Here is a 72089-nt window from a genome sequence, read left to right as displayed (position 1 = left end):
TTTATTGCGGTTTGGATCGCAAATACCCAAAACGAGTTTGGTAGCTCGGTTTGACTCATCATTGATCGAACCATATCAAGTAGGGTTCGATTTCTCCTTTCGGCAACACCATTGAGTTGTGGTGTTCCGGGTGGAGATAGTTGTGATATTATGCCACAACCTTTCAAGTGTGAATCGAATTCATGGCTAAGATATTCTCCACCACGATTGGATCGTAGTGCTTTTATCTTTTTGTTCAATTGGTTCTCTACTTCATTTTGAAATTCCTTGAATTTCCCAATACCTTCACTCTTATGCTTCATTAAATAGATATACCCATATCTACTCAAGTCGTCGGTGAAGGTTATGAAGTAGTCATAATTTCCTCGAGCAGTGATACTCATTGGTCCACACACATCGGTATGTATGAGTGCCAATAGTTCACTAGCTCGTGTTCCTTTACCGCTAAAAGGATTACGAGTCATCTTGCCAAGAAGGCAATATTCGCATGTTCCATATGATTGATAATCAAATGGTGTAATCACATTAGTCGAAATTAATCTTTTGATGCGATTCTCGTTTATGTGACCTAATCGACAATGCCAAATGAATGATTCATTTGGATCACTTGATTTGAGTTTCTTTGATTGAATGTTGTAGATGTCATTAGTTGGATTCGAGGTTTCTAAAATGTAAATACCATTAATGGAAGGAGCTTGGCCTATACCCAAGTCGTTCCTTGAAATAATACAACGATTGTTTTTAATGATAAAACAAAAACCGTCCATGTCTAACATGGCGATTGAAATAATGTTTTTATAAAGTGTAGGCACATATAAACAATTATGTAAATACAACTCAAATCCATTAGGCAAAGCCAATACATAAGTTCCCTTGGATTCGGCCGCTACTCGAGCTCCATTTCCAAGGCGTAGATCCACATCTCCTTTGCTAAGCCTCTTCACGTCTCTTAGCCCCTGTAAATGATTACAAAGGTTAGAAACACAACCGGTATCCAATACCCATGTCGTAGTGGAAGTATAATTTACATCAATAACATAAATTTCCTTAGGAATTTTACCTTTTGGAACGATGATTCCTTCCCTTATATTTCGCAAATATATAGGACAATTCCTAAGCCAATGTCCCATGCCATAGCAATAATGACACTCATCTTCAACTTGCTTGAAGTTTTTCCCTTTCTTTCCCTTCTTCTTGAACCTTTTGCCCTTAGAAGCAAGAGCTTGATTGCTTGAGCTCCCACTAGTTTCGGCATCTTTCTCTTCCAAAGATAAAGATCCTATAGATTTTATGAGGCGGTCTTCCTGAGACTGGCTCACAAGAGATCTTGTAGTAGTAGGTGGTCTAGAAGAAGTGATGAAGTTTAGGTTTCCATCCGAACCTATCCCAAAATGAAGTTCTCTAGTAGTGTCGAAATCATTGTTGAAGCAAACGTCGTCAAAAACATTGTGGCAAGACTCAATAGTTATCGGTGTAGTAGCGTTTGATAGATTCATTGTAATGAACTACAAGTATGGAGGAAAAGGAAATATTAACATTTGTCTTTTTAATCATACTTGTAAATAATTTAACAAGATATGAGCATTTATATAGTGACCTCTACCCAACTATTATAAATGATTCCAAGATCCAAATTCATATTAACTTGGGCACGCTTTGGCGATACAACCCTCATCAATATAACTCGGTGGATTAACTCTTTAATCGATTCTACTTTTAGAACTCTTGGTCGATAAAATTACATTAATATTTATCTTTAGCCCAAAACACATCCGGCTATGGTCGAGAATACTTTTGTTGAGTTCAACCCAAATTTCGAATAAATGTGTCCATGATCCAAATTCACATCAACTTGGGCACGCTTTGGCGATACAACCCTCATCAATATGAATTCGGTGGATAGACATTTATCACCCACTTCCCCTACGTAACAAGGTTTGTACCCCGGTTTGGCCGAGCGCACTCCCTCACGAAATAGGTTTTCATGGTTTCTAATTTTTTGTAAGGCTAAGTCTTAATTGTTTATTTAGCGAGAGGTCATGTCAATTTATTATCTATAACGTTTTACGTGAACTAAAGCGGTGAACTACGATAATTGTAATTGACATGGTCGATAAACTCGATTTAAAATGCATGTTTGGTTATGGCGATTTAGCGATGCATGCAACATATAAATAAAATGCAAAGCATAAAAATAAAATCCTAGTATGGCCTTCCTAAAAAAGTAAATCTAATAAACTATTACAAATGCGGAAACCAACTCCTTTGGTCCCTTGAACTGCAGTCTTGGCACACAAAACGAGGCAACACCGTCTTCTTCGGGAACTCCGGGAAATAACAAAATAAATTACATAATTTCCTATTATACATTTGTAATAAAAATTAAAAAACTATTAAATTAAAAATTGGTGATACGAGATCACAAAATTACAACCGAATCGATATTCCCATACATTTCGGGTAATATCGACTAAAAACTAAGGCCATACTAAGTAAAATTACATAATTCAAAATTATATAAACCAAAATTATGAAAATCATAAATAAAATGCAACATTTATAATATGTATGAACATGCCAAATTTTAAGCTAAATCGCCTTTAAAGAGCCAATATCGTATATTAATCGGTTTTTACGGATTTGCGTGATTTAACTTATTAAATCACAATATGTTACATAAACTCATATTTTTGTTCAAGTTAATTATCCTAATTCACTTAGGACTCAAAATTTAGTCTTCACTAACACTTTGACAATAATTCAACTTGATTTGACAATATTGTTCATTATGGACTTAAAATTACAATTTTATAACATAAACTTCAAATTAAATCAAAATAATTTCAAATAATTTCAAAATTTGAAATTCAAACTTATGAAAATTCTGGAAAAATACCATGACTCTCATAATGTTCAATACTTAGGTTAAATATTTCGAAAAATTATCGAGAAAAACAATGTTGCGGTTTATCGGTTTTAACAAATATGACCATTAAAATATGAGAAAATTTATTTTCATCAACTTTTCACTTTTAGATCTGAAATATATGATAAAATGCAACATGTGACATTTTTCTTTAGTCATGAAGTATGTTTTAGCATTATAACTAATTATAGTCACTATTTATGTGACTTTTCATCAAAAAATCATAAATCATGCAAAAAGACTTCACTATAGCCAAAATTTTACACACATCTTGTAAAATTGCATGTGACAACATACTAAAAATTCATGATTAAATTCGAAATATAACTCATATTAACCTATTTACCCATTTAAATACGATTTTAATTTATAAAATTCATATTTAGAGCAAAACAACTTAATTTACCATGAAAATTTACAGGCCATTAATATGTATTACATGTGAAAACATATCCAAAAATTACTGGAAAATTCGAAGTTTAAGTAATTTTCGTCCAAAAATGACATTTATATATACAAAATCACATTTTTATGTCATAAATTAACAAAATGAACAATATAATCCATAATGAACCAAAATATCCTAAATACATTTTAGGACCAGAAAATTTAACATGCAAAGTGATTTCGTGATATATCATAATAAACACAAAATTACAAGTTTTGTTTGTTAATAAGATTAACTCAGAAAAACAATAAACCGATTTGCATGCAAACAACCTAAGGCTCTGATACCACTTGTTAGGATTCATTAATTCCATTTCTATACATTTCATACAAATGTGATTATTTAGTCATAAAATAATAACTAGATCTTATGCATGCAAACTAAAAACAAGATTAGAGAAGAAATCGTCAATCTTACTTTGGGATTTCGGATTTAAAAGGGCACCAACAAATTCACCTATTTTTTAGTTCTTGAGCTTCCTTATAATGGATGAACAAATGTTCAAATTAGAACCTCTCCCAAAAGCTTATACCCAAGGAACACCCTTAATGACTAATATTATTATGAGCTAGTAATAATACTAATCTTACTTGAAATTTGGACACAAAAATATATTTTTGTTTCTCTACAATTTCGGTGGAGAGGAGTTATTTGGAGTATTTTCTCTCTAAAACTTCACAAGGTTTTTGAACAATATATGAATGAATGAATAAATATTTTCCCACAAGAGTAGTGTATATATCAAAAATATAAAACAAACCCTTTGCTTGTGTGGGTGGAGAAACCGGGTATGGGGAAGGGAGTATAGCCAATGCATGATCCTCTATTCTTCCCAAGAAAAAGACTAGGCATGCATGACTAGGATACTAGGATATAATTGTATTTTACACTAAAATATTTAACACAATAACACCCTAACCTATCCCCAAAATTTCGGTACAAACATAAAATGGAGGAGTCCATTTTATCTTGTCATTTTGTCAATATGTCAAATGTCACATGTAACATGTTACATGTTGTGACATATTTATATAAATGTATTTTTAACAATTAAAAATCAACACATTAGTAAAATATGTCATTTATAAAATAACTTAGTAATTCATAATTACTTGTACCAAAAATGGTTGATCGAATCACAACGTCTTGTATTTATAATTAATTATTCATTCTGTTTTAATTGTTTCTGTAAACAATAATTTCATCTAAGTAATAAAACAATTTGATTACTTAGACCGTATCTCATTTAATCAAATTACAATGGGACACGTAAATATTACTTCCAAAATCGTCCATCAATTTTAAGCAATTTTAATTAACTCGTATCAACATACGATTAATTAAATAATCAATTAAGAATATTTCCCTATAGGTATGACCTAAGGGGATCAACTGATCAGCACCGTCGCACGACAGTAATGTCAAACTCTAGTCAGCCAATCATTACCGATATGTGTGGACCAGTCGACTGTAAAATATTACTCCCACATGTATTCTTAATTTTGAGATTTAAACATGTGATCATCATGATCGACAGTTGTGATCGCATTATTGTCGGAGGACACTTATTCCAACTGCCATACGGTCCGAAATGGATTCCATGTACGAGAACCAAGTATGGGACTTGGTGGATTTACCTGAGGGAGTGCGACCCCTTCAGTGTAAATGGATATATAAAATTAAGCTCGGCGTGGATAAACATGTAGATGTTTACAAAGCTAGATTGGTGGCAAAAGGTTTCACCCGAGTTCATGGTTTACTCTATGACGAAACCTTCGCTCCAGTCGCTATGCTTCAGTCCATTAGGATAATCTCAGCGGTTGCCGCATTTCATGATTATGAGATTTGGCAAATGGGTGTCAAAACCGCCTTCTTGAATGGGATTCTAGAAGAAGAAGTGTACATGATACAACTTGAAGGTTTTGTGGATACATCTAACCCTAAGATGGTGTGTAAGCTCAAGAAGTCAATCTATGGTCTTAAGCAAGCATCTCGGAGTTGGAATCATCGCTTTGATCATGTTATTAAACAATACGGTTTCACTAGAAGTGTGGAAGAACCGTGTTTATACATGAAGTTTAGTGGGAGTAAGGTTGCATTCCTAGTTCTATATGTGTATGACATATTGCTCATCGGGAATGATGTTCCATCGCTCACTTCCGTTAAGGAATGGCTAGGGAAACACTTCCAGATGAAGGACTTGGGAGAGACACAACGAATCTTGGGTGTCCGGATCTATAGAGATAGGTCCAAGAGGATAGTAACATTGAGTCAAGAAGCTTATATTGACAAAGTTCTTGACTGGTTCAATATGAAAGACTCCAAGAGAGGATTTCTACCTATGGGCCAAGGGATTACTTTGAGCAAGTCACAGTCTCCCTCTACCCCTAAGGAGATTGAACACACGAAGATCGTCCCTTATGCTTCCGCTGTTAGGTCTATCATGTATGCTATGATTTACACTCGTCCCGACGTCGCGTATGCCTTGGGCATGACAAGTCGTTATCAAGCCAAGCCTGGTGAGAGTCACTGGATAGCCGTAAAGAACATCCTTAAGTACTTGAGAAGGACTAAGGATTCGTTCTTAGTGTTTGGAGGAGAAACTGAGTTGCGTGTAAGAGGTTACACGGATGCAAGTTTCCAAACCGATTGGGATGATATGAAATCCCAATATGGCTATGTATTTATGCTAAATGGAGGAGCAGTTTGCTTGAAGAGCTTCAAGCAAAGCGTTACCGCGGATTCTACAACAGAGGCTGAGTACGTTGCAGCGTCTGAGGCTGCAAAGGAAGCTGTTTGGATTAGGCAATTCATGGAGGGACTAGGAGTAGTCCATTCCGCCAAAGATCCGATCACTCTATATTGTGATAACAGTGGGGCTATTTTTCAAGCCAAAGAGCCGAAGTCTAGTAACAAGTCTAGACACATTGAAAGGAAATACCATGTAATTAGAGATTATGTGGAAAGGAAGGAAATTGACATTTGTAAGGTTGGGACAGACGATAATATTGCTGATCCTTTAACCAAGCCTTTATCAAAGGTTAAGCATGATGGTCATGTCGTCGCAATGGGATTGAGACGAGTACTAGATTTTCATTAGATTATGGATATGTAATAATTGGATAGTGTATTTCCTTTTTATATATATGATAATCGCATTCATTGTTTAAGCATTCATTTATGAATTCTTTTATTTAGTATGACTAAATTTTTAATACCTTGTTTATCTGAATAAGTTGTGAAGACAATTTTGAACACTATTCAAGTGAATAAGATGAACATTGTATTTTGTCCCTAGTCACTTAATGAGGTGACGTCTCGGAGTGACTAGATTGTAAGTCGATTGATGGTCGTTCAACATCATGAGGTCATACGTGATGACTAGTCGATTACATAGGCAGACTGTGTGACACTTTGCGGAACAGTGACCATTTAGAGAGTCCCTAACTCTATTATAGATGCCTGGTCGTGGCAGGGATCTCTAAGATGTTCTTATGAGTCAATTCTTTTGACTGGAGACTATTATCCAAGTCAATGCAGTTTCTGAGTTACTTTGGTTTTTGTCCTAGGTCGTGCCGTGAAAGGAGGCCAAAGGACATCTTCTGAGTCATGATGATCTGTATTGGGCAAAGATAGATAGGGCATACAGGAATTCTCCACGCACGTTGGGTAACTATATCTCAAGGCTACTCGAGGAGTTGTGACTATAAATGCGTGGCCACGCTCGGAAGCAATCTGTGGGAGATTTTTCCGGTCAAGTAGTCACACTCACGATCGAGAAAACCAGTCGAGATATGTTCATGTGCAAGTGCGACCTGAAAGACACCTTGTATTGAGTGGGAGATTAAAACGGACAAGAGAATTGGTAGCTTACACCTTGTGTCGGACAAGTGGGAGATTGTTGGAGTTAGTGTCCTCCACAATAGTGCGTTTACATAATAAATCTCATTAAAGGAATATCATCAAGATATTTATTATTTGATCCTCGTCAGTTGATTAACGTAAATCAATAACGGTTGGCTAACTAAAGTTTAACTTTATTGTCGTGAGACGACGGTGATCAACTGACCCCTTTCGGTCACACCTAAAGGAACGAACCCCAATTGACAACTAATTAATTGTATGAGATAAAATTTATTTAGTCCCTTGATTTATAGACTAAAAGGTTAGTCGATTATTTTTAGAGAGATTTCGAGTTGCGAACTCGTGGCGCGGCAGTTATTATTTAATTATGCGATAATTAAATAATAAGTTTTATGAGACGGGTTTTAGTTAATTAATTGTTAATTCACTAAAATTATACTAGTTGATTAATCTAATTAATATTAGTACGTAAATAATATGTGTAGCGGTACACGTATATTTACGGAGTGTTTTGAACAAAATTAATCGGGAAGTATTTAAACATGAAACGATGTTTAAAGTAAAATTACACGTATTTGTGCGACAAATATAAGAACCGATATGGACCCGTAAATGGGCATTGGACCGTGTAAAATAGAGTGTAGTGGATGATTACAAACATAATCATTCCACTTTGCTTTATATTCTTCCATAAGTTATCTTTTGTTCTTATGCATGTCATAAAGGATTGGATAAAAAAAGACAAAATCTACTCCTACACTCCACCCCTCTCAACCGGTTTTCCCCACCATATAGACCAAAATTTTTGTTCATTTTTACATAACTTCACTTGTGCATTTTGCATGTGAAATCTTTGTTGGTCTTTCTCTCTAAAAACTAATAAAATCATTTTTTACTAAGTTGTTAGTAATCAAAATAATTACTAAGAGAATTAGTAATATTTACATATAATCTAGGGTATATCTTATTAAATATCTAGTTAATATTTGTTAGGATTTTGGGTGTTGTTCTTGGGTGCTAGTAGAAGGAGGTCTTCTCTTTGAAGATTCGGTAAAGGAGGATCTTCCATATATTATTAGCATAAGTACAAACTAGATAGGTGATCTAGTTTGTGCCCATTTTTACCATCAAAATCAATGTAAGGAAATTGTTTTTCCTTAATCTTTATTTTTATGCTTTTATTTAGCATGCATGTTACATAGATCACTAAAATGACATATTATGAGATAATTTGTTTTTAATTAGAGAGTCTAATTAGGATCTATGATCTTTCAGGAGGATCATCCAAATATTTAAGCTCAAGAACAAGTAAGAAAAAAGTTCTTACTTGTGGCCTTAAATCCGATTTCCTTATTGTAAGAAGTATTTTTCTTATCTTTGTTTAATATTTTGTTATGCATGCATAAGATCATCATATTTAATTCATGAGTAATTAAATAAATAATTAAAGAGTTTAATTTTGAGGGTTAATGAATCCTTTCAAGTGGTATCAAGAACTTTGGTTGTGTGGACATGGCCCACTTGCGCGCGCCCAGCCGATCCGTGGACAACGGCAGCGGTCTTTTTAAAAGCCACGCTCGGCGGCGTAAGAATGTATTCGACCGGATTGTTTTAGATCAGTCGGTTTTGTCTCGGCAAGGGTCTCGAAACGATGCAAGAGATGTTCGGAGTCGCCACAAAGCATTTGAGGGATGATTGGAACCCGTTCGAATCCACTTTATAGCTCGGTCAAACGAATCACAAGGCAGTGTTTGACATAGGTACTAAAGATAAGGAATCGTCCCTCTTTAGCATCCTATCTCTAGAATGACTCTCGTACGCCCTGGATAAGGTCGTCCACTATCCAAAGTTTCTGAGTAAGAGGTGAAGGTACGTATTGGGAAGCCCTTTAGTCAGACACCCAATCCCGTCCGCGGTAGCGGCCTCTACTGATCGGTCTTGGTTGGTTAAATGCAAAAATTGATAAAACGGTTTAAATGCATGAATGCGCATCCAATAGTTTGAACCTAACATGTGAGCTTTCTATGTCGGTGGATTTAAATCGAATATCAAGTATAAGATGTCGAGTTGGATTTATGGTTGATTTGCATGCAAGACGGAAATTAAACATCCATTTACCGAGTTAGGTTTATGGTGCATAACGTGATCCATTTGTCTTAGTAAGGCGTTTCGTAAATATAGGATAAAATGAGCGGATTCGTCATCTGATCCATCATGTATTCGGGTTAACCGAAGTCGGGATCATCCTAGACGAATGTTGGAAGGGGAACAGACCCTGCATCAGGCAGCCATAAGGGGCGCGAGCCTATTGGCGATGCAAAGGGGTCACCCCTGGTTTGAAAATGGGAAAAATGAATGGCCTGTTTAGGCGCGGGTCAGCACAAGATGGAAGACATGTTCTGACCATTGAAAATTTTTGTCAAATGTTTTGAAGAACAGGTGTTTGAACCCGTTTTGGTTTGAAAAGGTCGTTTAGACCGCTTTTGTATTGATTTGAAGAACGTGACTTGAATAATCGTCACTGTTTTGACAATATTCGATGTCGGGTTCGATTTTGTAAGCTTGACATGAATAGTTTTGAAAATAATTATGAACTAATTATTTTGAGTTCATTTGTTTGTAATTAGTCAATATTCATCATCGTACTCGGGTTAAAATCCGACATGGTATGTGGAACCAAGAATGACTTTGTGTTGATGACTAATACATTTATTTTGAAAATGTAAAGAGATGATGAAAGGCTTTAAAATACCCTTCAAAATGTAAGAAAATGAAATAAAAGGTTTTAAAATACCTTTTATAATGTAATTAACCAAATATTATCACCGAAACACGGATTAAACCGTCATGGTATTAGGAACCATGGGTGAAAAATGTTTTATGGTTAAAAACTTGTCATAAAAAAAAGGTTTGAAAATACTTAAAATTGTAAAACTCGATTGCAAATATGAAATAAAATGAAGGAAATGAAGAGACCAAACACGGTTTGGATTTGAGGTTGGGCAGGCTGCTTTAGGCGCGAGCCTTTGGGCTACGTAAGTAGCCTCTGCCTCAACCAAAAATCCGGTTTTGGCTCATTCTTCCCATGTTTTGGACCATGTTATGCATGATTTAGCATGTTATATTCACGAAACAAATGAAAACATGATAAAAGAAGATTTTTACACCCTCATACTTACATGCTAGGCTTATGGCGAGAAATCGACGTAAGTGTATCAACTCATTTGGTCGAAAAACTCAGTTTAAAACTGTTTTAGTAAGTAAAAAGAGTGTTTTGTTAAGTTTAGTGATGGTGTAGTGGTCGAGATGGTCGGTCAAGTGATTTAATGCACGATGACGGTACCAAACAATGTGTAAGGCTTGTGTTTACGATCGGTAGGTCGTAAACACGTGTCGGATTGTGACTTGAGAAGTCGAGTCTAGAATTTTAAGGGAGAAAAGAGGGGGTGGACACTCGCGTAACTCTCAAATGGTGGCATTTGAGGGGTATTTATAGGAGAATGAGTGGTTGTGTGAGTTTTGAGCTACGTGGCCGCATGGGCTGCTCAAAGAGGCGCGAGCCACGTCGCACGTCTTCGAGGTGTCTTGTCACTGTCACACAAGTGCAATCATGATTTTTTCTATCCTAGGATTTGGATGAACATGTTTGGTGCTTGACTATGTAAGATTCCGGGAAATCTTAACATACAAGCATTTGAATGGTTTGTTTTTTGTGTTTGACTCGGTTTGACTCATTGTTGGAGTCGGGATTTGAATTTTGAGTCGGTTTTTGGTCCGGTGTCGGTTTTGACTCTATTTAGTGTCATTGTGATCCCATTGTCATGCATTAAACACTCCACGTACTTTTGAAAAGTTTTATTTTCGAAATCATTTTAAGTTTTCCGATGTATAGTTGTACACAAACTGTAGATCAAACGCTGCGATTCCTAAGCATGTTGTAGTTTGATAATCACGGGGTGTTTGTTAGAGTCTCAACAGATACTGGGTATCTACAGAGCCCCCACTTTGACTGAGGCTTGGACATGGCGAAAGTCAAAGTAGAGCCCCCAGGTCAATCGAGGATTTCAACCTAGAGACCCAAGCGACGTCGAGGTGGCTCGAAAGGATTCGGGCCAAGGACCTACTGTCGGGAAGTGCGACGCCAAGGCGACTCGAGGGTATAAGCCAAGGACCTATCGTCGGGAACAGTTTAGAGTCTGTCGACCATCCGTACGGGTCATTTAAAGTCCGTTAGACTACGTACAAAGGCTCGCCAGCCATAAGAAGGAGTCATAACCGAGGCATCTTCAGGATATGTCCTTGGATTATATCTTGTTTGCGGACAAAGGCTCGCCAGCTGTGTTGCGGATATGAAGTGGCTCGCCAGCCGCGGTGCGTATATGAAAGGGGCTCGCCAGCCGCGGTGCGTTGTAAGGCTCGCCAGCCATGTGCGTTTGTAAGGCTCGCCAACCATGATGCGTTGTGAGGCTCGCCAGTCATGATGCGTTTGTAAGGCCCGCCAGCCATATGCGTTTGTAAGGCCCGCCAGCCATGATGTGTTGTAAGGCTCGCCAGCCATATGCATTTGTAAGGCCCGCCAGTCATGATGCATTGTAAGGCTCGCCAGCCATGTGCGTTTGTAAGGCTCGCCAGCCATGATGCGTTGTAAGGCTCGCCAGCAATGATGAAGGGTCGATTGATCAACCGTGGAAATAACCGCGTTGGATGGGCTTGTTTTGAATTAGCGGGCTTCGTGAGGAAGCCTCCGATATCCTGTTGGGGAATCTCGGTGTTTGTTTGTGGTGCCGGAAAGGGATAGGTTTGCGAGTCTATCTCCCAGGGTCGGTAGCGATTTTTGAATCTTGAGGAGAGATTTTCGTTGCCTAAAATTTGAGGAAACAGTGAATTTTGAATTTCACTATTATTGTTTTGAAATGACGGTTTTAATTGCCGTCGTTTGGAATTTTTTAGGAATAGTGAATTTTGAATTTCACTATTTATTTCTTGAAATGACGGTTTTAATTGCCATCGTTTGAAATTTGAAGAAATAGTGAATTTTGAATTTCACTATTATTTTTGAAATGACAGTTTTAATTGTCGTCGTTTAAAATTTGAAGAGTGAATCTTGAATTTCACTATTATTTTTTGAAATGACGGTTTTAATTGTCGTCGTTTGAAATTTGATGAAATAATGAATTTTGAATTTCACTATTATTGTTTTGAAATGACGGTTTTAATCGCCGTCGTTTGAAATTTGAAGAAATAGTGAATTTTGAATTTCACTATTATTTTTGAAATGACGGTTTTAATTGTCGTTGTTTGAAATTTGAAGAAATAGTGAATTTTGAATTTCACTATTATTTTTGAAGTGACGGTTTTAATTGCCGTCGTTTGAAATTTGAAGAAATAGTGAATTTTGAATTTCACTATTATTTTTTGAAGTGACGGTTTTAATTGTCGTCGTTTGAAATTTGAAGAAATAGTGAATTTTGAATTTCACTATTATTTTTTTGAAATGACGGTTTTAATTGCCGTCGTTTGAAATCTGAAGAAATAGTGAATTTTGAATTTCACTGTTATTTTTTGAAGTGACGGTTTTAATTGCCGTCGTTTGAAATTTGATGATTTGTGTGGGAAATTGGGCCAAAGCCCAAAATTTCGCTGAACAAAGCAAAGGGATGCCTGATTGAGGCGCGAGCCCTTTGGCAATAAAAGAGGCCTCCCCTATTTTGTAGAAAAGACGCGAGATCAGGCTGCTCCCCTTCATACTTCGTCTTCTGCAAATTTCGACAAAACAAACCAAAAATCGCCATTGTTGGGTCTTCTTGCTTGCTTGAATCCGTGCCATCATCAACATGTCATCTCAAGGTACGTAAGTCGTCCTGAATCCATTTAAATTTGTTGGTCTTTTTGTTGATTGAATTAGGGCGAAACCTAAACCCTAAAAAATTGATTTGGGCGTTTTTGATTGAGCCAGTTTCGAGTGAAATAGGTGATTGCATTAGGTTAGAAACCTGTTTAGCAGTATAGGGGTGCTTTTAGTTTGCATTTTGGTCCCCGTTCCCGCTCCCTATGCTTGAAAAACGCGAATGAGACGAGGAAGCCATCTCATTTCACAGTGTCGAGTTTATTTGCTCGAGTTATGGGTCCCACTAGGTTGTATTGTAGTCGGGGTAGACCGTATTTGCCACTTTGAACCTTTGTCGGGGTATTGTTGGCAAAATTGGGATTTTTGCCTTTTGCGACGGTCTTATGTCTGATAAAATAAGCATCTGTTTGAGCTTAAGTTGAGTCAGTTTGCTTTGAAATGGACCTTATTAGTAGTTTAGGTCGCCTTGAGACGTGGTAAAATCACGTTGCCTCGTCGTGGTCGTATTTTGAAATTTTAACCTGTTTGCGCTCGAATTGGCGTAAAATTGCCTTTTTGAGCTGTGGGAAATATCCCATTGCACCGGGAACGTTTTTTGGGTTGTTGGCGGACCCTGTGTGGGTCTTGAGGTGCCGTTTTTGTTGTTGTTGTTGTTGTTGTTGACTCGTCTTTTGCTTGAAAAGAAGGGCGAGTCGTTTTTGTGCGGTTTTTGTGGATTGTTTTGTTTGGTTGGGTTCGGGAGGGATTGCCCTTGTTTTGTTTTGCAGGTTTTTTTGGATTTGTCCGTTTTGTGCCGTCATAATGCCGAAATTTGGAATGACCTTTTTTGATTGCAGGGGAGTGTTCGGGACCTATCGGGTCCATTACTGAGACCTTGGAGGACCTGTTTGGGACTGGGCCGGTTAGTACTCCGGCTAATGCACCTGACGTGGTAGTAGAGGACGCTTCTGAGGAGGAGGGGCCCACCGAGGAGGCTGTTAGGGCCGAGGGAGCCGTTGAGTTTCGTGAGGGGCCCGTTGTTGGGGCTGTTGGTGCTGAGGGAGACACTAGGGCTCGGGAGGAGCCTGTTGTTGAGGCTGCTCGTGTTGAGAGAGCTTAGACAAGGTTTGAGGCTGGTACCTCCGGGAGTAGGGTTGTTAGGAGGAGGGCTCCTCGGCCGACCAGACGGGAGTTGCAGAACGTTGTTAGGGTCGTTGAGAAGCCTCCTATTCGTCATGTGAAGTCTCGTTGGCAGAAGAGACGGAGGGCGGAGACGGTCAAGGACGACGCTCACGTCACGGGTTGGGAGGCCAGACGGGTTACAGCTCCACGGGGGCTGAACCTGCGGGCAGCGCCCGCTTGGGTCGAGGGTTTTGACGGTAGCCAGCTGTTGCTTCGGCTGGACAGACACATCTCTTACCGTGCACACGAGGGCTTGGGAACTTGTACCATTTGATTGAATCATTGTCATTTTTGACATTTCGGACCTGAATAGGTGTTCTGACGTTGTTTGTTTTTGATTTCAGGAGATTGGTACCATGAGGACTTTCTCAGGCTTCTCCATTTGCCTGGGTTTCTACGACGTTCTCTGAGCCGGTAAGAGGGCATTGATAGAGAGGTCGGCTTTGGGGCTGTTGGTGGCTGCTTGGCGGGATATTCACAGGGCTTCGATTAGGTCGAACCTGTGTCTGATCCGTGCCATGTTGGATCGTTACTGGGACACGACGTCGTCGTTCCACATGGAGTTTGGGATGGTCGGCGTGACCTTAGAGGATTTTGCAATGATATCGGGCCTCCCCTGTGGCGAGACACCTGTTGAGTTCTCGGAGACACCAGAGAGAGTGTCTTCTCCCGCGGTTACTCGTTTGATCGGCAGTGCTTTGCCCGAGCCTTCCGACATCACTCCGTACTTGATTGCGAGCTCATATGTGAGGGATCACTTCAGATGAAGAGTGGTGGGTTACGCTCCGGCGCCGTTGGCGAGTCTGGAGGCGGAGGCTAGAGTCGACGCGCAGGAGGCGCGGTTGTGGTTGTGGTACTTCTTGGGTACCACGTACTTTGGTGACAAGGGTGAGCGCTTGTCGACCAAGGTACTTCCTCTTCTTGCTGACCTCGACACTTTGGGTCAGTTTGACTGGGTTACGCCGGCTTTGGCGAGTTTTACCCGGTACTTGCACACTGTGGTGCGCCCGGAGGCGGTAGGTGAGGGTAGTGCTCCTGCTTTGGTTGGTCCCGACCTCATCTTGGAGGTACGAGCGTTTTTTGTAGTTTCTGTTGAGTTTGATTTTGATTTTGATTTTGGCAATTTTTTGAAAAATTGGCTGATTTGTGTTTGCTGTGTTTGGTTATAGGCTTGGCTATACGCTTACTTCGTCCCTCTACGCCCGGGGACCACTGGTGTTGTTCCATCGACCTACCCTACCGTGAGGGCTTGTACGGTGGCTCGGACGAAGTCGACGAAGTCGACTTACGAGGACTGCAGGCGTCGCGTGAACGCCCTTCGAGTTGCTTGATGCGTGTCTTTTATATAAGGTTTTCACCTCATTTTTACACGCATTTCTGTGCTTTTTTATGTAGCATCTGGCTACAAATGCCCCCGAATATTCTACTTTGGTCCGTTTATTGTAATTTGCAGGAATTGACTGAAGAGAAGCTAAATCGAGCCTTAACTGTCCCAATTGCATGCATTCATGGAAAGTAGGAGCTGGAGCTTGGAAATCTAACACGTGGAAGACGTATGAGCTGAGTTTGGAAAGCAATCCAAGGTCTGACATGCTTATATAGCTCGATCGAGTGGCCTACTGCTCGATCGAATGCTCTACACACTCAAGACTGGTCGATCGACCAGTTTAAGGAGTCGATCGAGGAAGTTCTGCAAGCAGTGCTCGATCGAGAGGCTGTTCTTACTCGATCGAGTAATCTTTCTACTCGATCGAGGGGGGGTTTCGTGTGCTTTTAGCTTATTTCCGCCTAATCTTTTATGGGCTTTTGTAATTAGTCCATAGATTAGGTTTAAGACGATTTTCGAGTATAAGACTGAGGAGAACATCACGTTACTCCCATCTATCTCTTGACGACGTACATTTTCGATTGCTACTTCATCACTTTGTTCTTTGGATTTCTATTCTCTACTTTGCTACTCGGATTCGGTATTATCAATCTAGTTTTATTTCTTAATCGTATTTACTGCTTTTAAATCCTTTTTCTCTTTGCTTTATAATTGTCCAATCGGTTTCCCCGTAGTATTATCACCATGCTTAGTTTTAATTGCTTGGTTATTGTGATTGTTAACCCGACAGTCATGAGTAGCTAAATTTCCTTTGCTAAGACTATAGGGGATCCATGATTTGAAGGGAGAGTAATCGATTTACTAGGTTAATGCTAGTGCTGTCTTTGTTGTTTAAATGCTACAATTAATTGTAATTGCCTAATTGAGTCGACGCAGTTAGACCCTTATTTTTAGTGGACCTTGACCTGGACCGAAAGGTTGGAAGAGGCAGACTAGTAGCGAACAATAGAGTATTGCAGCGAGGGCGAAAGTTAAACTGTTTACACTTTAGGGTGAATTAAGGACCGAAAGGTGACGTTCGCTACCCCTTAGACCGTACTGCATTGACCTGGGACCTAGATTACTCGACCAGATGATTATGGTGAACCGTTTGTCTTAGCTATTCTCCTTTATTTGTTAAACTCCTTCCTTTTATTTCAATTTTCCTTATTCTCTTAGTTTAGAAATCACATTTTATAAACCCCCAATTTGGTTACTTAGACGAACTTAAATTCAGCCGACAAATTCCTACCTCTCTGTGGATTCGACCCGACTTCCCTAGCTATATTAGTTAGAGCCAGTTGGTTATTTTTGACAGGTACGCGACAGACGTGTCATTGCTGACGTAAGTTGTTGTCTCTTACCCCCCCTTTTGTTTTGTAGAAATAGATAGAGATAGGATGACTAGGTAGCTTAGAAAGCTCCCAGTTAGTTGATTAACTCTGCTTTGAGTGCAGTTTGTCGGGTAGCCTTGGGAGCACTACACAGACGTGATGGCCGCTGTCAAGGAGCGTTTGCGACCTCGCAGTTCCCAGCGTTTGTACCTCGAGACGGCGATCGAGCCGGTTTGGTACCTGGGCGGGCTTTTAGCTCGTCAGTGCTTTACTGAGACTTTTGTGGTACCGGTTGACCCGCCTCGGGTGTTGTTCCAGGAGTCGACACTCGACGAGGTTGAGGAGCACCTTCACGGTCAGGGAGGTGAGGAGTTGTTGTTGCGGGAGGCTGACTATGACACCTTCTGGTTGTCGAGGCTTGCCTGGTACCCGATTGAGGTATGTTTTCCTCTTTCTTTGTTTTCATTGTCTTCTTTGACAGAAGGGTTTGTTTCCTTTGATATGGACCCAAATTGTAGGGGGTCGATGCGTTGATGAGGACCCAGCCCCCATTTTTCCCGACAGAGACCACCTTCCAGGGGCCAAGGGGTGAGGAGCTACAGCTGCGCTTGCCAGAGCCTGCGGTCATTGAGGTGACCGACGCTGGCATGGAGTGGAGGTTGAGTGTTCTGAGGGTGAGTTCCTGATTTGAGAGTTCTTACTCATTTACGTTTCGCCTTGCATGTATTGAAGGACCTTCTTGGTTGTAGGTGTCGACCGCTTGTCATCAGGCTTTGTCGCGGATGGCTAACCGGTGGAGGGCACTTGCTGGTAACCTGGCTGCGAGAGAGTCTAGGCTCGCTCAGGTACTTTTTGTAGGTTGTTTTTATGTATTTTTGTGTTCCATTTCACGTTTTTAGATCTTAATGATCCGTATTGTGTTTTGCAGGGTACTGCGGATCCGGCGTAGCTTGCTCGGGCTCGTGCTGAGTTGGATGCAGCTAGGTCGACGATTGAGGCCCAGGGGTTGGGGATCACCAGTCGGGACCAGGAGTTGAGGCATCGTGAGGACGGGTTGCGGAGCCGAGATGCGGAGATTGCCTCTCTGAGGGCTCAGTTGGCTGCGGCGGAGGAGCTTCACGTTACGATGGAGTACGAGACGTTAGAGAGTTCTCCGGAGAGGGGGCCTGAGCAGGAGGTGGTGTCTACTTTGGCTTCGACTCCTCGTGAGACCGAGACTGGTCCGACGGGAGGTGCTGAGTAGTTGTAGTTGTTGGCTCGCGTCTTGGACTCTTGCTTGTACATATTTACATTTTGCGTGAGGCGGTTTGTATATATGTGTTTTTGGATTGTGGTTTATTTGTGATTTTTGGCTTTTTGTGTTGTGTTTCGGAGAAGCGTTGTCAGCTGTTAGTTCCCCTTTTGCTTCGCACTAGTTCCTGCATCGTTAGTGTAGAAACATGCAACGAGTAGCACATATGCATAAATGTGAACACGTAAAAAGCATTTGTTTGAAGACAAAAATTAACCACGATGACTTGAAGTTAAAATTTGAAATTTGAAATGATATTTTGAAAATTCCGCGACAAGTCGTCACGTTTGGACTTCTAAAAAAGAATTGATTTGAAAATTGAGCAATTAGCTCGTGTCTTGAATTAAATTACATCGAATTTGTTGAAATTGTTTTGTAACTCGAAAAATTCAAACTCGAACCGTCAGAGGTGAATTTTAAAAGTAGATTTTCGCGAGTTTATTTGATTTGATTTTTGTGAGATCAAGACTCGGATTTGTGAGAGTATGAAATTTTGAAGAAAACTGACGTCGTGTTATCAATTTTTGATTTTTGTGGAAAAATGCGAAAAAGCAAAAAAAATTCGGAATTTCGACTGACATGGAAACGATCCGTCGCGGATCGGGGCGACTAGCCCTTCCCCCTTAAAAAAAGAAGAGAAAAACCCGTATGTTTAAAGCTGGGTTATGGAAACCGTGTCGGATTTCGTAAAACGCGAAAATAAGGAAATGTGAGTATGAGAAAACACAAAACATCATGGTTTGGCCCGAAGAGGCGCGAGCCATGCGGCGGGAGGTTTGAGGTGTCAGGAAGAAACACAACTTGAAAGGGACAATTCAAGGTGGGAATCCTGAGGAGCAGCCCCCAAGAGGCACGAGCCAATTGGCGATAGAAGCCAGCTCTCCCTTTTTTCGGAAAAACGCGCTGATTGTTTAGTATAAATAGGGACATTTGTGCTTCATTGTTTCATCATCCGAAACACGAAAAACATCTCTACCAAAAACCTTTCTTCTTCTTCCACAAAATTATTCATGGATGCTTTCGAAAATGTGTTGCGACAATGGTGTCGGGATTTGTCACCTCCCGAAAAGTATCAACTCATATGTATGGGAGTTGGTCAATTGTTGGTGCTTCGTCAAGTCAAGGTGCAATCCTCAATTCTTGAAGCATGCTCTCGGTTTTGGGATTTGAAACATCATGTTTTCGTTTTTCCGAAAGGCGAAATTTGTCTTCTTGCCGAAGAAGTAGGAGCCATTGGTGGGTGGCCGGGTTGTGTTCCGGTGCTTCCTCCGACTCGGTTGTGTTATAAGGAGAAATTCCGTTCGATGTTGGGTTTGTCAACAAGTCAAGTTAACTTTCTCCTTACTCCTCATGGTGTGGATATGTTGGCTCTTATCAACATTTTATCGAACCGGTTGGATGTCAATGTTTGGGAGGTGGCTAAGAGAAGGGCTCTTGCCTTTTTCCTTGTCCATGCATACCTCTTCGTTGATGCTTTGAAGAAGGAGGGGCCAAAATACTATGGTAGCATGACCCTTGTGCATGTGGTTGAGCAAATGGAGCATGGTAGAGATCCATCATGGTTAGTGCTTGGCGAGATCATCCAAGCCTTGGACAAGAAGGGCTCTTGTGGAGAAGCTCCCTCATTTGGATCTCCAAGGATCCTCTAAGTGTGGCTATTGGAGAGGCTAAGTTATGTAGAGCCTCCGGCCGATTCTTCTTCTTATTCCTTCCGTCACCTTACCATGAGGAAGAAGTTGTATTCGGATAGCTTAGCATCCACCGAGGCCTATTGGACCGCGAGATTGGTGGAGGAGGGTGGTCCTCATATCCGTTGGGTGGTGCCATGGTGGCACTTGAGGTCCTTCACGGGGTTGCCCGCTTTGGGTGCTAGTTCTCGTGCTTTGATGGTGGTGGGTTTGAAGGTCACTTCCTTCATCTATCCCGAAAGGCTCATGAGGCAAATGGGGCGTCAACAAAAGGTGCTCGCTCAAGATACCCTTGTCCAAGAGAGTTTTTTTTGGAACTCCGAGCTTGTGGAGGTCTTCGAAAGATGGTGGGCCACTCGGCCGCGTTGGGAGGTACCAAACCCCGTTTCCACGACATGGGTGACTCCCGCTTATGTCAAGTGGTCAAGAGCTCAAACCTTGGAGGAATTGTCCAACTCTCGTAAGGACAAGGTTGTTGACTTGAAGTATCGAGAGGTTCGCAAGGCCAACCGTGCCTTCTTTGAGGACTATGTTGATGGAGCTAGCCCGGATGTGATGAGGCCACAAAAAAGGAGAAGCTCGGGTCCCAAAGATGTAGTGGGCCGTGTATGGGCTCGCTTTGAACCGAATATGGGGTCATGCAAGAGACCGGAGCCGTCGCCGTTGTAGATCCGTTAAGGATCCGCTCCGAAGAAGAAGTTCATGCTAGGCGGGCTAACAAGAAGAACAAGGGGAAGATGTACCCCGAGGGAAAAGGCAAGGGTAGAATGGAAGAATGAAGACCTCCATTACCCACTTTATTATTATGTTATATTAGTGTTGTAGGTTTTTATTATGTTTTGTGTGTTTTGTGCTAGTTTTACTATGTGAGGTGCCTCAGTCGACACCTTAGCTTTGACAAGTTGTAGACTTGCCGAGCTTTATTTGTTGTTGAATTTGTAATCCTTCTCATTATTAATTAAATAAGAGGATTGCTTGTGTAAAATGGAACTGTGAACGCTTGTTTCTTCCATCCATTTTGTAAAGGCAATTCGGTTTGAATTATCCTAAACATTGCACTTGGAAATGGGATTTTGTGAAAAGGGAGAAAGGCCTCTTTTTTGTATTTTTTGTGGGAAAGGGAATGTTTTTCCCTTTCTTCTTTTTTTCGAAAGTTGATATGAGTGATGTTTTGTATGTGGGTAAATATAAGAGAATGTTTTTCGTTTTTTTTTTTGGGATGGTTGTATCCTTCTTGTGTAAGAAAAGACTGCCTACGTATCCACCTGAAAAGGTGAAATCAAACCATGATCGTAGTTCAAAATGTTTTGTAAATTTATTTGGGTTTTGTGGTTGTATCCCTCTTGTATAAGAAAGGACTGCCTACGTATCCACCTGAAGAGGTGAAATCAAACCATGCTCGTAGTTCAAGGGTTTTGTTTGAGTGCAAATGGATGTTGCCTTTGACAGATCAAAGGGCATTTGAAACGGGCAAGGTGCCACAACTTAGACTCGATAAAACATGCGATTTCAAATCAGAATGCGTTGAGGAACTTGACTTGAAAGGGTTAAGGTGGTCGCTAGTTGTAAAACTAGGGTGAGGTTGTTGGTTGCTACAGTTCAAGGGTAGTATTTCCTGAGTTGGTCTAGGTTGGTCGGGTTTGTAAAATCCTCCCCGTCTAGGTCACTCAGTCTCACTGCGCCCCCCAAAAGTATCTGCTTGACCAGGTATGGCACGGCCCAATTGGGTTTGAATTTCCCCCTCGGATCGACGGGTAATGGTGCTCGGACCGACTTGAGGACCAAGTCGCCTTCCTTGATGTTCATGGGTTTAAACTTTTTGTTGAAAGCCCGTTGTATACGTCGTTGGTATAGCTGGACGTTATGCAAGGCGTTGAGCCGTCATTCGTCTAGGAGTGTGAGTTGTTCGTACCTTCGACGGGTCCATTCTGCCTCAGGAACTTGACTTTCCAGTAGGATGCGCATAGATGGGACCTCTAACTCTACCGGCTGAACCGCCTCCATACCGTATGCTAGGTAGATGGGCGTGGCGCCTGTCGGTGTTCGAATGGAGGTTCGGTATCCCCAGAGAGTGAATGGGAGTTTGCTCGGCCAATCGCGGTAGTTATCTTGAATTTTCTTGATGATGGTGACAAGAGTTTTGTTTGCTGCCATCACTGCTCCGTTAATTTGGGGATGGTAGGGGGATGATCTATGACGTTTGATCTTGTATTTGTCCAACAAGACTTGTGTTTCCGCCCAGAAGTGAGAGCCTTGATCGCTGATGATTTCATGGGGTACCCCATATCTGCAGATGATGTTGTCCTGGATGAACTTGGCCACTTGTTTGGCGGTCAAGACTGCATAAGACTTTGCTTCCACCCATTTGGTGAAGTAGTTGATGGCGACGAGGACGAAGCAATGCCCTTTAGTGCTATCGGGTTGACTTTCCCTATGATGTCGATGCCCCAGGTCGAGAAAGGCCAGGGCGAGGTCATGGTTTATAAAAGGGATGGTGGTATGTGTTGTATGTTGGCGAAGATTTGGCAATTGTTGCAATGTTTGACGTAGTTGCGGCAGTCGGCTTCCATGGTGGTCCAATAGTAGCCTAACCGCATGATTTTTTGGGTCAGCATCATTGCGCTCGTGTGAGGGCCACATTCTCCGTCGTGGACCTCTCCCATGACTTTTTTGGCTTTGTGATGGTCAATGCAAAGGAGGAGAATCCCTTGGGGTGTTCTTTTGTATAACTGTTCTTGGTTTATCACGAATTGTGATGCAAGTAAATGGATGGCTCCTTGTCCTCTTGGATCAGAGTTATGAGGGAATTTGTTTTTGGTTTTGTAGTTGAGGATGGCTTGGTACCAAGGTTCATCATGGTTTTCCTCGTCGTTGTTGATGGTACAGATGTGGGCTTGCTAGCTCCTTCTCTCGACACATAGGGGCATTGATGTCATGTCGTTAGGTATATTGACGAGCGCGGTAAGTTTCGCCAGGGCATCAGCAAATTGGTTTTCCTCTCGTAGCAAGGGGAAATAGTCGACTTGGTCGAAGAACATGGCCTCTTGATTGATTTTCGCTCGGTAGGGAGCTAAGCTGTCACTTCAGATTTTCCATGATCCGGACACCTGGTTGATGATGAGCGAGGAATCGCCATGGACCCTCAGTCTCTTGATGCCAAGTGTTATGGCTGCTTGTAGGCCGATGAGGCATGCTTCATATTCGGCGGCATTGTTGGTGACGACGAAGTCTAGTTTGACCGAGATCAGAACGTGTTCTCTCTCTGGTGACATTAAAAGGATCCCTACCCCGAAGCCTCTCAGATTAGATGCACCATCGAAGTATAGGTCCCATGCATCGGAGTCGGCATAAAGGATGTCTTCGTCAGGAAGTGACCATGTGTCGGTCGTTGGATCCTCGTCGACGGGATTTTCTGCTAGGAAATCGGCGACTGCCTTCCCTTGATAACCTTCAGGGGTATGAACTTGAGATCAAACTCGGATAGCATGAGTGTCCATCTAGACAGCTTTCCGTTTAGTACGGGTTTTTCGAAGATGTATTTGACCGGGTCCATCTTGGAGTAGATGTGAACCGTGTACCTGAGCATGTAGTGCCACAGCTTCTTTGTTGACCATACTAGGGCAGAGCAGGTCTTTTCCAGTTGGATGTACCTTGTCTCATACTCGATGAACTTTTTGCTGATGTAGTAGATGGCTCGTTCTTCGCCGTCGACTGTTTGTGCTAGCATAGCTCCCATGGCTGTGTCGGTGACAGTCAGGTACAGGGATAAGGAAATTCCTTGTTGAGGTGGCATGAGGACAGGAGGTTTGGATAGGATTTCTTTTATCCTGTCGAAGGCCTTTTGACAGTCGTCGTCCCAATCGGTGTGATCGGAGGCGCGAAGGTTCTTGAAGATTGGTTCACAAATCATGGTGAGCTTGGCTATGAAGCGGCTGATGTACTGAACCTGACTGAGAAATCCCCGGATCTCCATCTCGTTCTTAGGCCGAGCCATTTGTTGAAGGGCTTTATTTTTGGTTGGATCAATCTTAATGCCTCTTTTGCTGACGACGTGTCCCAAGAGTTTTCCGAAGGTGACCCCGAATGCACACTTCTAAGGATTCAATCTCATGTTGTATATCCGTAGACGAGCGAAGAATTTCTGGATGGCACTGATGTGGACGTCCCGTTCTTTTGATTTGACAATCATGTCGTCGACATATACCTCTACCTCCTTGTGCATCAAATCATGTAGGAGAGTGGTAGCGGTTCTTTGATAGGTTTCTCCAGCGTTGATGAGGCCGAAGGGCATGACCGTGTAACAATATGTACCCCATTATGTAGTGAATGCAGTCTTGTGCATGTCTTCCTCAGCCATTTTGATCTGGTTGTACCCAGCATACCCGTCCATGAATGATAGGAGACCATGCTCGGTGGTATTGTCTACCAGGATGTCAATATGTGGCAAAGGGAAGTCGTCCTTTGGACTTGCTTTGTTCAGATCCCTGAAGTCGACGCATAACCGAATTCTCCCGTCTTTCTTGGGTACAGGCACGATGTTGGCCACCCAGTCAGAGTACTCAGACACTTTGATGAACCCGACTTTGAACTGTTTATCCACTTCTTCTTTGATTTTCAGGGCGCATTCGGCGCAGTTTTTGCTTCACGGGTTTAGCTCCGGGCTTAATGGGTATCCTGTGCTCCGCAATCTTCATGTCGATCCAGGGCATATCTCTGTAGGACCAGGCGAATACGTCCTTGTATTCGTGTTAGAGGTCAATGAACTGTTGTCTTTCCGAGGGGTCAAGGGTTGTCCCTATGCAAAGTTCTTGAGGTGTGTTGTTGTAAATACCCAGTATCTGCTGAGACTCCAACAAACACCCGATGATTATCGGACTACAACATGCTTAGGAATCGCAGCGTTTGATCGACAGTTTGTGTACAACTTTTCGTCAGAAAACATAAAATGATTTCGAAAATAAAACATTTCAAAACTTTTCAAAAGTACCTGAAGTGTTTAATGCATGATGATGGGGTCGCAATGACACTAACTAGAGTCAAAACCGACACCGGACCAAAAACCGACTCAAAATTCAAATCCCGACTCCAACAACGAGTCAAACCGAGTCAAACACAAAAAACAAACCATTCAAATGCTTCTATGTTAAGATTTCCTGGAATCTTACATAGTCAAGTACCAAACATGTTCATCCAAATCCTAGGATAGAACAAATCATTATTGCATTCGTGTGATAGTGACAAGACACCTCGAAGACGTGCTACATGGCTCGCGCCTCTTTGAGCAGCCCAGGTGGCCACGTCGCTCAACACTCACACAACCACTCATTCCCCTATAAATACCCCTCAAATGCCACCATTTGAGAGTTACGCAAGAGTCCGCCCCCTCCTTCTACCTTAAACTTCGAGACCCGACTTCCTAAGTCACAAAATCGACACGTGTTTACGACCTACCGATCGTAAACACAAGCCTTACATATTTTGTTCGGTACTGTCACCGTGCATTCGACCGACCCATTTGACCAACTCAATTAATCAATCAACATGTTTTAATTAACATATTTTCAACTCATTTTCAAAACAAAATCCCTTTTTTAAGGCACCTTTTTAAACTTCTTTGATCGCGATTAGTCACAACGAGAAAACCGTCTCTAAAGTCGTCTACGTCGCAAAGATCAATATACGTATGTTTGAGGGTGTAAACAACTTATTTATTTCATGTTTTTACTGTTTTTATGAGTTTATAAGCATTAACAATGCATAACACGATTCAAATATAGGTTAGATGAGCCAAAACCGAGTTTTGCCCTGAGACAGAAGCCCCTTGCTATGCAGAGAGGCTCGCGCCTCTTGTGGGTTGATACTGTCGTTTCTGTACCAAAAATAAATACCTAAATATACTAACATAAGCTAGTGATAAGTAGGGTCGATCTCCACAGGGAGGCAAGGTATCTATCTGAAAGTTCGTCTATCTAAGTCACAAATGGGGGTTTTGTATTTGATTTTCTATACTACTAAAGGTTTAAGGGGAAGAGAAATAGGAAAAGAGCGATAAAGCAAGAAAATGTGATAAAAGTGATCAGATAAAGAAGGTATGTCAGGATTTCGGTTCACCATGGCAGTCAAACGACTCAATTGCAAATAGCCTAGACAATTTACTGTGAGAAGGGTATGGGAAAGGTCCTTCCGGTCCGCTATCCACCCTAGAATTCCTCTAACTTAACTTCCGACCTCATTAGGGTAGTCTACTGTTCATAGCAGGTCTGTTTATTCCAATCTTCCGATCCAGGAACAAAGTTAACCAAATTAAAATAATTTAGAAGCATGCATTCAACTAAATTGGTGATACAATTATATTGCTATGGGGACAGATTCTCACAAGTAAACCGTCTAGTCTATTCGCTACATCGTCACAATCCTACCATAGATCCCCTAATCCGGACGTGAAAGAGTTTAGTTACTCATATTACTAATGTTGTCAATATTAATAACAATGAATGAACTAATAATAGAAAGCATAATGAAATAATAATGATTAAGCATAAAACAAATTAGGGCAGAAATTAATTAATAGAAGAACAAGTAATTAAAGTAACAAATAACGAGATTAAGATTAAAAGGAGAAGAGGGATTACAATCTAAAGCAATTAAAGCGAGAAACAAACCAAAATCCAAGCAAGAGATCAAGAGAGAAAAGTTACAGTGAAGAGAGATTAAGAGAGAAAAGTTGATTAAGAGAAGTGTTAAAAGGTAAAAGAAGAAGTGTTTATTAACCTAGTTACGACTCCCTTATATAGGGAAGTAAAAATTAACAAAACTAAACTTATCACGAGATAAAAATCCCGAGTATAATAGCTAAATACTCGATCGAGGACTTTTATATCACTCGATCGAGCAAATCCAAGCTAAAACCTCTCGATCGAGTACTTTAGGTACTCGATCGAACACTTATTAAATAGGCATTACTCGATCGAGTAGAAAAAGGAGTCGCTCGAACACAATTGTACTCGATCGAGTACTTTCCAGCGCACAATTCCTGCTTCGCGCACTGAACTTCAAACGGCTGCCATTGCTTCGTTGCTTGGGCAAACAAGGCGTTTCCGGTGGCGTTGGAAAGCTAAGAGAATAAGCTTTAATTTCCGATTGGAATCACCTGAAAATGTGTTGTAGAACTCGAGATATGACCCTCCAAAATAGGCACTAGTAATTTGAAGTTCTTCCTTTGCTCGCCTAGCTATCTTACTTCTTTGCGCATCACAATTAGTAGTTTCCAAGCTCCGACTCAACTCATCTCCTAAATGCATGCATAGGGACGTGTTTTAGGCTTGATTATGGTCCTTTCCGGTTCATACCTGTAAATAATACAAGAGAAACCAAAGTAGACAATTCGGGGGACATTTGTAACTGAACACTACACAAAATGCATATAAATGCGTGCAAATGAAGTACAAAATACTTATATAAAATACACGCATCATGGGTGTCCAGGTCAGACTCAAATTTGTTTGAGTTCGTCTTTCCTTCAACACTTTCTTTTATTTTTACTTCTTTTCTATTACGGTTTTTACCATTTCAAATCATTTTATGACAAATACTTTAACCTTAAATCATAATCACTCTTGGTTCCTTGTATCATGACGGTTTATCCGTGACTCGGTGATATTATTTGGTTAAATACATTTTAAAGGGTATTTTAACACTCTTTTCTTTTATTTACCATTTTTCTCATTTATTTACATTTGCAAACATATTAGTCATAATTCAAAATCATCCTTGGTTCTTTACACCATGTCGGTTTAATCCGAGTGCGATGATAAATATCGACTAATTACAAATAAATTAGCTTAACATAATTAGTTCAAATCAAACATTTTCCTTTCACTTTTATTTCATTTCATCTTTATCTTGGCCATATTGCATGTCACCCTTGGTTAAAATAAATACCATCACGATTAAATTCGAGTATGGTGATAAAATGGTTAAGCACATATAGTTTACATTTTTATTTGAAAACTATGCTTTTCAAACATGCAAATCCGACAACGAATATTACTAACACAATAGTAATTATTCCGAGTCATGCAAATCAACATTTGCAATAATTCATCACAAATACGGTTTCAAATAACCTTCTTAACAACTTTTTAAAATGGTTTTAAACTAGTTTTTTACAACCAGGAGACACCTCTTGGCTCGCCTTATGGCTCGCGCCCCAAGAGGCTGCCTGTTTCCACCTTTTAAAACCTGGGCAGAGCCCCTTCCCTCGCCAATAGGCTCGCGCCCCAATGGGGCTACCTGTCACTGTTCTGTCTCGTTTTGGTACCTGTCTAGGACGATCCCGACTACGGTTAACCCAAATACATGACGGATCAGATTGACGAGTTTGCATTTTACACTTTATCCTTTAAACACACTTTTTCAAATAAATGGACCGTGTTGAGCATCATAATCCGAATTTGGTAAATGGATGTTTAATTTCCGTTTTCACATGGAAATCAATCTAAATCCAACTTTGACACCAATTTCTTGGTACATGCATAAACAACCGACTTAGGAAATATTCACATGTTAGGTTAAGCTTTTGGATGCGCATTCATGCATTTAAACCGTTTTATCAACTCTTGCACTTAAACAACCACGATCGATCAGAAGAGGTCGCTAACGCGAGCGGGATTGGGTGTCCGATTAAAGGGCTTCCCAATACGTACACTCACCCCTTACTCAGAACCTTTGGATAGTGGATGGCCTTATCCAGGGCGCACGAGAGTCATTTTAGGCATAGAATGCTAAAAGGGGGACGAGTCCTTATCTTTAGTACCTATGTCAAACACCGCTTTTTGCCTTGATTGACCTAGGTATAAAGTGGATTCGAACGGGTTCCAAGCATCCCACAAATGCATTAATTGATATTACAGTCAAACATCATTTCGAGACCTTTGCCGAGACAAAACCGACCGATCTAAAGCGATCCGGTCCAAAGCATTTTTATGTCACCAAGCGTGGCTTTCAGACCGCTGCATGTCCACAATTTGGCTTGGCATGCAGGTGGCTCGTGACTACGGACCGGTAGGCGGCTCTCGCCCGCAGGCCGGCTTGTGTCCCATGTCCACAGATTGGCGACTCCGCTGGGGACTCGAACGAGGTCTTAGTTTAAATGCATTAATTGATATTACAGTCACGGTCGGGTTCCTTGTCCGGGCCCACAACCTAACCCTTTTTTACCAATTGGCTCGTCCCGTCGGCGTGAGTTTTCTCATCCCCGCTTTGCGAATCCCGATTGAATCAAACATGCCATTAACGTTACACATTTCTGTTTCGTTAAAGAGCTTTCACTTCCTTCGTGCACGAGGCTAGGGCACCCTCCTTACACATTTTGTTTGGATTGGTATCCCCCTCGAAAATCGGGGATTGATCGCTTGGTGTGTAACCACCCTTATTAAGCCAAAACCCGTGTCAACATTACGCATAATATAATGAAACTGGGAGTTCTTACGTGTTATGTGATCATAAGTCCTTCCGTATCGTTTTCTAACTTTCAAAAACACCCTTTTGTGCCGTTATAATGGCCATTTCAAACCTCGGTCTTTCGTGGACCGTTGCTTTTCAACACGCCTTTCTAGGCCGTCGTAATGACGATTTTCAAAACCCGGTTTTTATAACCATTTCAACGCGCCTTTCTAGGCCGTCGTAATGATGATTTTCAAACTCGGTTTTCTACAACCATTTCAACACGCCTTTCTAGGCCGTCGTAATGACGATTTTCAAACTCGGTTTTCTACAACCATTTCAAAACACCTTTTTACGCCATTATAATCGCCGGGTCAAGACACGGACTTTAACCCGTCTCGCGCCGATAATGGCTCTTTCAAAACCAGAGGACGGCACACACCCTTTTCTCAAGACACTTTCGAGATCCCGAGGATCATACACCGTCCCCGAGACCTTTTCAAACATTTCAAAACTCGATTTTCAAAACATATAATTTTGAATTTCAAAAACCTTCTCTGGAAACAGTACATTGTTTTCCGAGCCGACTCAAACTCAAACCGTCTTTTTCAAACAAACTTAAGACGACCTTTCAACTAACCGACTTGCAGAGATCCCTATTCTTCGGAAGCCGTCCATAAAGCGACAAACGAATCTTTTTGAAAATCTCTATTTTTGAAAACTTCAGTCCACCATTCCAATTCCGCCTCGTGTCTATCGAGTCGAAGGAAACATACTTATGGGTCTTTACTTATGAGTCGTCTCACCATGAGACTCGTCCAACGGCGTCACGCCACTACGTTGGACGCAATTCAAAAAGTTCGGTCAACACCGTCACGTTATAAATCGAGTCAGCACCGAGGTATCACACACGGTCGTCCTCGTCTTGTTGAGTCTGATCTTTGTTCCGTCCTTTGTGTTGTCTGCGTTCAGTCTTTGAATCGTATCGGATTGAGTTGTAATGTGAGCCGTTTTTCTGCCTCGGAAACCATGGCCCCGCCTTCAGCTTCGTTCAACAACGCAAACGACAACAGAGATGTTACACTTGCTCAGCTAGCCAGCCTACTCACTGCTCTTAAGGTCACCCTAGACCGTGTCGAGACCCGTATCGACACCCTGGAAAACAAGGAAACTGGAGAACACAACACTCCACCCTTGACTGAAACTGAGAAAAGCCTCAAACTCTTGGAAGAACAACTCCTAGCCCGGGGTAACAACATCCACTTGAGAACAATCGAAGATTTGAACCCGTTAGGGATCAACTACCTGACAACTTTACCTTGACTGATGTGCCCAAATTAAAAGGAGTGGAAGACCCACTCAATCAAATTCGAGCCTTTAAGGACTACATGGCCATAAAAGGGGTCAAACAGGAACTGTTCACCCGGATCTTTCCATTGTCCTTGGAACCGATCCCTCGCCAATGGTACTACTCTCTTGACCCGAAGAACCTTACTACCTGGATGAGGTTGCAGTTGAATTTGCTAAGCAATATGACGACAATGTCAAAATCCAAGCCAATACCCGTACTCTTGAGGTCCTAACTCAAAATGATAAGGACGGATTCACAGAGTTCTTAACCCGTTGGAGGAGAGTAAGCACTCAGTTGGTCAGCAAGCCGAGTGAGTCAACTTTGGTGGAAACATTTGTCAACAATCTCCGACTGGTATATGCCAACTTACTGAGATACCAAAACATCAAAACATTCCAAGATCTGCAAATCCTTGGAACCCGCATTGAAGACGACCTCCGAAAAGGTGTCCTAGCCAAAACCACCGGTAGAGGCTACCAGGGATCCACATCAACCGGATCTCGCCCTTATCGTCAAACGAACAAAATTGACGAGGTCAACCTCCTCGAGCCAACCACCAAAAGAGTTGAGCGCCCTCAAAGAGTGTTCACCAACATAGGGTCAACTTATGCATGCGCCCTAAAAAGGCTTACGGACCAAGGGAAATTACAACCAATCGGACCCACCCCGGATCCGTCTGATGCTAACAAATCCCGGTTCTGGAACCCTAATGCCTACTTTCAATATCAGTAAGGGAAAGCTCATGACACGGAAACCTGTTTCAAGCTCAAACACGTCATTCAGGATATGATCGAGAAAGGGGAATTGCCTTTGCCTCCACCAACAAAACCGAACAACAAGACAAACCCTTTGGGAATCCATGCTATCTCCGATGACGAGCCGACCTTGAACTGCTCACACATCTTCTTACAAATTGATGACGAGGTGAATGCCTTGGAGAAGGATGCCTCGGACGGGGTATTTGTGTTCAGCGCCGCAACCATGCTTGCCATGTTCCAACAAGTTGAGGAGGCTATAGCCAGTCTCTCGGAAAGGATTACTCGACTTGACGATGCCTACCGCCGATTGATTTTCAATCCTCCAACACCACGCCCGAGGGAGGGTTCCCCAAACACCCAAAACTACCCTCACCAGGAAGGATTGCTCCCGCGAGCATTCTGGCACGCACCCCACAATAATCACCCTCACCATAATCAACCCCACCATAATCAACCCCACAAAAATTACTCTCACAAAAATTACCCTCACAAAAATTTCTCTCACAAAAACTGCCCACCGAGGAATACCCCTCCAAGGTACCCTCGAGATCCCCAAGTGAATGGTATCTGGAGAGATGACGCTGAGGACATCTATGTGGTCCCGAGAAAAGAGAAACAGGCAAAAGACATCGGTCATCTTACCCGGTCCGGATGCCCCTATCAAAACCCAAACAATCCCACAGTCGTTCCAACAACGAATGACCAAGTTGTCCCAGACGTGGATGCCCAACCCAAGGTTCCCGAGAATTCGATCCTCAAACAACTGGAAAAAGCCGAAATTTCAATTTGGCAACTGATTGCTACATCCTTCGATCATCGGCAAGCTCTACTACAAGCCTTGGGAAAACTGACTGTGCCCTCTACCTTCTCCCCTGAAGAAGTGGTGGCACACATGACAAGGGATGTCCCCGACCTGAAAAACCCGGTCATCTTCTCTGATGAGGATATCCCTCCCTTCGGAGCCAACCATAACCTGGCCCTATACATCAACGTACAGTGCCTCAAAAAGAATGTATGGTTCTTGTGGATGACGGATCTACGGTTAATGTCATTCCCCTCAAAACAGCTCACAAACTGGGTATCAAGGAAGCTGATTTGGTCTCAACCAATCAAGGAGTACACGCTTATGACGGCACTCGTCGTAAGGTCGCAGGGTTTATCACTTTAACCGTTGCAACCGGACAACAGGAAAGGAAAACCAGTTTTCAGGTAGTCGACATCGACGCCTCCTTCAACATGCTTCTGGGACGTCCTTGGATTCACGCCGTCAAGGCGGTTATTTCAACCCTCCATCATAAAATCAGGGTCCCTGGGGAGGACGACAGTGAGATGTAGGGATTCCAAGCTGTGAACGCCCTATCCGATGAATCAACACCCTTTGATTGTGGCCCATTTGCCAACCTCGCAGTCAACCGCAATCTGATGCGCCAGGGTTATTTTCCGGGTCTACCCCTCAATCCCCTGAAGAGCACCTTACCTCCCTTGAAACAGGCTATGGTCCCCAACATCCCCTTCGGGCAGGGCTATGAACCTACCGAGGAAGACAATCCAGGAGATAAACCTCCTGATTCAGAAGCGTAAGAAGCACGGAGTTATTCTCCGTCCCTATCATCTGACCCTCAATGGATACTTTGTCTCTGAGGGAGATTCCGAACTCTACCACGACTTTCCCGAGCTGATCTATGACTCCGTGGGTAAGGTCAGGTACCCGGGTCTAGAAGTCTTCCAGGACAGGTACTTCATCCCCGACAACACCGAAGCTGCATCAACCAAGTCTGAGTCGGCCCCATGCCTCGACGGACAAGCTGTCACTCTCCTCTTCGGAGAAGACAACATCAAACACCTCGACTATGAGGACATCATCAACATTGCTCTAAAGGACAACCAGTTTGACCCCACAGCCTTAATCTCTGATACTGACCCAGAGAAAGCTACCCAGGGCTGGAGGAAAACTGTCAAATGGACCGATCGTCAAAGCCGCATTCTCAAGATTACAACTGGAGAAGCCCCTATGTTCAAAGAGGGAAGTGAAGAAGAATCTGAGTCTGAGTCGAAGTCAGAGTCTGTCTTAGTTCCTAGCACTTCTGATGTCCCGGTCAAGGCCCCCTTCCCACTGTTTTATCACAAACTTGTGGCTGCTTCAGAGGCTCAGTCAACTAGGGTCATCCCCACTCCCATGGAAGGTGACAACCTGGAGCCTGTTCTAGGGGCCACCTCCCCTGCTATGTCGTCTCTGACTGACCATGAGATGTCTGTCCTCTCCGAGCTTTTCGCTCGAGTCAACTTAATGAACGCTAAGTTTGCTTATGACTCGTCTCAATTTAACTGCAATGCAATTCTGAATGACTATGAGGAATTTGACTTGAGTGACTACCCACCTCACTTAGCCAAAGAACTTGACAAACGGGAAACTAGGACCCCCATCATTAAGGAGACCGAACTTATTAACGTAGGGACTGACAACGCACCTCAAGAACTTAGGATAGGGACGACCCTTGACCCCTCGGAAAGACAATAGTTCACTGACCTCCTACACGAATACAAGGACGTATTCGCCTGGTCCTATAGATATATGCCTGAGATTGATAGGGAAATTACAGAGCACCGGATACCCATTAAGACCGGAGCCAATCCCGTGAAGCAAAAGTTACGCCGAATGCGCCGTGAGTGGGCCTTGAAAATCGAAGAAGAAGTGGATAGACAGTTCAAGGCCGGATTCATCAAAGTGTCTGAGTACTCTGACTGGGTGGCCAACATCGTGCCTGTACCTAAGAAAGACGGGAGAATTCGGGTTTGCGTAGACTTCGGGGATCTGAACAAAGCAAGTCCAAAGGACGACTTCCCTTTGCCACATGTTGAGATCCAGGTAGACAATACCGCCGAGCATGCCCTCCTATCATTCATGGACGGGTATGCTGGGTGCAACCAGATCAAAATGGCTGAGGAAGACATGCATAAGACTGCATTCACTACACAGTAGGGTACATATTGCTACACGGTCATGCCCTTCGGTCTAATCAACACCGGAGCAACCTATCAAAGAATCGCTACCAATCTCCTACATGATATGATGCACAAGGAGGTAGAGGTATATGTCGATGACATGATCATGAAATCAAAGGAACGGGACGGCCACATCAACGCCCTTCGAAAATTCTTCGCTCGTCTGCGGAAATATAACATGAGACTAAATCCTCAGAAATGTGCGTTCGGGGTCACCTCCGGAAAGCTCCTGGGACATGTCGTTAGCAAAAGAGGCATTGAGATTGATCCAACCAAAATCAAAGCCCTTCAACAAATGCCTCGGCCTAAGAACGAGAAGGAGATTTGGGGATTTCTCGGTCAGTTTCAGTACATCAGCCGCTTCATAGCCAAGCTTACCATGATTTGCGAACCAATCTTCAAGAAGCTTCGCGCCTCCGATCACACCGATTAGGACGACGACTGTCAAAAGGCCTACGACAGGATAAAGGAAATCCTATCCAAACCTCCTGTCCTAATGCCACCTCAACGAGGAATTCCCTTATTCCTATACCTGACTGTCACTGACACAGGTATGGGAGCAATGCTAGCACAAACAGTCGACGGCGAAGAACGAGCCATCTATTACATCAGCAAAAAGTTCATCGAGTATGAGACAAGGTACACCCAACTGGAAAAGACATGCCTTGCCCTAGTATGGTCAACAAAGAAGTTGCGGCACTACATGCTCAGCTACACGGTTCACATCTACTCCAAGATGGACCCGGTCAAATACATCTTCGAAAAACCCGTACTAAACGGAAGGCTGTCTAGATGAACACTCATGCTCTTCGAGTTTGACCTCAAGTTCGTACCCCTCAAGGTTATCAAGGGAAGGGCAGTCGCCGATTTCCTGGCAGAGAATCCCGTCAACGAGGATCCGAAGACCGACACATGGTCACTTCCTGACGAAGACATCCTTTGTGCCGACACCGGCGCATGGGACCTATACTTCGATGGTGCATCTAATCTGAGAGAGTTCGGGGTAGGAATCCTTCTAATATCACCAGAGGGAGAACATGTTCCGATCTCGGTCAAGCTATTCTTCGCCGTCACCAATAATGCCGCCGATTATGAAGCATGCCTCATTGGCCTACAAGCAGCCGTAACGATTGGCATCAAGAGACTGAGGATCCATGGCGATTCCTCGCTCATCATCAATCAGGTGTCCGGATCATGGAAAATTCGAAGTGACAGCTTAGCTCCCTACCGAGCGAAATCAATCAAGAGGCCGAGTTCTTCGACCAAGTCGACTACTTCCACCTGCCACGAGAGGAAAATCAATTTGCTGATGCCCTGGCAAAGCTTGCCGCGCTTGTCAACATACCTGATGACATGACATCGATGCCCCTATGTGTCGAGCGAAGGAGCGAGCCAGCTCACATCTGTGCCATCAACAACGACGAGGAAAACCATGATGAACCTTGGTACCAAGTCATCCTCAACTATAAAACCAAAAACGAATTCCCTCCTAACTCTGATCCAAGAGGACAAAGAGCCATCCATTTACTTGCATAACAATTCGTGATTAACCAAGAACAATTATACAAAAGAACACCCCCAAGGGATTCTCCTCCTTTGCATTGACCATCACAAAGCCAAAAAAGTCATGGGAGAGGTTCACGACTGGACCACCATGGAACCCGATTGCCGTAACTACGTCAAACATTGCCACGATTGCAAAATCTTCGCCAACATACAACACATACCACCATCCCTTTTGTACACCATGACATCACCCTGGCCTTTCTCGACCTGGGGCATCAACATCATCGGGAAAGTCAACCCGATAGGCACTAAAGGGCATTGCTTCGTCCTCATGGCCATCGACTATTTCACCAAATGGGTGGAAGCAGAGTCCTATGCAATCTTGACCGCCAAAAAGGTGGCCAAGTTCATCCAAGACAACATCATCTTCAGGTATGGGGTACCCCATGAAATCATCAGCGATCAAGGCTCTCACTTCCTGGTGGAAACACAAGCCTTGCTGGACAAATACAAGATCAAACGACATCGATCATCCCCCTACCGTCCCCAAACCAACGGAGCGGTGGAGGCAGCTAACAAAACTCTTGTCACAATTATCAAGAAGATGCAAGACAACTACCGCAATTGGCCGAGCAAACTCCCATTCATTCTCTGGGGATACCGAACCTCCATTCGAACATCGAAAGGCGCCACACCCTTCTACCTAGCATACAGTATGGAGGCGGTTCAGCCGGTGGAGTTATAGGTCCCATTCCTACACATCCTACTGGAGAGTCAAGTTCCTGAGGCGGAATGGACCCGTCAAAGGTTCGAGCAGGTCACGCTCCTAGACGAACGGCGACTCAACGCCTTGCACAACGTCTAACTATACCAACGACGTATACAACAGGCTTAAAACAAAAAGGTTAAACCCAGGAACATCAAGGAAGGCGACTTGGTCCTCAAGTCGGTCCAAGCACCATTACCCGTCGATCCGAGGGGAAAATTCAAACCCAATTGGGCCGGGCCATACCTGGTCAAGAAGATACTTTCGGGGGGCGCAGTGAGTCTGAGTGACCTAAACGGGGAGGATTTTACAAACCCGACCAACCTAGACCAACTCAAGAAATACTACCCTTGAACTGTAGCAACCAACAACCTCACCCTAGTTTTAAAACTACCGACCACCTTAACCCTTTCAAGTCAAGTTCCTCAATGCATTCTGATTTAAAATTGCATGTTTTATCGAGTCTAAGTTGCGGCACCTTGCCCGTTTCGAATGCCCTTTGATCTGTCAAAGGCAACATCCATTTGCTCTCAAATAAAAAACCCCTTGAACTACGAGCATGGTTTGATTTCACCATTTTTAGGTGGATACGTAGGCAGTCCTTCTCATACAAGAGGGATACAACCACAAAACCCAATCAAAATTTACAAAACATCCTGAACTACGATCATGGTTTGATTTCACCTTTTTTAGGTGGATACGTAGGCACTCTTTCTTACACAAGAAGGATACAACCATCCCCATAATAAAAAAAAAACATCCCCATCAAAAAAACACCTTCCCTTATGTTTACCCACATTGAAAACATCACCCATATCAACCTTTCAAAAAAAAGAAAGGGAAAAACATTCCCTTTCCCACAAAATACAAAAAAAAAGCCTTTCTCCCTTCCTACAAAATCCCATTTCCCAAGTGGAAATGTTTAGGATAATTCAAGCCGAATTGCCTTTACAAAATGGATGGAAGAAATAAGCATTCACGACTTTTTTAACATAAGCAATCCTCTTATTTAATTAATAATGAGAAGGATTACAAATTCAACAACAAATAAAGCTCGTCAAGTCTACAACTCGTCAAAGCTAAGGTGTCGACTAAGGCACCTCACATAGTAAAACTAGCACAAAACACACAAGACATAGCTAGTACAACATAATAAAAACTCACAACACTAATACAACATAATAATAAAGTGGGTAATGGAGGTCTTCATTCTTCCATTCTACCCTTGCCCTTTCCCTCGGGGTACATCTTCCCCTTGTTCTTCTTGTTGGCCCGCCTAGCATGAACTTCCTCTTCGGAACGGATCCTCAACGGACCTGCAACGGGGACGGCCTCCGGTCTCTTGCATGACCCTATACTCTGTCCAAAGCGAGCCCATACACGGCCCACTACATCTTTAGGACCCGAGGTTCTCCTCTTTGGTGGCCTCATCACATCCGGGCTAGCTCCATCAACATAGTCCTCAAAGAAGGCCCGATTGGCCTTACCAACCTCTCGATACTTCAAGTCAACAACCTCGTCCTTACGAGATTTGGACCTTTCTTCCAAGGTTTGAGCTCTTGACCACTTGACATAAGCAGGAGTCACCCATGTCATGGCAACGGGGTTTGGTACCTCCCAAAGCGTCCGAGTGGCCCACCATCTTTCGAAGACCTTTACAAGCTCGGAGTTCCGAAAAACACTCTCTTGGACGAGAGTATCTTGAGCGGGCACCTTTTGTTGACGCCCCATTTGCCTCATGATCCTTTCGGGATAGATGAAGGAAGTGACCTTCAAACCCACCACCATCAAAGCACGAGAACTAGCACCCGAAGCGGGCAACCCCGTGAAGGACCTCAAGTGCCACCATGGCACCACCCAACGGATATGAGGACCACCCTCCTCCGCCAATCTTGCGGTCCAATAGGCCTCAGTGGATGCGAAGCTATCCGAGTACAATTTCTTCCTCATGGTAAGGTGACGGAAAGAATAAGAAGAAGAATCAACCAGAGGCTCTACATACCTTAGCCTCTCCAATAGCCACACTTAGAGGATCCTTGGAGATCCGAACAAGGGAGCTTCTCCACAAGAGCCCTTCTTGTCCAATGCTTGGATGATCTCGCCAAGCCCTAACCATGATGGATCTCTACAATGCTTCATTTGCTCAACCACATGTACAAGGGTCATGCTACCATATCATTTTGGCCCCTCTTTCTTCAAAGCATCAACAAAGACGTATGCAGGGGCAAGGCAAAAGGCAAGAGCCCTTCTCCTAGCCACCTCCGAAACATTAGCATCCAACCGGTTTGAGAAAATGTTGATAAGAGCCAACATATCCACACCATAAGGAGCAAGGAGAAAATTGACTTGACTTTTTGGCAAGCCCAACATTGAACGGAATTTCTCCTTATAACACAACCGAGTCAGAGGAAGCACCGGCACACAACCCGGCCACCCACCAATGGCTCCAACTTCTTCGGCAAGATCGAGGACAAATTTCGCCTTTCGGGAAAACGAAAATATGATGCTTCGAATCCCAAAACCGAGAGCATGCTTCAAGAAGTGAGGGTTGATAAGTGCATTTTATATAGTCCTATTTGGCCTTTTTATGCACGTATTTCTATGCTTTTATCGTAGTTTTATGCTACGAAATGCCCCGAATATGCTACTTTGGTTTATTTTGTCTTATTTGCAGGAATGAACCAGAAAGTAGTGAAATCGAGCTTTTTACCGTCCGTTTAGCATGCATTTGGAGGAAGAGTGAATTTGGAGCGGGAATGTAGCTATTTTGAGATGCGCAAAGAAGAAAGATAGCTAGGCGAGCAAAGGAAGAACTTCAAATTGCTAGTGCCTACTTTGAAGAGCCATATATCGAGTTCTACAACTGATATTCTGGTGATTCCAAATGGATATGAAAGTTTGTCCTCTTAGCTTTCCAACGCCACCAGAATCACCCTGTTTGCCCAAGTAACGAAGAAATAGCAGCTGTTTGAAATTCAGTGCGCAAAGCAGGAAATTGTTGCTGGAAAGTACTCGATCGAGTACAATTATACTCGATCGAGTCCTTTTTCTACTCGATCGAGTAGTTGCATTTTAGGATTTACTCGATCGAGTAGATTTTCTACTCGATCGTGTGGTTTAAGCTCTAGTTTACTCGATCGAGTGGTTTTAAATCCCTCGATCGAGTGGATTCTCTTACGGGTTGGGCTTTTTAGCTTATTTCCGTCAATTAGGTTTAATAAATCCTATTTTCTTATAAATAGGAAGGTAGGACGTCTAATGTAAACTCTCTCCTTTTCATCTGACACACTGTCAGACGTTACTTTTGCCCTATCATTGTTACTGTTACTTTGTTCTTCTTTAATTCCGGATCTAATTCAGTAATTATTTCTCTCCCTTTTCCTCTTCTTATTTAATGTTATTTACTCCTTCTCTCTCTATTATTTATGTTCCTGCTTTACTTAATTATGTCTAGCTAATTCCTTTAATATGTTAGGATTAGGGAAGCCGTGGTAGCAATATGTTAGGATCGACATGATTAGATTAGCTTTGCGACAAGAATTGTATTAAGCAATATAATTGTTATTAGGTTGAATGTATGCATGCAGGAGACCATTTATTTAGTTACCCCCGACCTGGATCGAAAGATTGGAAGGGAAGGCTTGCTTAATTACAATAGGTGATACCTAATTAGGGCGAAAGCTAAGTTAGGGAGATCCTAGGGCGATTAGAGACCGAAAGGGTATAATCGTAGGTTTAAGGACCGAAAGGTGACGACCCTGCTCTTCTTATCAATAAATTAATCGACTCAGTTGACCCGATAGTGTAGCTGCCACGGTAGACCAATTCCTAGCATATTTCTCTCCTCTTACTGTTAATTTCTCTCATCTTTATCTCTCTTGCCTTAGTCTCTTTAGTTTAGTTAAAACAATCAAAACAACCATTAGTGACATTAGACAGATAGAATAGACAAGTAGATAGTAAACCGCCTCCCTGTGGAGATCGACCCTACTTACCGCTGACTTCTGTTAGTAGTAGCTAGGTATTTATTTTTGGTACAGAAACGACCGTATCAAATTTTGGCGTCGTGCATTTTATATAGTCCTTTTTGGCCTTTTTATGCACGTATTTCTATGCTTTTATCGTAGTTTTATGCTACGAAATGCCCCGAATATGATACTTTGGTTTGTTTTGTCTTATTTGCAGGAATGAACCAGAAAGTAGTGAAATCGAGCTTTTTACCATCCGTTTAGCATGCATTTGGAGGAAGAGTGAATTTGGAGCGGGAATGTAGCTATTTTAAGATGCGCAAAGAAGAAAGATAGTTAGGCGAGCAAAGGAAGAACTTCAAATTGCTAGTGCCTACTTTGAAGAGCCATATATCGAGTTCTACAACTGATATTCAGGTGATTCCAAATGGAGATGAAAGTTTGTCCTCTTAGCTTTCCAACGCCACCAGAATCGCCCTGTATGCCCAAGTAACCAAGAAATGGCAGCTGTTTGAAGTTCAGTGCGCAAAGCAGGAAATTGTTGCTGGAAAGTACTCGATCGAGTACAATTTTACTCGATCGAGTCCTTCTTCTACTTGATCGAGTAGTTGCATTTTAGGATTTACTCGATCGAGTAGATTTTCTACTCGATCGAGTGGTTTAAGCTCTAGTTTACTCGATCGAGTGGTTTTAAATCACTCGATCGAGTGGATTCTCTTACGGGTTGGGCTTTTTAGCTTATTTCCGTCAATTAGGTTTAATAAATCCTATTTTCTTATAAATAGGAAGGTAGGACGTCTAATGTAAACTCTCTCTTTTTCTTCTGACACACTGTCACACGTTACTTTTGCCCTATCATTGTTACTGTTACTTTGTTCTTCTTTAATTCCGGATCTAATTCAGTAATTATATATTTCTCTCTCGTTTCCTCTTCTTATTTAATGTTATTTAGTCCTTCTCTCTCTATTATTTATGTTCCTGCTTTACTTAATTATGTCTAGCTAATTCCTTTAATATGTTAGGATTAGGGAAGCCGTGGTAGCAATATGTTAGGATCGACATGATTAGATTAGCTTTGCGACAAGAATTGCAGTAAGCAATATAATTGTTATTAGGTTGAATGTATGCATGCAGGAGACAATTTATTTAGTTACCCCCGACCTGGATCGAAAGATTGGAAGGGAAGGCTTGCTTAATTACAATAGGTGATACCTAATTAGGGCGAAAGCTAAGTTAGGGAGATCCTAGGGCGATTAGAGACCGAAAGGGTATAATCGTAGGTTTAAGGACCGAAAGGTGACGACCTCGCTCTTCTTATCAATAAATTAATCGACTCAGTTGACCCGATAGTGTAGCTGCCACGGTAGACCGATTCCTAGCATATTTCTCTCCTCTTACTGTTAATTTCTCTCATCTTTATCTCTCTTGCCTTAGTCTCTTTAGTTTAGTTAAAACAATCAAAACCCCCATTAGTGACATTAGACAGATAGAATAGACAAGTAGATAGTAAACCGCCTCCCTGTGGAGATCGACCCTACTTACCGCTGACTTCTGTTAGTAGTAGCTAGGTATTTATTTTTGGTACAGAAACGACCGTATCAAATTTTGGCTCCGTGCATTTTATATATTCCTTTTTGGCCTTTTTATGCACGTATTTCTACGCTTTTATCGTAGTTTTATGCTACAAAATGCCCCGAATATGCTACTTTGGTTTCTTTTGTCTTATTTGCAGGAATGAATCAGAAAGTAGTGAAATCGAGCTTTTTACCGTCCGTTTAGCATGCATTTGGAGGAAGAGTGAATTTGGAGCGGGAATGTAGCTATTTTAAGATGCGCAAAGAAGAAAGATAGCTAGGCGAGCAAAGGAAGAACTTCAAATTGCTAATGCCTACTTTGAAGAGCCATATATCGAGTTCTACAACTGATATTCAGGTGATTCTAATTAGAGATGAAAGTTGTCCTCTTACATTTCCAACGCCACCAGAATCGCCCTGTTTGCCCAAGTAACGAAGAAATGGCAGCCGTTTGAAGTTCAGTGCGCAAAGCAGGAAATTGTTGCTGGAAAGTACTCGATCGAGTACAATTTTACTCGATCGAGTCCTTTTTCTACTCGATCGAGTAGTTGCATTTTAGGATTTACTCGATCGAGTAGATTTTCTACTCGATCGAGTGGTTTAAGCTCTAGTTTACTCGATCGAGTGGTTTTAAGTCACTCGATCGAATGGATTCTCTTACGGGTTGGGCTTTTTAGCTTATTTCCGTCAATTAGGTTTAATAAATCCTATTTTCTTATAAATAGGAAGGTAGGACGTCTAATGTAAACTCTCTCTTTTTCTTCTGACACACTGTCAGACGTTACTTTTGCCCTATCATTGTTACTGTTACTTTGTTCTTCTTTAATTCCGGATCTAATTCAGTAATTATTTCTCTCCCTTTTCCTCTTCTTATTTAATGTTATTTACTCCTTCTCTCTCTATTATTTATGTTCCTGCTTTACTTACTTATGTCTAGCTAATTCCTTTAATATGTTAGGATTAGGGAAGCCGTGGTAGCAATATGTTAGGATCGACATGATTAGATTAGCTTTGCAACAAGAATTGTATTAAACAATATAATTGTTATTAAGTTGAATGTATGCATGCAGGAGACCATTTATTTAGTTACCCCCGACCTGGATCGAAAGATTGGAAGGGAAGGCTTGCTTAATTACAATAGGTGATACCTAATTAGGGCAAAAGCTAAGTTAGGGAGACCCTAGGGCGATTAGAGACTGAAAGGGTATAATCGTAGGTTTAAGGACCGAAAGGTGACGACCTCGCTCTTCTTATCAATAAATTAATCGACTCAGTTGACCCGATAGTGTAGCTGCCACGGTAGACCGATTCCTAGCATATTTCTCTCCTCTTACTGTTAATTTCTCTCATCTTTATCTCTCTTGCCTTAGTCTCTTTAGTTTAGTTAAAACAATCAAAACCCCCATTAGTGACATTAGACAGATAGAATAGACAAGTAGATAGTAAACCGCCTCCCTGTGGAGATCGGCCCTACTTACCGCTGACTTCTGTTAGTAGTAGCTAGGTATTTATTTTTGGTAGAGAAACGACCGTATCAAATTTTGGCGCCGTTGCCGGGGAGGCGACGCTTTTTACTTGTTTTAATTTAGTTTGTCTTTAGCCTCAAGGGATTTATTCCTTGAGTCAGTTCTTATCTTCTTCTCTAGTGTTGTTTTGATAGGCCCTACAGGTCCTATTGACAGTACTTTGGAAGAGTCCACCTATGTTTCATTTCACGGCGCAACAGGTTTTTTTTTTTGTGAGAGATGTGGTACAGCGGGGCACGATGCTGTTATTTGTTTAGCAGCGAATGATCGAGTCTATGCCTATCAGCAATATAGACGAGGTTACTTTATGCCGCCACATCCGTATCAGCAGCAAGGCTTTCAAATGCCTTCATATTCCTTTCCGCCGCATCAGCAAGCCCCTCCTTCTACTATCAACAATGAAGAGATAGCGGAATTGAAATCTTTAGTGAAGATACTTACACTTCAAGCGCAAGATTCTGAGAGAATTAGAGATGCTTCTATCATGAGACTTGAGTTCCAATTGGCTCAAGTAGCTGCCGAGCAAGATGCTGATATGTACGACTCAGAAATTGATGATATTGTTGACGATGAAGTATTTCTTGAATACTTCAATGCTGGCGCACAAGAAAAATTTGATCGAACAGACACACATACTGTTCGGTCGATCACTGTTGAGCAGGAGGATAACGATCGAACAGACAGCAAGACTGTTCGATCGAGCACAACTGAGGAAGACGACTTTGATCGACCAGTTGCTGTAACTGTTCGATCGAGTAATGTGCTAGAGGAAGTTCTCGATCGAGTACCCGAGAATTCTGGATCAACCACAAATGATGAGGAATGTTCTCGATCGAGAGAGGAGAATGCTCGATCGAGTATAGTGACCACGGAGAGCAATGTTACTGCTGACGATATGAAGGACGACAATGTGTATGGTGAGTCTCCCTTTTGGAAGGGCGAGTTGGATGCCTTGGAGGCCGCAATTTATGGGACAGAGCCTATGCAGACGGATCACTTTTCCTTTAATGATGATGCTTCGTCACTTATGACTCCCCAGAACGACAATGATCAGGTAATTGCAGATCTAGCATGTCCGACTAGTTCCTTCTCTTTAGCTGCTTCTGTTAAGAGTTCTTTTATTACTCCCGTTAAATTATACACTGCTGTTGATTTAACGCCTCCATGACTTGGGAGCAAATTGGAGGAATATCGTTCTGGCTCTTCTTGTACAGGCTTAGACAGGTTTGTAGACCCGGGAGGAGGATCTAAAGACTCCTTCCCAAATAAGAAGAAGACGCGGGAAAAGGGCTATTAGAGACTTGGTCAGTGGGTTTCCAAATCGTTGTATTTCCAAAGCTGTGTTATGGAGGCCGGACTTGAAGCTAATGACTGCTGAAGCGATTGCATGCAGTCAGGCGCCTAGTAGTGTTTTTTTGATTTGGGCTGGTGGAATTTGAACATTTATTTTTATCGTTTTAGACAATTCAATTTCATTTTAGTTGTCAGTTTAATAAGTAGCTTACTCGACTAAAGACAATTTAGCTTTCTTGCGGTAGCATTTTTGTATGGTTGCTATTTGCGAATTTGCAGGTACTATTGCATATTTCTGGTGATTTTAGTAACCTGTTGCTCACGGCTGTGACCTCTCATGTTGCTGTTTGGTTTGGGGAGGTCCATGTTTCCTTCTTACGCTCTCACTTGTGAGTTTCTTAGCTCCTTATTTCTACTTCAGTTCTCTAGTTTGCATTCCATTTCCTCTTATGCTGCTGTTAGCTGTTGTGTACAACGAGGACGTTGTTTGGTTCGGTTTGGGGAAGGGTATATGCATCCATATCTTAGTGTCTGTATATTGTTTATTTTTTAAATTTTTGTATGCATTGTTATTTATTTAAAAAAAACCCATAAAAATAAAATATTTCGAAAAAATTCAAAAAAAAGGCATGTTTATTTTTGCATAATAGGTTGAGTCGAAATGGAATAAATCTAAGTTGTAAATTGTTTTAACTTAAGCCTTGCAAATTTCTCACATCTTTTAGTAATTTTCAAAGCAATTTCTCGAATTTCGTTTCTAAATATGTTGAACAATTAGACTTGACTTAAAATTTTGGCAAACTACAAAACTTTCTGAGGATTAGATCCATATAAACTGGTGTCATTCATGACCAGTTTCATTTAGGATTGTGAGTAGTTACTCCCTGCATTTCATGTAATATCAAATTGCATAAGTATGACATTTGTTTCTTATTGCCTGCACGCATGGGTTAGTGGTCGGTATTGTAATACCCGCCCTTTTAGGGACCCTTTGACCAGCGTTGACTGACCTTGGGAGCGGGAGTAGTCTTAGAAAAGTGTGCCAAAACCATCTTGGGTTGCGTGTTAAGAGTGGTACTCGATAGAGTAGAGGCTACTCGATCGAGTAGCTAGGTTACTCGATCGAGTAAGGGGCCACTCGATCGAGTATGTTGGGTACTCGATCGAGTACCGGGTTTTCAGCAAGGGTTTTATATCGCGTTTTGTTAAATCCGCAAATCACTTCCGCCACTTTCCTCCTATCCTTCAGTCGCCTCTTTCCCTTCCCTTCACCTCAAAACCTCCATGGAAGCCTTTTGAAGATCCTTGTGCCTTAGGAGAGCGTCACTTGTGTCGGGTAGCGGTCTCTTGCTAAGTTTTCTCCCTATAGGTATGTCATAATCATCATCCGTGTCCTTGTTCTTTGCAAATAGGGTTTGCTTGGTAGTAATAGATGATTGTGTTGTGCTTATAGGCGTTGCTTGATTGCTGGATATGTCATAGGTTGGCATGGATTGGTTGCAGTTGCTTAAAGGTAGGTTCGCCTACTCAGTTTCTGTAGATGGTCTAGTGTGTCGGTCGTTGTGGTAGTATTGTGATTGCTTAGTATCGTAATTGTGTTCTGACGGTTGTGATTGTGATTGTGATTGCTGTCTGTGGTTCTCGAGATGCGTCTCGGCTGAGTGGGGTCACTTGCGGGAGTGACTTCACGCCCTAGTTTCGTCCTCCGTGGAACCCGCCACGGGAGGGGATGCGCACATTAATAGACAGGGTTATCGCTCATTTTGAGGAGCGGGGATTTGGTGGGAACGACTGCGGTCCCCCACTGGCAGGGCTGGTCCAGTGGACAGTCAGTGACAGAGTTGGTTGGGTTATCGTGGTTGTGTTTGGGACAGATAGCATTGTTTGTATTGATAATTGTAGTTACCGTGGTCGTGTCTTATCTCAGTACTGACCTTGTGTGGTTGTTTGTTTTTTATGTGTCTGCCGTGATCCCTTATGGTGAGCAGTCGGTCTTAGCAGGTGTTGATGTTGTTGATAGCTGGAGTCCGGGCAGGGATGAGTCTTCACGAGATATGATGGTCATAGCGTGTAGCCCTTGAGTTGTATCTTTTATATCGTTTGTTGTTTAAACCGCTTGTAATACAATATAATAGTTCATTTATCGACGTTTGATTATTACTATCCTCGGGCAACCGAGATGGTAACACCCTTATATACTAAGAAAGGCCTAGTTAAGGCTCCTCTGAATATGGAGGTGTTACAAAGTGGTATCAGAGCGACGATTTTGGAACCTGTAACAAATGAATTTAATGAACGTAGCGAGTCTAATAAAATGAACCTGGTGTATGTATAATGGGAGCCCCAGCTGATGCTAGGTTTTGGGTGAGTAGGCGCCCTCATTTCAAGATCTTGGCCCCATGACACTTAAGCCAGTCACATGGTATGGGAATGTGGAGTCCGTGTTTCCATGTGTGATATGTATATTAATTGTGCCGGAGCTACCTCCGGTTAAGTCCTTGTTAGAGTTAATAGGGGTGTGATAGTGGTATTTGGGCCGCATATAGTAATCGTTGGTGAAACTAGTGGAGTTTTTGGAATGATTAGTGAGTTTATACGATGGTTATGAGATATGTGACGAAAGTCTATGTAATAGAGATGCGTGAAAGTGTGGAATTGAATGTCGTGACATGAAGAGTGAACACGTAGGTGTTTTCTATAAGTTAATGATGACGGAAGTCATATACGAGTTTATAAATCCTACCGTAATTACTATGATGATTGTTATAGTATAGTTGAGTTATAATTCAAGACATAGCATATAGTAATGCGTTTATGCCTTATTTGTTGGTTGAAATTTCTCCGCTGCGTAATATTTGATTTGTGCAAAATGAATTGCTTATGATAGAATGTAAGACATGATTGAATCATTTTTGTGAAAAGTATGTATTTATGTGATAAGTGAAAGAAATAATTGATGTTAATTATATGCTTCAAATTGAAGCGAACACGAGTTTAGTAGTAACAAGTAAAGTAAGTTTAAGTGTAATATGATGGCGTGATTATGTTTATAGAAGATTCGGTAGCAGGTAAACCGAGTAGGGTAATTTTTGTAGCGTAAGGTGGAATAAACTTTATTTGTTTGACGATATGGTATGCTTTATTAAATATAGTAATGCGTGAATGAGCTTGATAATGAGTGTCGAATTCCGAGCTTAGTTTGGAATCGACACGCGGTGTTGTTTTGCAGGTATCCTCAAATTACTTAGTATTTCTGACCGAGTACTTAACTATACTTGACCGAGTGCGAGTGCTTACTAGACCGAGTAGACCTCACTCGATCTAGTTAGGAAGCTATGATGTCGGGATGTGGAAATTTCTGCAGATACTCAATGAAATGGTTCCTACTCGATCGAGTAGGGTGGTACTCGATCGAGTACCCTAGGCACTCGATCGAGTAGGTTATTGTACAGTGAGACATACGGGTTTCTTAAAACGCCAATTCTTTCCCCATTCTCCTCATTCTTCCTCTATATTTCGAGGCATCTAAACCTATTTCCTCTCAAAATCTCTCTTTCTCTTGGGTTAGTGGTGATTCTTGGGGTTGATTTCTTTGCTTAATTTCGTTTCTTTACTTTGCTACTCAATCAAGGTATGCTATTCTTCTTAATGTACATGGTTTACTGATTTGAATGTGCTAGAGAAGTGAAACAATCTGAGATTTTCGATTATTGTGATCAATTTGGTGCTTTTAATTGTTGAAATATGATTCACATGCCTCCTTTCCATGTTTGCTTGCGATTAATTGCTGTAAATTAGACTAGAAATTGCAAAGATTGAACCCGAAATTTCAAGGGTTTCCAAAATTGAAATCGATTTTTGGTTGTTTTACAATGGTTAGATGGTAGAATTGAGCCTTAAGTATTGTTTATATCATGTTGGAGGATAGATTTTGATGATTTTACCTTAGAAAGTTGCCTTAAAACTCCGTCTTAAAAGTGCCTCAAATGGAAATTCGTGATTTATAATTGGAATTTGGTGTTGTGAATGACATTATAAGTATAAGTTGAACTTCAATATGATAGTATAAACGATAATTGATGAAAATATGCCAAAATTATCACAGCTGTAAAGACCGTCTGAAAATTCTAAGTGAATTGTTGTTCATAATATTGAAGGGTGATAATGATATGTTCCAAGTTATTCTTTTCCATGAACTAGTAAGAATGCCTCACATGTGATTAGAAGTGTGTTTGGAATAACCTTTAGAATCATGCTAGGATATTCGAATTTGTTGAGCATATGTAATCACCATGATAAATTTCTTTCACAACTATGGCCTATGAGTAGTAGAAAACTGAGCTTGTATGTCAAATTTTGGAAACTGTTGGTGAATGTGTGTACATAGCTTAATATTCAAGGTTAATGGCATAACTTATGTGCTTCACATGTTGAAATTTGTTGGTGAATTGGTGTACCTAACTGAATAAGTTAAGTTCAAGTTACATGAAGTATATGCTTTACGTGTTTGTGCAAGTTGCTTAAGTCATATGCTGAAACAGATGCTGAGACTGAACATAGGAACCCGCCAAAGCAAACGGGGAAGGGGTAATCCACCTGAGATGGGGGGGAAGGGAGTGGACCTGTGGTACCCGCAGTTCCAGAGTACCTTTCAGTTTTCTTTGTTGACTTCAAGCAGAGAGAGCGTTTTGTAGCTTTACAAAAACACAAAATGAGACCTACACGGTGTATTGACACTACTTTGTTGGAGGATTTGGAGATAGAGACGGATGTCCGTCACATATTTGAGACTTTGGGTCTTCTTGGGTTGTATAGGCTGAGGAAACACTCTTATCCTTTTCTTACCTTGGAGTTCATGAGCTCCTTTATCTATGACCCCGATGGCCAGACCGTTGAGTTTCGATTGATGAACACTAGTTTCTTGCTTTCTATGGACCAATTTGCTTCTCACCTTGGGTTGGCCAAGCCTTCCAAGGACTCCATCACCGACATCCCTGCTGAGTGCGGTGTATGCCGCCTAATACCTTGCCTGACCGGGAAACCAGCTCCTACCTCGAGTAACATGCTGATTAATAACGTTCAGCATGTCACATTGAGGATCTTTCTCCGTTATCTCTCGAACCTTCTTTATGATCGACCGGATATCAGTAAGTTGAACAACCATGAGGTGTTACTTCTGATGTCCTACTTGAACCCGTAGTGGACCAGGAAGGTGGTCTTCAATGCTCCTTCTATGGTTTGTGCTGCCCTTGCCTTGATGGCTACTGCCTCTTCCCGGTACCTGAGTTGTGGCGCCATCGCCACTCGGTTAGCTGAAAAGCTAACCTCTTTCGAGGCTTCTTCGGAGTACGTGCCTCTAGTTACCCCGGTGCCCACCATGGACCGTGACTACTATCTCGACCTGAAATGGTTGAGGACTTTGGCTGACGGTAGCCTAGCTTGGAGGGTGTGGCGCGTGAGTTGGATGAAGATTCCAGCTCCTGAGCACCTCCCACCGACGGAGCCCTTAGAGCCGGCGGTAGTGACTGTGGACTCCGATGATGAGGAGGAGAAGGAGGATGTTGATGGACCCCGCCAGCTGTAGACCTATCTCATCGACGACACCCTTCTCGAGGTGATGCCAGAGCCGAAGAAGAGGGAGAATGCGTCGGTCGTGGCAGTGGAGAGACCTAGGTTGGGGATAGGACCCCGTCGAGTGAGGGAGAGGGCCTCAGAGACTAGGCCACTGTCGGTGGCACCACAGCAGCAGCAGCCTTTTCCGTGCTACCCTTACCTCGACACCCCGGAGACGCGATCCAGCTACTTGGCGGAGAGAGTGTCATCTACTTTGACACTCAGGAACATGCACGAGATGGCGTACACTCAGGGGATAGGGACCGAGGGACCTCACCCGGTTTGGTGGAGTGGAGTTGGGGATTACTCAGGGGTTTTCCATTCCTACGGGGTGGAACAGTCGACGTGGGGGACACCTCAGTCCTTTGCCTACGGTGGCTTGACCCCGTGGTACGTGAGCCTAGGAGCAGGAGCAGGAGTTGATGCGGGTGTGGGTTCATCGGGTGCGGGTATGTCTGGAGGTGGTGGGGGTGATGATGAGGTGATGGTTGAGCAGCAGCATCAGCAGGAGGAGTGATACTCCTTGTTTCTATCCTTGTTCATGATCGTTAGTAGTAGATGTTGGTAGCATGGTTAGATTTTTGGTTGTTTTTAGTTGATACTTTATTTATGGATATGTATTGTTGGCCATAAGGCCGGATTGGTTACTTAACGTTGTTGCAGGAACGATTTTGGGGTCGGGAAATCATCCCGGCTCAAGTTATACGACGGGCATGTATATATAGGTTGGTTTATGACAAGTTGTATGAAGCACTTGGCCTGTAGGTACTCGACAGAGTACCCCGTACTCTATCGAGTAGTTGCAGGAAGATGGGATAAAAAGCATTCTGGCCTATAGGCTACTCGATCGAGTAGCCAAGACACTCGATCGAGTAGCATGGCACTCGATCGAGTACCGCTACATACTCGATCGAGTAGCACTGTTACAGGAGATTTTCGAAAATTAAAAATGTTCAATTGTTTTATAATTGCAAGTTTGATGTTTAATGTGGTTATTAGTGCGTAGAAACACCTTTGAACCGTTAATTTCATATGTTGGAAGTCGTGTTTGAAGTTTTATAAGCGTAGTTGTCACAATTAGTGAAGCGGTAATAGTTTCTTGTTACTTTAATGTTGCATACGCCCTATTACGATCTATTTATCGGAGTTGTAACTTCTTGTACACTTATGCATACCATATTAACATGTGTTGTCGACGGCGACTAGATATTCCGGAGGTTTGTGTATGATTCTAATTTAACGAGTATATGGTTAGTGAGTAATGTCCATAACAAATAATATAGTTTTATTTAATGTTATGATGCAAATAATAGGTAATATGTGTTGTAATTTTGGTGGTGAACTTTGGGGACGAAGTTCCTTTTTAGAGGGGAAGATTAATGTCGCGGAAATTATCGTGAAATAAAAGGCTGATTTCGAAATTATGTTTTGTTTGCCTAAAAAGTTTTGTTGTTTAATTGCAAAATTTTCTAGTACCTTGGTTACTTTACTTGTATGAAGTGTAATTGGTTACCTCGGTTTGTGGAGTAACTCATGCGTTGTAGTGAAAATGATAGAATGAATTGTAAAGGACTGTCATAAAGAGTCTTATCTCGGCGCGATGCGTCGTAATAGAATGAATTGAGTAACACGGTGGTGTTAATTGTGCAGTATGAGGTTGATATGAGATACGTTTCGGGTTGATAAATTGTTGTCACATGATGAGCGATGGTTGTTTGTGTTGGCTCATATGGCAAAGTCGATGTTTGATACATAATCATTAGTAAGAATTGATGCATACATGTAGAGTGACAATTAACGGTGATAATGCTTGCATGATAGTGGTAAGAGTCGATAGGTATAAAGTATAGACGGTGATGATGATGACATGGGGGGGGGGGGATGGTATTTCCAAGGAGTAATGGTCGAGCGGGAAAATTGGTGAGGTCGTGTTGTTTCCATGTCTTGAGCGCGAGATATGTGAGTTGAACTTCGGGGACGAAGTTCTTTTAAGGGGGGAAGACTGTAATACCCGCCCTTTTAGGGACCCTTTGACCAGCGTTGACTGACCTTGGGAGCGGGAGTAGTCTTAGAAAAGTGTGCCAAAACCATCTTGGGTTGCGTGTTAAGAGTGGTACTCAATAGAGTAGAGGCTACTCGATCGAGTAGCTAGGTTACTCGATCGAGTAGGGGGCCACTCGATCGAGTATGTTGGGTACTCGATCGAGTACCGGGTTTTCAGCGAGGGTTTTATATCGCGTTTTGTTAAATCCGCAAAACACTTCCGCCACTTTCCTCCTATCCTTCAGTCGCCTCTTTCCCTTCCCTTCACCTCAAAACCTCCATGGAAGCCTTTTTAAGATCCTTGTGCCTTAGGAGAGCGTCACTTGTGTCGGGTAGCGGTCTCTTGTTGAGTTTTCTCCCTATAGGTATGTCATAATCATTATCCGTGTCCTTGTTCTTTGCAAATAGGGTTTGCTTGGTAGTAATAGATGATTGTGTTGTGCTTATAGGCGTTGCTTGATTGCTGGATATGTCATAGGTTGGCATGGATTGGTTGCAGTTGCTTAAAGGTAGGTTCGCTTACTCAGTTTCTGTAGATGGTCTAGTGTGTCGGTCGTTGTGGTAGTATTGTGATTGCTTAGTATCGTAATTGTGTTGTGACGGTTGTGATTGTGATTGTGATTGCTGTCTGTGGTTCTCGAGATGCGTCTCGGCTGAGTGGGGTCACTTGCGGGAGTGACTTCACGCCCTAGTTTCGCGCTCCGTGGAACCCGCCACGGGAGGGGATGTGCACATTAATGGACAGGGTTATCGCTCATTATGAGGAGCGGGGATTTGGTGGGAACGGTTGCGGTCCCCCACTGGCAGGGCTGGTCCGGTGGACAGTCAGTGACAGATTGGTTGGGTTATCGTGGTTGTGTTTGGGACTGATAGCATTGTTTGTATTGATAATTGTAGTTGCCGTGGTCGTGTCTTATCTCAGTACTGACCTTGTGTGGTTGTTTGTTTGTTATGTGTCTGCCGTGATCCCTTATGGTGAGCAGTCGGTCTTAGCAGGTGTTGATGTTGTTGATAGCTGGAGTCCGGGCAGGGATGAGTCTTCACGAGATATGATGGTCATAGCGTGTAGCCCTTGAGTTGTATCTTTTATATCGTTTGTTGTTTAAACCGCTTGTAATACAATATAATAGTTCATTTATCGACGTTTGATTATTACTATCCTCGGGCAACCGAGATGGTAACGCCCTTATATACTAAGGAAGGCCTAGTTAAGGCTCCTCTGAATATGGGGGTGTTACAGGTATTACTTGCTTGGAAGTATTTGCAAATCCCATTTCTACAATTTACCCCCTTAACTTCACATAAGCCAAAAATTGCCAGCTACCCTTTAGCTACATTCTAAATTAAGCCTACCTTATGCTGAGCTAGTTTAGAAAGTTTTAGCGGTATAAGTTTATTGTTGGAATTTTTGGTTCATATTTATCTTTTATGGAGTTGGGTATTTGTGTGGAAGAAATTGGAAAAAGAAAGAGAAAAGCCGAAAAAAAAAGAAAAAAAAAACGAAAAGAAAAGAAAAGAAAAAATATAGAAAAGGAATCGGCTGAAATTAGTTTACATTGATTTACACCTCTCATGCGTATTTATATCTTATGAGGTACTTTATTTTGGATTAGTGTTGTATATGCCTACATTTATAAAGGCAATTGAGCTTACTTTTTGATATTGGAATAAATTTGGATAAGTTACTATTGATTTTGTTATGATACTAGCTTAGCTAATTACCCTCACATTCCCAAATCATTCAGCCTCTTCTTACCCAATTAGCCTCACGAATCCAAAACATTTGCAATTACTTGGCATGTAATAGATCTTGATGGTTGTATGCGTGTGTACGGTAGCAAGAATCATCTTTCATATTAGATTGCATGCATGAACATGTTGGTCGTAGTCTAGGTGAGCGGCTATATTTTCTTTCTCTCTTACATATAATGCTTACCCTTTGCTTAATTGAGAGAGAGTGACCCGGGAGAGTCCAATTTTGAAAGTCTTGCAAGGTCGAAAGTTCAACTATTTATGAAATATGTATAAATTCGTTTGCCTTGTTATTGCGCTATTAGTAGTTGATTCTTTTGTATTAAATTGGTTTAAGTAGACGGTTTCAGCTTGTCCTAGTTTTTGTTCCTTTTCATTAGCCCATTAGTTAGTTGCATTTAGTTTGCTTGGGGACAAGCAAAGGTTTGGTTTGGGGAGATTTGATACGTGCATTTTATATAGTCCTTTTTGGCCTTTTTATGCACGTATTTCTATGCTTTTATCGTAGTTTTATGCTACGAAATGCCCCGAATATGCTACTTTGGTTTGTTTTGTCTTATTTGCAGGAATGAACCAGAAAGTAGTGAAATCGAGCTTTTTACCGTCCGTTTAGCATGCATTTGGAGGAAGAGTGAATTTGGAGCGGGAATGTAGCTATTTTGACTGAAAAGAGCAAACGAAAATTCAAGAAAAGCGCTAGAAAGGGTAAGAAACCCACTCCCAACAAGGGCAAAGGGAAAGCTATTGGGAATAGCTCCTCCAAGCCGAAAAAAGGTGTATCTTCAGAAGATAAGTGCCACTATTGTTGTGGTACGGGCCATTGGAAGCGAAATTGCCCAAAGTATCTTGGAGATGTTAAAGCTGGACGTGTGACTCGAGTAGGTAAAAAAATTCTCTAATCTATTATGTTATTGATATAAATCTCAACTTTGGTATTTAGATACAAGTTGTGACTCTCACCCCCTTTAAATGTATATAGGGCATGTGAGCAAAGACAAAGGCAAGGACAAGCAAGCTTGAGGATGATCTTCAACAAGGGATGCTAGTGTAGCCGCCCATAGTTGAAGACCTATGGAAGCTTGGTTTTTATTTTGTATTGTCTTCTTAGTATTGTTGTATTTTGGCTTATTGTTTTTAGAAATTCTTTTTTTTTTCCATGTTGGACATGGAAGTTTATTTTATTTCCATTTTGCAAACAATGGTTGTATGAATTTTAATGGCTTGGCTTTCAACCCAAGTCATTCGGTTATGGAATTTTTTTTTGTTCTAAAAACTCTTCATTATACACTTGTTACATCAACAACATAAATTGATTTGACTTAAATTGATCATAAAAGAATTACAACGATTGGATCATTGTAATAAGTTCGTAAGCCATGAATTTGATTCCCTCTTATACTTTTATGACCAAATATCACATCTTATTTGAGATAAGATAGAACGATTGAAAAGTCAAATAAAGTAATTTGAACTCTAGGTAGAGAATTTTAGAAACCAATTGAGAACACCACTTATAACTAAGACTTGTAACCACTTATAAGACTCCATACGAGTTATGCGAGGTCTTAAGACCCTAAAATTGTATAAGACATGAATATGAGTTCAATCCTTTATCTTATGAAGGTTTGTCTATCTTACTACTAGATTACAATATCAATACAAGAGGGTCATCTATTAAGGTCATAATGTGCGACATTAACTCTTGAGAATAGTTTGTTGCTTGCATAGCTATCTTTCGATAAAATAGGTTTATTTTTCAAAAGATAGAGTGGGAGAAAATTAGCAACAAACTCAAGACAACTGAGGAGACCAAAAGAAAGCTTGATTAGGTCAAACTCAAGACTAGTGAAGAGACCAAAAGAAAGCTTGATTAGGTCAAACTTAAGACTATTAAGGAGACCAAAAGAAAGCTTGTTAGGTCAAACTCAAGACTAGTGAGGAGACCAATAGAAAGTGATATTTAAAAAGGATTATAAAGTGGTTTATCGAGTAATTTCAAGTCAATTTACATAAGAGCCTAACAAACCAATGCGAAGTCCGTGCATAAGAGTTGCATGGATAGACATTAAATTGTTCACAAAGCCGAGTTAAAGGGTAACTACGCTAAGATCCATATCATCATTGCTACACCTCAAAGTGTAAATGATCAAGTTAGATGTTAAGACCAATTTCTAAATAGGTATTTAGAAACGGTGTGAGTGTGTGACATTAACACAAGGTTTTAATCAACACTTAGAAATTGCAATGATCATCTCAAGTTATGTGATAAGAAAATGGTTTTACTCGAGTTGTCGAGAAGCCATAAGTATACATGGATTTAAGTGGGAGTCAATATTGTCATGTTTAGACATGGAGTTCAGTGGGAGAAATTGTCTTTCATATTATTATCATTGAGGATGACATGCTAACACTACCATTGATGAAGGAGTGTTTTTGTTTTCAATTCTTGATGAAAGAAGACATGTTGCAATTTTAAGATTCCAAATCTATTATTAAAAGGGAATTTTAAGTTGGCACGTAGATAAGTATCTTATGTTGATAAGATTCATTATCGGTTTAATATCAACATAAGTTGAGGAGGTTATTCATTTAGATGAAATTGGAATTACTATGATAGAGTCATAGTCATTCATTGAACCCCATGAGTTGTTGATCACATGAAATCGATTGCCAATGTTTCCGCCATTAGCACGATCATGTATGTCAATGTATGCACATGTCATGATGAATCATATGCTTGGAGCATAATGAGTCAATGGCATGTTATTTTGTATAAACGTCATTTGAAAGCCTTCAAGAACATCCACTATAATTCCGGAAAAGAAATGAGGATACGTTCTTGTGTTTGGAAGACATACTAAGTTGTGTGTTGAAGGGTTGCACAAACTTTAGTTTCCAAACCTATAAGGATTTAACGAAATCCTAGGCTAATTTTATTGACTCAAGAGTAAGTGACTAGAAAAATGTTTTAGTATCAATCATTGCAAGTTCTACAAATGGAGTCTGAGCACGTTGTGATGTGGTGAATAATGAAGGAACTATGGGTAGATCCTTTCGCCAAGTATTTTATCACATGTTATATGATAACAGTGGGAGCATTTTACAAGTTAAAAGGCCCAAGTCTATGAAGAAGTCTAGACATGCACTCAGAGAAATTCATGACATTAGAAATGACATTGAATAGAAGGAAAAAGGCAGTCATATAGTTTAACTTTATGGATACTTGGTATGTCCACTAACCGCGTTTTTAATGCACCTTGACAATTGTAAAGAGTGCACCTAAGATTATAAGATGTGAAATAGTAATATGGTATTGACTATTCATATGTGATAATCACGTTTATCATTTGAGTTTCTTAAAACTCATCTGTTGCTTTGTTATATCCAAATAGGTTGTTGAGACAACATTGAACCCTATTAAAGTGAACTGGATTAACATAGTAATTGCCCCTAGTTACTTACATGAGGTGACATCTCTAAGTGACTAGAATGTGAGTCGATTGATGGCAAGTTCAAGTGCCATATGGTCATTAGAGATGACCAGTCAATCACATAGGCAGACTGTATGAGACACTTTGTCGGGCTGTGACCGCTTATAGAGTTCTGGTAATTCATATAGCCTGGTCGTGGCGAGAGCTATTATAGTATTCTTTTGAGTCAATTCTTTGACTAGAGACTGTTCGCCCCAGTTGGCACAGTTTCTGAGTGACTTTAAATTATGCTCTACGATTTTCGTAAATAAGGTCTAATGGGCATCTTTTGGGTCATGATGTACTGTGGCTAAACAAAGCGAATAGTGCAATAGGAATTGTCCATCCCCTTGTCAGGGTTATTTAAACAAAGCGAATAGTGAAATAGGAATTGTCCATCCCCTTGTCAAGGTTACTCTCCATATCGAGGAAACCGCTCTTGATATGATCACTTGCAAGAACGACCTGGAAGACACCTTGCATTGAGTGGGGGATAGTAATAGGACAAGAGAATTGGTGACGCACACTTGTCTCGGACAAGGAGAAGATTGTTGGAGTATGTGTCCTCGACAATAGTGCGATCACATTATTAAAGCTCATAATAAGAATACTTAAAGGGATGATTCATTTTTATACATCAACTGATCAACATTAATTGGTAATGAATAGCTGACTAGAGTTTGACATTACTGTCATTTGACGGTGGTGATCAATTGATCCCTTAAGGTCACACCTAAAGGACAATTCCCTTAATAGATAAAATTAATTAATTGTATAATGATACAGATTATTTAATTCCTTAAAATAGAACAATTCACGAATGTGAGTAAGAATATGAATCTTATTGTAATTCGATTAAATGAGATTCGTTTTAGTAATTAAGATGTTATATTATTAAAATTTTGTTTATGAAACAATTAAATTAAGAATGAACTGCTAATTATAATTGCAATATGTTGTAGATTATATTAACATGGACCATTGTATTTACATGTAATTGAGAATTACTAGTCAATTATTGTATATATTTAAATTAATATATGTAATGATATTTAATTGTTAAATATGCAGTAATATTATTAATAACATGTTATATGTTACATGTTACATATTATATGACAAAGTGACAATTGACAAAAATAAAATGGACTCCATATTATGTAAAGTGACCGAAATTATGGGGTATTAGGATGGATTGATTAATTGTTTTAAATTGTTTAAAAGCATAATCATTGCCTATTCTTACAAGTCTAAACCCTACATATGTTGGGTAAGACAAAAAGGATAAAGAAGAGGCCATGCATTGGCCCCTTCTCTTAACCCTACCCATCCACCCCTCACAAAATGAGCATAAGTTCTCATATTATTTTTCACTCTAATTCATTCTTACACATTCCACTTCTTACTCTTCTCTCCTTTTCTCTCTAAAATTATGTTTTAGAAAAGAAAATAAAGTTGTTCAAAAATCCTATATTTAAATTACTAAAAGTAGTAATAGAAATAATAATAAGATTAATTTTAAGGTCACTAATTATATATCTAGTTCATATAATCATTAGTATTAAGGGTTTGTCTTGGTACAATTTAAAGGAGGATCTCATAATATTGGGACAAGGAGGATCATCCAAATATTTAAGCTCAAGAACAAGTAAGAAAGGAATTCTTACTTGTGCCCTTAAATCCGATTTCCTTATTGTAAGAAGTATTTTTCTTATCTTTGTTTAATATTTTGTTATGCATGCATAAGATCATAATATTTAATTAATGAGTAATTAGATAAATAATTAAAGAGTTTAATTTTGAGGGTTAATCAATCCTTTCAGGGATATGCTAGGTTATTGGTTGAGGTTGAAATCGGTCAAAATTTTCTTGATAAACTGGTTTTCCTAGATGAGAAAGGTCAGGAAGTGTGTATATTGGTTGAGTATGAATGGAAGCCATCTGTGTGCGGAGTTTGCAGGGGTATAGGACATACTACTGATATGTGCAAGAAAAAACAGAATGCTCCTGTGGCAAAGCCTGCCCCCAAAGTCCAACAGGTTTGGAGACCAGTTAGGAGGACTGTTGTGGCTGCTCGGGATAATCCAAAAGAAGTACCTTTTGGTGGCCCAACTTACCACAACTCCTCTCTTATAACACCTGTTACTGTAATTCAGCAACTCTCTAGGCAAGAATATGCTATTCCTGGTCTTGTTTCTCCAGCTAAATCATATGTGGAGGCTCTCACTACTAGTCCTTCTAGTGAGGGTAAAGAGGAAGGGAGACTGGAGGAACCACCAGGTATCATTTTAAATGGATAATTTAGGCTGCTGGAATGTTAGGGGAATAAATGGGGCCAATAAACAATTAGATGTCAAAAAATTTCTTTATCAAAATAATATTGGTCTGTATGGTTTAGTTAAGATAAAAATAAAAGTACAAGATTTTGATAGGGTTTTGCATAATCTTGGGAATCAATGGAAGGGCATTAATAATAATGACTATCATCCTTGGGGGAGAGTTTGGCTTATTTGGGATCCTCAGTACTTTGTGGTTACTCTTCTTCATAAGAATGCTCAAGTGATCACTGCTACTGTTACTGATTTAGGCACTAGAGAGATTTTTCTTTTCTCTGTGGTTTATGGATCTAATGATGATGAAGAGAGAAAGGAGTTATGGGCTCATTTAAAGTTTATTCATGATAATTATCAAGGTCCTTGGGGGATATGTGGGGACTTTAATAATATCTTGCATTTTAATGAAAGAATTGGGAGAGATGTCAGGTTGTCTGATGTTGTTCACTTTAGACAATGTGTTGATCATTGTGGGCTGGTTGACATTAAGGGGAAGGGGGCTTTCTTTACCTGGAATAACAAGCAGGAACCTAGTATAAGAGGGTTCTCTAGAATTGACAGATTCATGGTGAATTCTGACTGGTTGACTCTTTATCCTGAAGCTTATGCTTATTTTCTTCCAGAGGGTCTTTTTGACCACAACCCTAGTGTTTGTTTTAGAAGAACCAGCAGGGTTAGGAGAAAGACTCCATTCAGGTACTATAACATATGGAGTCTGGCTCCTGATTTTAAGGAGGTGGTACAGGGAGCTTGGAATCAGGCTGTTAATGGGACACTTATGTTCCAGCTGGTTACTAAACTGAAAAATCTTAAAAGCTCTCTTAAAGTATTAAATAGAAATGGATTTTCTGATGTGGAGAAATCAGTGGGAGTGGCCATGTCTTTGCTAGTGATGGTGCGTTCTCGTCACACGCCCAATCAAACACATTTATATTTTCAACAAACAACTAGTTAGTGGTTAAGTCGAGGTCGATCCATGGGACGGTGTGCTTTGGGTTCTAAGTCTATCTATCTTAATTTATGCTAGTGTCACAATTGATTTAGGTTTGTAGTTGGTGAGTTTAGACTAATGCAAGCAATAAAGTAGAACAAGCAATAAAAGGAAGGATGTAAGCAAATGATTAAAAATGCTAGGATATCATGGGTTCATAGGAAACTCATGGGAGTTGATCATACAAACATGTTCTCAATTATATAGCAAGCACGTATTGTTGTTATGGGATCGAGTTGGTGTATAAGCTGACAATCCCTAAGAAGGTTTGGGTCCCGGAGCCGAATCGATTAGATTGTACAACACCTACAAGTCGACTTAATCCTTCCTATTCAACATTATGCAAGGTCTAATGAGGCTCGATTTGGTTTATATGCTTACAAGCCTCATTGAAAAGATAGGTGATGGATAAAAAAAATGCAAGGATTCATAGGCTCGCATTTCATCAAACATAACATGTGCATAAGTTGAAATCACCACAAGCAAGGAAATTAATTATGAAAACATATTAGATTAAGTATGAATCATTCCCCATGTTTGTTTCCCCTAATTCCCCATTAATCCTAGCTATAAGACTACTCACTCATTATCAAGTTCAAGATGCTAATAAGGTTGTCAATCATATTAACAAAGCAAAACATGATGAGTAAATGGAAGTGATTAACAATAATTAAACAAGGGTAAAGAGAATTATACCTATGAAGGTGATTCCAAATAATAAAGCAAAGAATAATAGAAGAAAACTTGATTGATTGATGAAGAGTTGTCAATTCTCCAATAATAACCCAATAATCTTCAATTACCTAATAATAATAGACTTGAACAACGATTAAGGAAATATTTAATGTGTAATTTTGTGGAAATATTAAAGGATAATCTATTATAATCTACTCCTAATCTAATCTAAAAACTTCGTCCTTTTGATTATTACAAATGGAGTATATATAATAGTACATCATTAGGTTAAGCAAGGGTAGATTAGTAAATAGCATTGCTAAGTGTTGTGTAGGGTAATGCAAGTCTCTAGGGAGATGCTCATATCACGTAGCTACTCCCACCATGATCCGCTCGGATCTGGACCAGGCAATCCGCCCGTCGTGAGGAGAAGACGCTCGGATCTTCATACAGTCTTCCATTTCTTGCTCTTAGTAACCCATGACATACGTATGCTCTTTATTCCTACTTCATTGGTCATCATTCATATCTTCTCTTCATACTAGTCCATCCAATATTGTCAACAAGCTTCAAAATATGCATGGGAGACGGGAATTCCGCCTCATTATCTTCTTTCCTACAAAACATATAAAATGCACTAGGAAAGCAAAATAGGAAGGAATTGACAAATAAAATGGCCATGAAATGTTATAATAGTATGCAAAATAGGTTCAATTAAGGGACTAAATGTGCGTAATTAAGAGTCACATCAAACATCCCCAAACCGTTTACTCGTCCCGAGTAAAGAGGTGACTAGAAATAGACCTTTATTTAAACTATCCTAATAATATAACCGATGTGAGATAATTAGCGGGTCTCACTCCGCCCCTTCAACTCACAACAAGACATCCATGAGGTAGGGTGCCTTCTTGTAAGGCAAGGTGGGGCTTGCCAAAATTGTGATACATCCAAGCATTAAGCACACAAAACATGTAATGGATGCATCTACGAAAGAATAGCCACTTTCCTCATCTAAGTGGCGGAAATCATCTAAGGGGGAAGCAATTCAAGGGTACACACTCCATCATAGATATTGTTTCTCTAAGCTACTAAGTCTAAAAGGATACCAACAAATCACCTCCAAGTTGTGTCAAACTAGGGTACTTTTGTCCTCAATCGCTAAATGCTTTTGTTAAGAGTATGATCCTTATGGTGTTAGAAACACTGTAGGATCGCGGAATTCCCTTTTTTGCCTAGACAAGAAGAAGGGTCGTCCCCTTTCCACCATGCAGCAAAATAAGATCAATGGATGAAAGGGATCAAGGTGTTTTGAGGTTCACATTTTTAATTTGCTTTTTGATTTGTTTTTCCCCCCCAATTTGTTGTGGCACTTGACATTTGGAGAATATTTCTTGCCATTTTTTATGATTGGCATTTTGATACTTCGCAATTCTTTTCAATATTGTATTTTTTGAACATTTTTCAAAGTCACCCCAAATTCTAACGAGGGTGCTTTTATTAAAGCATAGGAGTCTATTTTTGCTCCTCTTTTCATTGATGCATTTTGCAAACTTTTTGATTTTTCATTTTGATAGTTGAACTCAAAGTGATGTTTTTGTGCCCATTCCCTTTTTGTTGACAAAATATGATGATAGAAGTGAAAGAACGGTTGCATGGTTTCAAAGGTCACCTTGGAATAAACGGTAGCCAAGGAGTTATCACACCACAAGGTACTCTTGACTAGGCGTTAGTCCATGGATCAAAAGATGCTAGTATGACACATCCTAGGGTGTCTTGAGGGTATTCCTGCAAACAATGTCTCAAGGAGAAAAATTATCTACAAAGGCCTTATATACACTTGTCAAGTTTTCCAAATAGGCATTTTCACAAAATTTTCTAACCATGCAAGTACATGCCATGATGCAACTAACATATATACAATTACAATGCATATGCTTCTATCACTATTATGCCATATAAACTAAATGCAACTGCTAACAACACATAGGTACACAAACCGCAATAACAAAATACACAACATCCTCCTTGATATATAAGACCATCCTCCTCATATGAGTAATGAAAAGAAATGGAAGGGAAATAGGGATTAGAGCGACCATACCAAGTGGCCTTCATTTTCCCTTGCTAATGCATTAAACGTAGTGTTGTATCTATGTGAGAAGAGAACAAAAACACAAGTATATAAAATTTTACACTATTAAATTAAAGAACATGTTTTTGGTTTTTGAAATTTCAAATTTTTATGCATTTTGGAATATAAATTCCCATCCCCCACTTTATTTTGGACATTGTCCTCAATGTACATGTAGGAGTAGGAATGAAAAGGAAATACATGTTTTTGGGTTTTTGATTTTATGGAAATGAAGTACAAATGCAATGATATGATATGAATGAATGCAGGCTCTAACTAAATGTGATTCTATATGACATATATAACAAATGAATGCAATCTAAACTACACTAAATGATGCATGTTTTCTATTAAACTATGGTCACGTATGATCAAACCTCCCCAAACCGATTTAAGTACTATTTCTAGTGTATAAAGGAATAGGTTTGGTCATTAGTGACTATACATGAATGCAACTAACTACATGCAATATGTGAGATATATTATAATGCAAACTATACTATATGAACTAACTAATATGCAAGGGTGATATGAAATAATTTACAAATGTAAGTCTATTCTAAATGATCAACTAAGATGTATGTCACTTCACGGTTTAATCTCCACAAACCGATTTTAAACACCATTGCTAATGTAGGAAGAAGGGGTTTAACCATGAGGTAAATATACAAATGCAACTACACATGAGAGATAGGGAAAGAAAGGGTTCTTACAATCATTATAGGAGATGAAGATGGTAGATAGGATGCATACATAGCCATGTCATGAGCCAAATGAGAAAAGATGAGATTTTAGCATTAATCCGCTCCAGTTAAGTCTGACGTGCTCGAGTTGAGGCTCGGGACGCTCCGTTTCACAGGATTCCGCTCGGACTGTCATGCAAGGGACTTTTCTTTCTTTTCTTGGACTTCAATATGCACGGGTTGGGCTCGGGACGCACGAATTTCAAGCAGTTTTGACCCAACGCCTTTTTGATGATAGAAAAGATGTGAACAAGCCCAAAATCTCCATTTTCTTCATTTCTTTACATTTTTCATCTTCTTATTTTCATTAATTTCCTTCAAAAAGCTCAATCAAAATTTAAGACCACTCCCTTTCATCTCTCATGCAATTTATTAAATGAATGCAAATATACACTAAATGCATATATACAAGTTAATGGTTATTAAGGAACTCCATCAAACCAAAGATTGTTAATAAATAATTTCATAGAAAATTATCACTTGCACTCAAAGCACGTAGAAGTCGGTCAAATTGTTGGGAGTGAGATATGAATAGGCATGGATAACAACACAAGATTATGAAATTGAATAATGCCCAAGTAATAGACCGAACAAGTATGTCAAGAACATTATCACAAAAATTATAGGAGGTATGATGGATGGAAGGGACATGAAATGGGTAATCGGTTGGCACTTCACTCAACTCGTCCTCCAAATAGTCAAAGTCACCACACTCAAGGCAAGTACTCTCATTATGATCCAAGATGACTTTAATATGTCTATTTGGGGTTCCCAAATGTCCTCATATTCCTCATCCCAACAAGGACCATTATCAAAAGGGTTGTCATAACAAGGCTCACCAAGTTCAACACAATTGTCTCCCTCTAATATGTCATTCTCAAAGGGTGAGTCTTCACTCAAGCTCACATCCATCTCACTCTCACTTTGCCCATTATCATCAAATTCCATGGAAGTTGGTTTCATTGGTATACAAGAAGAGTAGGATGACGGCATCCAAGCATTGGTCTCACAATCAAAAATGTATTCCTCATCATCTTCACTCTCTTCATCTATCACACCATCTTCCCAAGGAGGGGCAAATTTGTGAACATAGTAGGTTGGCTCAAGGTTATAGGAAGATGTCTCATTCTCAAAAATCTCATTTTCATCATAGTTTTCCTTAATGAATTTTTGAAATGTGGTTATCACTTCTATCATACCTTCCTTGGTACTTTCAAAGATGTCATGTACAATTTACTTAAGACATTGGGTGGTCATGAACTTAACAAATTCCCAAAAGTCCTCACAACTCATCTCACAAATCCTACCACCACTCAAGTGAAATGCCAAGTTGCGGGTTTCAAGGTTCATGCCATTATAAACAACACAACATGCTTCATAATTTGAAAGAGTAAAACCATGATGCCAAGCATAAGTCATATATTCTTCGAATCTTACAATAAACTTATCAAATGATTCATTTTCATATTGCCAAAAAGTGAAAGTAGACATGTTGATCATATGAAAAAGAACAAGTAAAAGAAATAAAATCCTCAAGGAACCAAGATTCCTCAAGAAGAAGCACAACTAAAACTAGACAAAAGAACGACTCAAATACACAACACCGTCCCCGGCAATGGCGCCATTTTGATGGTGCGTTGTCATCACACGCCCAATCAAACACATTTATATTCTCAACAAACAACTAGTTAGTGGTTAAGTCGAGGTCGATTCATGGGACGGTGTGCTTTGGGATCTACGTCTATCTATCTTAATTTATGATAGTGTCACAATTGATTTGGGTTTGTAGTTGGCGAGTCTAGACTAATGCAAGCAACAAAGTAGAACAAGCAATAAAAGGAAGGATGTAAGCAAATGATTAAAAATGCTAAGATATCATGGGTTCATAGGAAACCCATGGGAGTTGATCATACAAACATGTTCTCAATTATATAGCAAACACTTATTGTTGTGATGGGATCGAGTTGGTGTATAAGCTTACAATCCCTAAGAAGGTTTGGGTCCTGGAGCCGAATCGATTAGATTGTACAACACCTAAAAGTCGAATTCATCCTTCCTATTCAACATTATGCAAGGTCTAATGAGGCTCGAGTTAGTTTATATGCTTACAAGCCTCATTGAAAAGATAGGTGATGGATAAAAAAAAATGCAAGGATTCATAGGCTCGTATTTCATCCAACATAACATGTGCTTAAGTTTAAATCACCACAAACAATCAAATTAATTATGAAAACATATTAGATTAAGTATGAATCATTCCCCATGTTTGTTTCCCCTAATTCCCCATTAATCCTAGCTAGAATACTACTCACTCATTATCAAGTTCAACATGCTAATAAGGTTGTCAATCATATTAACAAAGTAAAACATGATGAGTAAATGGAAGTGATTAACAATAATTAAACAAGGGTAAAGAGAATTATACCTATGAAGATGATTCCAAATAATAAAGCAAAGAATAATAGAACAAAACTTGATTGATTGATGTAGCAAGAGTTGTCAATTCTCTAATAATAACCCAATAATCTTCAATTATCTAATAATAATAAACTTGAACAACGATTAAGAAAAGATTTAATGTGTAATTTTGTGGAAAGATTAAAGGATAATCTATTCTAATCTACTCCTAATATAATCTTAAACTTCGTCCTTTTGATTATTACAAATGGAGTATATATAATAGTACATCATTAGGTTAAGCAAGGGTAGATTAGTAAATAACATTGCTAAGTGTTGAGTAGGGAAATTCAAGTCTCTAGGGAGATGCTCATATCACGTAGCTACTCCCACCACGATCCGCTCGGATCTGGACCAGGCAATTCGCCCGTCTTGAGGAGAAGACGCTCGGATCTTCATACAGTCTTCCATTTCTTGCTCTTAGTAACCCATGACATACGTATGCTCTTTATTCCTACTTTATTCATGTCTTCTCTTCATACTAGTCCATCCAAGATTGTCAACAAGCTTCCAAATATGCATGGGAGATGGAAATTCCGCCTCATTATCTTCTTTCCTACAAAACATATAAAATGCACTAGGAAAGCAAAATAGGAAGGAATTGACGGATAAAATGGCCATGAAATGTTATAATAGTATGCAAAATAGGTTCAATTAGGGGACTAAATGTGCGCAATTAAGAGTCACATCAGCTAGATGAACTTCAGATTCAGATGCATCAGAATCCTACTGATCAAACTCTTTTGGCTGCTAAAAGTGAAGCAGCAGAATCTTATAGACACTTGCGTGGGATTCAGCATAGTTTTCTAAGTCAAAAAGCAAAAGTTGACTGGATTAAGTTTGGAGATGAGAATCCAATATTTTTTTCATAACCAAATCAGGGCAAGACAAGTCCATAATAGGGTAATGAACATCTATGGTATTGATGGGGTGCTATATAGTACCTGTAATGACATTGAGGGAGCTTTTCTAGAGTACTACAAGACTCTTTTGGGCACTTCTCTGCCTACACAAGATGTTCATGTCCCTACTGCAAGGAAGGTTTCTTTGATTACTAGGGAGCATTCTCAGATTCTATTAGATGATGTCACTCTTGATGAGATCAAGGAGTGTTTGTTTTCTATCCCTTCCACTAAATCCCCTTGTCCATATGGGTATTCTAGCCAGTTTTTTAAGGATTCTTGGGATATAGTTGGGGAGGATTTCACTAAAGCTATTCAGGATTGTTTTCACTCAGGCAAATTACTTAAGGAGCTAAACACTACTACTCTTACACTCATTCCTAAGTGCACTAATCCCATGTGTGCTAGAATTTCGCCTTATTGCTTGCTGTAACACAGTGTATCAGGTTTTGGCTAAGGTTATTTGCAAAAGAATGAGTAAGGTTCTGCCTGATGTAGTGAGCCCTAATAAGGGGGGTTTCATTAAGGGGAGAAACATAGTGGAGAATGTCCTTATTTGCCAAGATTTGGTCAGAATGTATAACAGGAAAGTTGCTTCTCCTAGATGTCTGATCAAGATTGATTTAAAAAAGCGTATGATTCAGTTGAATGGAAATTCTTGCATCAAATGCTCCAAGCTTTGCAGTTCCCTCAGAGATTTATTGATTTGATAATGCAGTGTGTCACTAGTCCCACCTATTCTCTTGCAGTTAATGGCAATCATTTTGGCTTCTTTTATGGAAAGAGGGGTCTAAGGAAAGGGGATCCCCTCTCTCCTTTGCTGTTTACTTTGTGCATGGAATATTTATCTAGGATTTTGGGGGTTATTGCACAGCAAGATGATTATGTAACACCCCCATATTCCGAGGAGCCTTAATTAGGCCTTCCTTAGCATATAAGGGCGTTACCATCTCGGTTGCCCGAGGTAAGTAATCATCAAAAGTCGAGAACAAAACAATTATAGTTATATTAAAAGCGTTACAACCAACTAACAAAATAAGATACATGTCGTCAGCTACACACTATCTCTACCAGAACTCATGACGACTCATTCCCGCCAGGACTCCAGCTATCAACCACATCAACACCTGCTAAGACCGACTGCTCACCATAAGGGATCACGGTAGACACATAAACAAACAAGACAACCACACAAGGTCAGTAACTGAGGCAAGACTCAACATAAACCAACAGCAATTGTCTACACAGTACAGCACACAACAAGTCACACACAATCACACCCACTCCAATCAATCTCCTTCACCGACTGTCTACTGGACCAGCCCTGCCAGTGGGGGACCGCAGCCATTCCCACCTAAGCCCCGCTCATCATACCGAGCGATAACCCTGTCCCATTAATGTGCACATCCCCTCCCGTGGCGGGTTCCGCGGAGGGCGAAACTAGGGCGTGAAGTCACTCCCGCAAGTGACTCCACTCAGCCGAGGACGCACCTCGAGAACCAGAGACAATCAATCACAGACAGCTGCAACAACACAACCAACAAACTGTATACACCAACCGATTACCTTATGTAATCTGCCACACAAACACAACAACAATATAACAACCACGACACAACAACTGACACACTAGACCATCCACAGAAACTGAGTAGGCGAACCTACCTTTAAGCGACTGCCACGATTCCATGCCAACACACGCAATACCCAGCAATCAAGCAACACCTATATACACAAACAACCATCTATCACTACCAACCAACCCTAACTACAAAGACAAGGATACGGATGATGATGACGACATACCTATATGAGGAAACCTGGCAAAGGACCGCTACCCGACTTAAGCTATGCATTCCTAAGGCACAAGGACCTTCAAAGGCTCCCATGGAAGGTATATGGTGAAGGGAAGGGAAGGAGGCGACCTAAGGATCTGAAGAAATGAGGCGGAAATGATTTGCGGTTTTAACAAAACACGATTATAAACCCTCGCTGAAAAGACGCTACTTGATCGAGTGGCCCACCTACTCGATCGAGTGGCCCCTAATCGATCGAGTATCCAAGGTACTCGATCGAGTAGTCTCTACTCTATCGAGTACCACCCCTAACTCACAACACAGGATAACTTTGGTACACACTTCTAAGGACTATTACCGCTCCCAAGGTCGGTCAACGCTGATCAACGGGTCTCTAAAATGGCGGGTATTACAGATTACAGGTTCCATCCTATGTGTGGCGGCCACATTAGATTGAATTATCTTCTATTTGCAGATGATCTCTTACTTTTCTGCAAAGGGGATGCTGCATCTATTATGTGGACTCTTAAAGCTTTCTCTAATTTCTCAAGAGCTTCAGGTTTGAGCATGAATAAGACTAAGTCAGATTAACTTTAATGGAGTGAATGATGAAACTATGGAGTCTATTCTTCAGGTCTCTGGTTTTCACAGGGGTGCATTACCTTTTAAATATTTGGGAGTCCCTATCTCCTCCAAGAAATTGACTAAGTCTGGGGAGGAAAAGTTGACTGACAAGATAGTGGCAAGGATAAGAGGTTGGGGAACCAGGCACCTTTCTTATGCGGGCAGGGTGGTCTTGGTCAACTCAGTTCTCACTACTCTTCACTCTTATTGGGCCTCTCTATTTCTGCTTTCCAGTAGACTCATGAATATGATTAATGCCATTTGTAGAAATTTTCTTTGGAGTGGTACTTCTGTGTTAAAAAAAAGTCCCTAATATTAGCTGGAAGATTTGTTGTTTACCTAAGGAGGAAGAAGGGCTTGGCATTTAGGGTATTAAAATGTGGAATAAGGCTCTCTTAGGGAAATATGTGTGGTTGCTTGCTAATAAAGTAGATCACTTATGGGTAAGGTGGGTTAATCATGTCTATATGAAGAATGTAACTTGGAGTGATTACATGGCCCCTGCAGACTACAGTTGGTCATGGAAAATGATCTCCCATATTATCAGCACGTTTAAGCAAGCATATAATGGTCCTAAATGGTTGAACAAAGATGTTGAGTATTCTGTAGCAGCAGGGTATGATTGGTTGAGAGATGCACATCCTAAGGTGGACTGGATATTTCTATGGTGGAATTCCCTTAATATTCCAAAATGTTCTTTCATTTGTTAGGAATTTATGCATCAGAGATTGCCTACTAGAGATATGCTATTTAGATTGCACTTGCTGTCTGATGCACTTTGTCCTGTTTGTCAGATTCATAATGAAAGTGACTCTCATCTGATGTATGAGTGTGATTATGCAAAAGCCTGCCTGAGTCTGTTGCAGCAGCACCTTCAGATCACTCTCAGGTTCCCTGATCTAGTGGCCTGGTATTCAGCTGGAAGAGTTACCAAATTACAAAGGAAGTATACAGGAGCATGTCATGTTCCTTTGATCTATTGGCTATGGAGGGTTCGAAATGAGGCTTGGATAGAACATTTTGTGAGAAGTCCAAGGATGATCATTAAGCAAATAATTATAGATGTGAAAACTCGATTCCTGAAGTAGAATGGTACTCTACTGCGTAGGGATAGAGCTTAGTTCCAAAACCTATAGAGTGTTATGTTTAATCTCTTCTATGTTACCTATTCATTTGTACATCCTTATAAGAAAACTTATAAAAACTGCATTATTTTTTGCCCCCCTTTGATGATTAATATACTTAACCTTTCCCCAAAAAAACGTTAGGGAGGTAGAGTTTTGAGTTGTACCTTTGGAGGGAGCAATTCCTCAGCTTTCTTCAAGAGCTCATCATCAACCTCATGGTCTTCCTTCATTTCTTCATCATGGGGGAAATTTGAAATGCTTCCTCCATCTCTGACTCCTTCTTTGCCACCTCTTTAACCACTTCATCAATCACTTAA

The sequence above is a fragment of the Silene latifolia genome, chromosome 11 (genome assembly GCF_048544455.1).
Source record: "Silene latifolia isolate original U9 population chromosome 11, ASM4854445v1, whole genome shotgun sequence".
Classification (NCBI taxonomy): Eukaryota; Viridiplantae; Streptophyta; class Magnoliopsida; order Caryophyllales; family Caryophyllaceae; genus Silene; species Silene latifolia.
The sequence above is the reverse complement of the archived record's forward strand: the minus strand, read 5'-3'. Positions refer to the sequence as shown.